The following is a 57,640-nucleotide window of genomic DNA, read 5'->3' as shown; positions in this document are numbered from 1 at the left end:
TGATGATGGTGACTGGGAGAAGACTATGGATCACACTCTCCTGCTGTCAAATCCAATACATTTTGGTAGAGATTTTTTGTTGCTCTTTCACGCCATATTCATGTTGCATAGCAACTTGATCAACTTTTATGTAAGGAAACTACTTTAATAAAAATACTAAAAATGTCTTTTGTTTTTAAACACGTTCACACATATCATTTTATTATTGGACATGTTTATTAAACTAATTAATAATTTATTTTTTATTATACATCAGAACAATATATAATAAACTCAATTATCTGCATTATAATTATTAGATCCGATCAAATTATACCATCTAAATCGAATATTTTTAAATTTTTTTATAAAAAAACATTTATATCCCTAACTTTTTATTTTTCGGACATTTAAATCCCTAAAAATTAAAAAACACAATTAAATCCCTAAAAAAAATTGGATTTATTGTTATTGTTATAAAAAATCGATTTTATTCTAATTTGTTAAAAAATTCAAAAATAATCAGTTTATTAATACGTCCAATAATAATGCGACACATACATATCTTTACAGAAAGACGTTTTATGCATCTTTATGGAAGCATCCCCTTTACATAATCCACATGTTTTAGTTTCGAACCGGTGGTGAAGCTTTCAATTGTGGAGTTCATGCACCGTTTTTAGAGCCAATGATGGCTTTGAATTTGTTGACAACGAGAGCAACACTATGGTGAGCAAGGACATAAGATTTGGAAATATGGAAATATGAGGAGGAAAAAAACCCAAGACAAAACTTTTGATTAATTGAAAATATACCCAAGTCAAATTTTTAACTTCAAACCCAGTCCAAAAGAATTTGAGTTAAGCAAGTTTTAGGGTCAAGCCAGAGATATAATCACACTTACTTTAGTTTGTTCCTAACTTTTTTTTTTGTATTATTCATTATTGTATTCATAATATTTTATTTTTGTCCTATTTTCATCCTTTTGTGCAACTCCAATTTACCCAAGAGTAACTAAATGTCCTCACAACTAACTACTTATACTACCGAAACACCCTCCATAATTATATCTATTTATTACATGACTAAATTTTCAAAGTGGTCACTAAAATTCACGTCGTGCACCGATTTAGTCCTGAAGTTCCAATTGTACTATTGTCGATCTCGAGATTGAACCGATTTAGTCCTGAAGTTCCAATTGTACTATTGTCGATCTCGAGATTGAACTCCAGACACCCTAGTGGTCCCTCGACTCCTTTCCGGTGGTGACTCAACAATCAGAGTGATGAGTTGACACTCCCTTGACACGCTGAACAACGGTGAAATGACGTCGTTCGCTTTTGAAACCCAATCAAAGTAAAAACGACGTCATTTTGATAATCGGTTTGAAGCAAATATGGATAAAACAGTAAGAAATGTGGCAAGTATGAAGTAGCATTCATTAGTGGGGCTTCTGAGCATAAAACATTAAACACAGTTTTGATCAACTGTCTCAGAGGATTGCACAGAAAAAGATCAATATTCAGTTTGAAATTTTTGTACATAAAAAAGTTGTTAACATCATTGCCGTTGTTCATTTAAGTTAAACAGGTTCACATTGTCTTCCCATAAAATTTAAGTTAACAAACCATCTCTAAATCGCAAGCAATCCAAAAACATTGTTCAGCATCGACAAGATCCCAACTCACAACAGTGCTCAGCTGCAGAGAGAATATAAAGAAAACCATCAGAGGCATCAAAACCATTGCCAGATGTTAGGTATGCAAAATAAACAAAACCTAATATATAGAACTAAACATATCTCAGTATGGAATAACATATAAGTATAAACAAAGATTCAGAAAAATTAAAATATATAGTCATGTAACATTTTAAAGTGATTATGTAACCTTCTAATAACTTTTAATCTTGACAGGGCCATGTATGACTACACAGTCAAAATTTTCTAGACCTATCAAGCAGGTAGGCGGGCACATTCGAGCCAGCTCATCATTAGTAACAAGCCAAGGAAATCCTGGCTTGACTTGACTAGTATGAGCTGACAAGTTAAACGGGTCGGCCCGCTTATAAACGAGTCATATTTTTACTGGCTCGACTCGCCCAACCTACTTTTACGAACGAACCAAGCCGGTCACAAGTTGCGGCTCATGTTGATGGCTCTAAAATTATCTAGAGTGAAACATAGCTATAAATTGGAAAGTTGCATTTCAATTTCCATACATGCTAATGAGTAATCAAACCTTTGGTCAAATTTTACAAGGAACATATGCTAGTGTTGCATCAGATAAGCAGGAACAAAGACAGAAGGTAATTAAGTAAAGACAAATTAACATGGCAACACAATAGAAGTTTAAGCCTTATTTACAAGGTTAAGTGGTTGCTGGATGGAAATGTCAATTAAGCCCTAAAAGAGGTACCAATAAATTACATCCCATCAATTCACACATATGAACAATATAGTTCTCACAAACTTTCTACCAATTTGAGCCACTCTAGTTGAATTTTTAGGCAGAAATGGAATGGCAAATTCCTAGTTAATATGATAGATAATTAACCATGCACAAAAAATCTAGAACGGTCAAGGAAACCTATTAAGTTATAGACTAATATACTAGATTGCTAATGTAAAGCACAAATATAATCTATTTTTATTAGACAATATGCTAGATGTTTGTTAATAAACCAATCTTTTAATAGGCCAAAAGACACATTATTATATGGCCTAATGAGATTTAATTTTATGAAATACCAAGATTAAACTTGGACCAGAAATCAATTTTATTAATACACAGGGCCACAGGTTACTAAGATATTATATCTGGAAAATTAGTAATCAAGTTTTATATTAATTTTAAATATACATATTCAAGAACATATGGTTGAAAAGGAATAATCATGGCTATGAACAAATTCGTGTTCCATTGTTATAACATTTCTAAAAGAAAAAACAACCCCCAAAAAAAAAATTCAGCACATTCCTATTTCGTTGTTATAATAGCTTAGGCATCCATGTCTAAAGATAGAATGATCATCACATGAGCACTCGTTACACATTGCCAATGCGCTATTGCAATTGAGTTTGCCCTAACTAATTAGTTTGCCCTAACTAGTCCACAGACCACAATTATTTAGGCCTTGCAAGTGTCAAACACAACATATTCACACTCCATACTTCAGGATCTAAACGAATTGCTAGCAAAGTTTCTTAATTATAATAGCTTGCCATGATCTAAAGAGAGTTGAATTTGCAAGGTCAAAAAACTCTTAAGCTCATTCAATTTTATTATGAATCTTGGATCAGTTTCTAGTCATAATTTTGACCTGTGTGTCTTTATTTACAAGAACAAATAAAATGATAATTCTTCTGAGTTGAATTACTCATGTTCCGCATAATCCCATACTTGGTAGGTTTAAATCTTAAATAAATCATATCTATTTACCTAGACGAAATAGACACTTACTAACAGTATAAATCAATCACTCATGCAAATTAGTGTTAAGTCGGAGAAGACAATTGGATTTTAAATATCCTAACTCTAAATCAGCACCATCTATAAATACAACAAATAAAGGGCAACATGAGTTGTACTCACTGTACATTTTTAGAATGCAATCAAACAAGCTGGCAGAGTCCAAGCCAATGCTATAGACAACAAAGCATCACAACCACAGCACATAAAGCTAAGGCCCGTAACATCTTTGCTCAGCATAACCAACTAGCAGTGAGAGATATGAAAACAAATGAACCATAGACACTAGATATAAGTTTCAGAAGAACAAAATTTTCCATTCCCAAACAGACAAAATCTGCTCCCACAAAGACTTGAAAAACCCTCTCCTTCCATTCTCCATCCAGAAAAATGTAAATTTTCTCCCTGTTCCACAACTTAAAAGACAGTACTACCAACAACAAAAGAATCCATAACAATAAGATCATCCCTGCTCTAAACACACACAAAAGAATTCTGGTCCAATCAAACTAGACATATTTGAAATGTATCAACTCTTCTAGTAATCAAGGCATAACCTAGTAGTGACAATGCTCCTCAAAGATAGTTTTATATTTTATAACATTCACAATCCTAAAAGTTCTAAAACTACATCAAGTCTTCTAGACTTCTACTGATCTGCTAAAAGTTCTAAAACTCAGTTCACTAGGAACGAAGATTCTCAAAGCTTTTTTTCTCCCTCACCAATCCAAAATGCACCAATTCAAGACCTAACTTAACATAACCTACAAAGTTCTGTGACTTCACTCCATCATGTGTTGAGCCTCTTCAATTTAAAATAAATAAATAAAAAGGATGTACAAACATGAAAACACCTAAACCAAACATAAAAATTAAAATTATAAATAATAATAACAATAACTAAAAATCAACACAAGCACATCCAAATAAAAAGGAAAGAGAATTCCAGAAAACATGCATTGATCCTTTTTCCCTTTCAAAATTCTAACTTGAAAGTATTCTAGCTACACAAAACTCTTCAACTGATCTACTTAAACTCAACACTAAGCACCTCAAACCTCCTTTTTTTTCTATCATCATTCATCTCCTCGGCAATTCAAAATGCACCAATCTCGAGACCATAATTAAGGATAACAAATTAAACAAAAAAGCACCCCTAAAGCAATAATAAAAATGGAAACTTTGAAGCATGCATTAGAAATAGAAATAGCATACCTCTGTCCATCAAGATTCCCTTGAGCGGCGGTGGCGCCACTCCCATAGTTGCCATCCTCCGCAGCAGTCTGCCAAACACTCTGCCACGCCTGCGACGGCGGCTGCACGTAAACCCCCGTTGCCGGGTCCACTGCGGGCCTGCCAATCATCATGCCGCCAGGCGGGCCCGCGGGCTGGCCCATGGGCGGATAATAGTACGGAACACCACTGGCAGTAGCCGCCGCCGCAGCAGCCACAATTCCGCCGAGCGCCGCCGCATCGTCCTTGATATCGTCCCTGGGAACAATATCAACTAAGAAATCGAAGATGTCGGTTCGCGTAATGGCGGCGGCGATGTCGTTCTTCTGAAGTGTCCTTCGCTTGTTCTCTTCGGCGTGAAGCCATGAACGGATCGTGAGCTCGAGGATGAAGAGCTCGCAGGCTTTGGCGAAGAGGATTGGGGCTTCGGCGGAGATCATGCGAACGTCTTCGTCGGCCTTCATGATCTTCTTGATGCGCGCCAATGGAAGCTGGTGGTTCTTAAAGTCGTTGACGTGTTCGATTTCTTGGCGCTGGTAAGACCAGAACATCTGAAGCTGTTGCTGTTGTTGCTGGAGGAGGTGGTGGAATGGTGCGGCGGAGGACGGTGGTGGTGCGCCTCCGGGGACGACGGTGGTGGTGGTGGGAGGTGGTGGGAGTGTTGGTGGGCCTGGGTATGGGCTCGATTGGGCCTGCTGGTGAGGGTGGTTGTTGTTGGTGTTGGTGGTGTTCTCCATTTTTGATCGGAGGGTGTGGAATGAAAGAGAAAGAGTGGATTGGTGGTGAGGGTTTCTTTATTTTTTATTTTTTATTTTTTTGTTTTTTGGGGTTGAAATTATGAAATGAAATGAATGGGATAAGGTGCATTGTCCTTGACTCCTTGTTGCCCATACTAAGGTTCGGTGTTTTACAACTCATTCCCTCATTCCCTCACAACAAATGTACTACACAAATATAATATAATTGAAAAGTAAAATAAAAATACTAGCTATATACTAAAAAATAATTATTAAATCAATTATTATGTATTTATATATAAATATATATAGTTTAATTTATTTTTAATATATATTTTATATTTTATATTAGTAATTAATTTTAGTATATATTTAATATAATTTAAAAAACAATTCCGTTACGTTATTAATAGTATTTTTGTCAACATCTGCCAACTCTTATTTATAACTGTTTAATGGAAGTGTCTTTGTAGATATGTTTAATAAAAATATTTTTTTTATGGTTGTGTTTAATAGAAGTGTCTTTATAAATATATTTTTTGGATATGTCTCTTTGTATATGTGTTTAAAATATAATAATTAATTATTATTGACAATAAATTAACAGATAATATATTAGTACCCTATATTTTTTCTTTAAAAAAATATTGAATACAAATGTCTATTATCACACCATTTATATTTGTTAAAAAGTACTATATACTAAAAATCAATCTTCCGTATATATTTGTATTTATTATTTTATATAATTTTTAATATATATCTTATATTCTAATATATATTTGACCGGAGTGAAATAATTTAGTGAATAATTTTTGGTATATATATATATATATATTATAATTGAAATTTTTTAGTTGACTTCTTATATTTTTATTTTATACAACTCCCAATGAGTAATATGATTTTACAAGCCTTAATATTTAGAATTATTTACCGCAAATTAAAATTGAAACTTTGTTTTAATGTCATCCCAAACACCTTTAACAATGTTTAAGGATAAAGATGTTTGAGTATAATTATGATTAATTATAATTATTTAATATATTTGAATATTTATTATAGAATATTATGTTTTTATTATTTTAATTTTTTTAATATTTATAAATATTTTTTTATATTGTATTATTCTATACAATTTGAATATATATAAATCTTTTTTCTACTGTTTTCTCTTATTCTTTTTATCGTGGTATCAGAGTCATAGTATCTTTCTTGAGTAGGATAGGTTGTTTTTTTTTTGTGAAATCACTGTATTTTTCATATTTTTTTGTGCCATTTTTTTCTTCTGTTTTATCCATGCTTTGATATTTTCTTACCTCACCGATGAACTCATTCACTAGTTACTTATTCTCATAGAAAAACCAAATGTTTTCCATCGCCTTTCAATAGCCATCTCTTTGTAATTTGTCATTTTTTCAATAATTTTTCGGCAATTCGCCATCTTTTCAACAGTTTTTCGGCAGTTGGCCACTCTTGTAGCAGTTCCTTGTGTGTTTTCTTCTGGCTGTTCCGTCTGAGTTTTCTTGTATCAATTCCGTCTGCATTTCCTTATGGCAGTTCTATCTGCGCTTCCTTTCGACAGTTCTGTCTGCACTTTCTTCCGACAGTTCTGTCTGCACTTCCTTTCGACAGTTACGTCTGTACCCGTTCTTTTAGTTTATGCATTTTTTTTTATTTCATTGTTTTAAAAAAGTTTCACTTGAGTTTGAAGGGGAGGTTCGAGTATAATTAGAATCAATCAGATCAATTAGCATTATTTAACATATTTGAATACTTATTATAACGTCTTTATTATTTCGATTCTCTTAGCACCTATAAATACCTTTCTATATTGTATCATTCCATACAACTTGAATACACACAAATCCTTTTTCTATTGTTCTCTTTTACCCTTTTCTAACATGTTAGAAAGGCAAGAGAGAACAGTAGAGAAAAGAATTGTGTGTATTCAAATTGTGTTAAAAATATTATAAAATATATTTTTTTATTTTAAATAGGTACTATTATATTATACAATAATGAGTTTTGCTAATAAATATTCTAAAAATACTGGTTAAGGTTATTTATAATAGAAAGTTTTAAAGTTTTTTATTTTTATTTTTTTTCAAAAAATGTATCACAAAAGCATTAAAAACTTCAAATCTTTTTGTACAAAAAAGAAACTTTACATTGAACATCTTAACAAATGTCCAAAGAATAGTTGTTAGCTCAACTTATAATTAAGCAGTTTAGAACTCTTTCGGTTGAATTCCATTTCAATGAATATGATTATGATTTATGAATGTGTTGTGTGTAAAAATTAAAGTTCTCACTTGAAGACCATACTCCAGTAACAATATAAAATACTTATGTTCTTTCTATGTATTACTAATACAACTTTTTATTTATTACAATGAAATTTATTTGTTGCAAGGGACCAACATAAAATACTTGTGTTCCTTAAAGAATTTGGTGTTTAATTATTTCTTCTATGACACGGTAATCAATTAATATACGTGGTTTATATTTTACAAGATATTATGGGAAGCGCGCTGTCACGGTAAATTTTAGAAGGTTAAATTTAACAGTGTTTGTAGAGTTTTCTAGAGTATTTGAGAATGCTCTAGATGGTTCTGGAACGTTCTAGAATGTCCTAGAAGTTCCTGGAATATCCTAGAAGGTTCTAGAAGACTCTAGAAGATCATAGAGTATTCTAGAAGAGTGTAGATGTATATAGAAGTATAAAGAGTGGTATGGAATAATCTAGAAACAATTGGAAAGTTGTAGTAGGATAGATATTTGTAAAGAAGATTCTGGAGGATTAATCTGGACCGTTGATTAGATTTGATCTTAACCATCCATTGAGGAGGTGGATGGCTATAAATAGGAGGTAAGAGTTAGTGTAAGGTGTGTGAATCATTTGTAACAAACACTTGAGCAATAAAGTGTTCTTCCACCAAAGCTTCCTTTCTCTTGTGTTCTCTTGTATTCTTAGCCTTCTTGCTAAGTATTGAGGGTTAGGCTGACTTGGTCTTAGCTCAAGAGGTTGAGTAAGTCCGAGTGCCGGCACGGTAGCGTTGGAGTGTGTCCAAGGCCGTGACAATTTGGTATCCGAGCAAGGTTCGAGAGGGAGCACAAGTCGCTTGTGGGAATGGCTTCTAGTATCACCATGGAGCATGTTGAGTCTCAAAGGGGAAGGGATACTATTCTTTCTCAATGGGGAGGCAAGAATGTCCGTTCTTCAAGTGAGCCTAGAGGTAAGGACTCTAACTTCTTAGAAGAAAGAGTTTCTATGTTGGAAAATGTTCTATCCTCTATGGATGAGCGCTTCCAAATGATAGAACATGACAAGGAGACCCTCGAGGCTCACGTATTAGGAGAACTAGATGCTTTCAAAGAAAGCATGCTCCAAATTGAAGAGAAGCTTGAGAATTCCTTAAAGCTATTTGAGGAAGTTCGAGTTTGGTTCGAGGAGGCGAAATCTCGACCAACCATTATAAGGGAGACGACAAAGATTGATCTCCCCAAGCCAAAGGAGTTCAAGGGCGTAAGGGACGCTCGCGAGGTGGAGAACTTCCTATGGCAAATGGAGAGGTACTTCGAAGGCCAAGGGGTGGTCGAAGAAGCAATAAAGGTACGCACTGCAGCTCTCTACCTTTCTGATAATGCTACTTTGTGGTGGAGGAGAAAGTGCGTAGATATGGAAAAGGGCACTTGCAACATAGCCACATGGGAAGATTTCAAAAGGGAATTGAAAAGACAATTCTTCCCTGAGAATGTGGTTTATGAAGCAAGGAAGAAGTTGAGGGAGTTGAAGCACAAGAGTACGATTAGCGACTACGTAAAGGAGTTTACTACTCTCACGCTTCAAATCCCCAACTTAGCATCAGAGGATGCATTGTTCTTCTTCATTGATGGACTCCAACCTTGGGCAAAGCAAGAACTACAAAGAAGGAATGTTAAGGATGTTGATGAGGCCATCGTGGTGGCCGAATCACTCACTGAGTATCATAGGGGAGACTCTAAACCTAAGTCTTCCTCCAAGCCTAGTTCTGCTAAAGGTGGGGGAGACAAGGGGAAGAGCTTCTCAACCAAGAAAGAAGGAAAATACTCTTCAAAGAAAGAGTACGAAGAAAAAAAGAAGGCTTTCGTGCCCAAAGGAGGATGCTTCGTGTGCAAGGGACCGCACCAAATGAAGGATTGTCCCAAGCTAGGGACTTTGGCATCTATCGCTGAGGAACGAGAAGCTCAAACTCAAGTAACTGAGTGTGTTGGATCTATCAAACACATAAATGCTGTGAAGACCAAAGAGGCAAGTACTGCAGAAAAGAAAGGCTTGATGTATGTCAAAGCCTTTATCAATGAAAAACCTGTCATGGCTATGATCGACACTGGTGCTACACACAACTTCATCACGCCTGATGAAGCAAGGAGGCTTGGGTTGAAGATCACCGAAAAGAATGGTTGGTTCAAACCCGTGAATACCAAGGGTGAACCCCTTAAGGGAGTAGCAAAAGGGGTTGAGATGACTCTTGGTTCTTGGAAGGGCCTTGTGGATTTCTCAGTAGCACCCATGGACGATTTTAAAATAGTCATCGGGCTCGATTTACAAAGGAAGGCAAATATAATACCTATGCCATACTACGACGTAGTATGCGTCATGGAGAAAGGGTCTCCGTGCATGGTCCCTACAGTCTCTAAAGTTGGAGGACCACCGATACTCTCCGCTATGCAACTCAAGAAAGGGTTCAAGAAGGGAGAGATTACATATTTGGCCCTACTACAAGAGGAGTCAACACTTGAAAGAGAAGACGTTCCTCCCGAAATCAAGGAAGTCCTTGAAGAAAATAAGGATGTGATGCCTCCTGAGTTGCCAAAACAACTACCACCTAGGAGGAAGGTGGACCACAAGATTGAATTGGAGTTAGGAGCAAAGCCGCCCGCCTCAACACCGTATAGAATGGCACCGCCAGAACTCGAGGAGTTGAAGAAGCAACTCAAGGATTTGCTAGATGCTGGGTTCATCCGTCCATCGAAGGCACCTTATGGCGCACCAGTCTTATTCCAAAAGAAGCATGATGGTTCATTGAGGTTATGCATCGACTATCGAGCACTTAACAAGGTAACCATCAAGAACAAATACCCCATTCCTTTGATAGCCGATTTGTTTGATCAACTTGGTAGAGCCAAGTGGTTCTCAAAGCTAGATATGAGGTCAGGATATCACCAAGTGAGAATTGCCGATGGTGATGAGCCTAAGACCACGTGTGTCACGAGGTATGGATCGTATGAGTGGTTGGTGATGCCTTTTGGCTTGACCAACGCTCCTGCGACCTTCTGTACCTTGATGAACGAGATTTTTCGACCTTACCTTGATCGGTTTGTAGTGGTCTACTTGGATGACATTGTTGTCTATAGCAATACTTTGGAGGAACATGTAGAACACTTACGAACCGTGTTCAAGATCTTGCGAGAGAATAACCTATATGTGAAGAAGGAAAAGTGTTCCTTTGCAAGGGACGAAGTCCACTTCTTGGGACACATCATTAAAGGTGGAACTCTCTGCATGGATCAAGGAAAGGTGAAGGCTATCAAAGAGTGGGAGCCGCCAAACAAGGTATCTGAATTGAGGTCATTCCTTGGGTTGGCTAATTACTATCGGAGGTTTATCAAGGGATACTCCGCTAAGGCTGTACCATTAACTGATCTTCTCAAGAAGAATCACTCTTGGGAATGGTCAAAGGAGTGTCAAAAGGCCTTTGATGAGTTGAAGGCTGCTATCACAGAAGGACCAGTACTAGCACTACCCGACTACTCAAAGGTATTTGAAGTCCACACTGATGCTTCTGACTACGCTATTGGAGGAGTTCTGATGCAAGAAGGACATCCTATTGCCTTTGAGAGTCGCAAGCTGAATGATACAGAGAGGCGATACACTGTCCAAGAGAAGGAGATGACCGCGGTGGTGCATTGTCTGAGAACTTGGCGTCACTACTTGCTTGGTTCACACTTCATCGTCAAGACAGACAATGTGGCTACAAGCTATTTCCAAACTCAAAAGAAGTTAAGCCCCAAACAAGCTAGGTGGCAAGACTTCTTGGCTGAGTTTGATTTCGAATTCGAATACAAGTCAGGCAAGACTAATGTGGTAGCAGATGCGTTGAGTCGCAAGGCTGAGTTGGCGGCTATTTCTATGGTGGAAGGAGATATTGTGCATACCATCAAGGAAGGGTTGCATCACGACCCATTAGCCAAGAAGTTGGTGGAGTTGGCTAGAGAAGGTAAGACCAAAAGATTTTGGTTAGAAAATGACCTTCTCTACACAAAAGGGAGAAGACTATACGTTCCTAAATGGGACAATCTGAGAAGGAAGTTGGTAAGAGAATGCCACGACACCAAGTGGGCTGGTCACCAAGGTCAGCGAAGGACCTTGGCACTCATTGAATCTTCTTATTATTGGCCCCAAATGAGAGATGAAGTGGAGAGCTATGTGAAGACTTGTCTTGTGTGCCAACAAGATAAGATTGAAAATAAGACACCAAGTGAGTTGTTGGAACCTCTGCCTCCTTCGGAGCGACCGTGGGAAAGTGTCTCTCTAGATTTCATCTCTGCCTTACCAAAGTCCGAGGGGTTTGGATCTATTCTCGTAGTAGTGGATCGATTTTCGAAGTATGCTACCTTTATACCTGCCCCTACTGACTGCACTGCAGAGGAAGCAGCACGACTATTCTTCAAGAATGTGGTGAAGTATTGGGGATTGCCTAAAAGCATCATTAGTGATCGAGATCCACGCTTCACAGGACGACTATGGACAGAGTTGTTCAAACTCCTTGGGTCAGAGCTTCATTTTTCAACAAGCTTCCATCCTCAAACCGATGGGCAGACTAAGAGAGTGAATGCCTTACTCGAGTGTTACTTGAGGCATTTCGTAAGCGCTAATCAGAAAGATTGGACAAAACTCCTCGACATTGCTCAGTTTTCATACAATTTGCAAAGGAGTGAGTCTACAGGGAAGAGTCCATTCGAGATCGTGACTGGACAACAACCGCTTACACCTCACTCTCTTCCTTCCCCTTACTCAGGGAAGAGCCCTGGAGCTTATCATATGATTAAGTCTTGGGAAGAACAAGCAGATGTCACTCGTTCTTACCTCGACAAAGCTGCCAAGAGGATGAAGAAATGGGCAGATAAGAAGAGGAGGCATGCAAGCTATCAAGTGGGAGACAAGGTAATGATCAAACTTCTTCCACAACAATTCAAAGCCTTTCGCAAGGTTCATAAGGGCTTAATCCGCAAATACGAAGGGCCATTTGAGATCATTGGACGTGTTGGGGAGGTTGCTTACAAAGTAGAACTCCCTCCCTCTATGAAGATTCACCCGGTCTTCCATGTGAGTATGCTTAAACCATATCATGAAGACCAAGATGAACCGAGTAGAGGTAACTCGAGTCGTGCTCCACCCGTGGTAATTAGATCCTTTGATAAAGAAATTGAAGAGATCCTAGCTAATCGCATCGTGCGACGAAGAGGGGTGCCACCAAGTATCCAATACTTGATCAAGTGGAAAGGGCTCCCGATAACCGAAGCTAGCTGGGAAACTCGCGAAGATCTGTGGCAATTCCAAGAACACCTAGAGCGCTATCATGAACAGAACGCGACGAGGACGTCTGCGCATTAGGTGGGGGAGAATGTCACGGTAAATTTTAGAAGGTTAAATTTAACAGTGTTTGTAGAGTTTTCTAGAGTATTTGAGAATGCTCTAGATGGTTCTGGAACGTTCTAGAATGTCCTAGAAGTTCCTGGAATATCCTAGAAGGTTCTAGAAGACTCTAGAAGATCATAGAGTATTCTAGAAGAGTGTAGATGTATATAGAAGTATAAAGAGTGGTATGGAATAATCTAGAAACAATTGGAAAGTTGTAGTAGGATAGATATTTGTAAAGAAGATTCTGGAGGATTAATCTGGACCGTTGATTAGATTTGATCTTAACCATCCATTGAGGAGGTGGATGGCTATAAATAGGAGGTAAGAGTTAGTGTAAGGTGTGTGAATCATTTGTAACAAACACTTGAGCAATAAAGTGTTCTTCCACCAAAGCTTCCTTTCTCTTGTGTTCTCTTGTATTCTTAGCCTTCTTGCTAAATATTGAGGGTTAGGCTGACTTGGTCTTAGCTCAAGAGGTTGAGTAAGTCCGAGTGCCGGCACGGTAGCGTTGGAGTGTGTCCAAGGCCGTGACAGCGCTCTCTTTTTTTCATGAAATGTCTTTAAGCTATGGAAACTATAACTTTATAGGCCTAGGTGAATACTGAATACCATAAGTGCATTAATAATAATAATAACAATAATAATATCTAATTGGTATAAGTATATAAAAGAGTAAAATATACTTTCGCTCTTCGTTTGTGACTTTTTCAAAAATTTCTATATTTAATTTTATTTAATTTTATCTCTATATTTTCGATTTGTGTTTAAAGTACCCCTAAGAATTAACTCCATTAGAGATAATTGAAAGCGGACCAAGGATAGCTTTAACAAAAATTAAAAACATTGAGGACAATTTATTGAAAAATTGTGAGTGATGCATGCATCAAAAACTGAGAAGGCTTACAAGGAATAAAACTTCCTTTCCTTAGACTTCAGAATTTATAACAAAAATTAGAACAGGTTTTGCTAATTGGACTAAAGAACTCAACTTTATCCACATTCAGTGTTAAAAAACAACAGAAAAATTTTTGCATGAGTCACTGGTCAAATTGTTAGAGCTACATTTAATAAAATGAACATGAAAACACCATGTATAGACAATTAGACATACATCATGACAGAACAACATAGTTCAACAGGTAGCAGAGCTTTCAAATTTGCGAATGGTCCATGTTCGATTCCGGTTCACGGGTATTGGTCCAAGCCGTCCGGTTCAGTCCGATTTTCATAACTATGGTCTAAATCAGAGGAAACAGGAAAATCTTCACAAAGTGGATATGCACAGTATTCATTGGGATCAAATCCAGTATCAAAAATCAAAATCTATATACCAACAAATGCTAAAAAGACATTATATTACAAGTGGCAACATTAGTGATACTAATAGAACCAGTGGTAGCCTCATCTCAAATTAACATAGAATTAAAACTACCTCCAGTTCATGATAGATGTCGCTCTGAAAAACATTTGTACATTAATGGGAGTAATTTATCAGAATACAAAATTTTCAAAGTGATATTGTGAACTCGAGGAAGTGATATCTAAGAAAAAGAACAAATGATGCTACAAAAGAAACCATCCTTCGGCCAGATTTTGAATCAAATACTTGAATGAAGGTATAGGAAGAACCAAGAAAAAATTGAAGGACAGCACAAACCTTCAATTTGCATTCTCAGTTCGCCCCATTAAAAGAGTAAAGGTGAGCACAACAAATGGCAAAAACAACAGAAAAATTCATGAAACATGCCTAAAACATGACAAAATAGTTTTTTAATAAAGTAACGACTCGTGCAATCTCAGCATTATATTGAGAAGCAACAGGGGTGATCAACTTGATCTTCAATTCAAGCTCCCCAGACTCAAGTCCAGCCCGTAATTCACCTTCAAAAGATCATTCTTGATCTTCCTATCCATGAAAGCAGCCCAGTTATAGGAGTTGAAAGCTTAATAGATATTGGAGTTGAAAGCTTAATAGATATTAAGGGTTTTCTATTCAAGCTTCTAACACAGTATAAAAAAGGAAATATCTAAAGGTTGGACATGTCAAATGCCAAGAAAAGAATTTTGTTTCTCAGGGTTCAAAGTAATCATTAATATCATAATACATAAATACGAAAACATTTGAACTGTCAACAAACTATGACATTTAGAAATCGGATAAATACCAGGAAAAACTGACCTCATTCAGGTACCCCAAAGGTTTCTAGCAGAGTGCAATTCAGCTCTTGATTCCAAACAGTGATCGAGCAGTTATTAATGACCCCGGTTTTTGCTGTTTGATACAATTTAACAAATCATTGCCAGATTAAACATATGACACAGAGCTAATATAAAAAGATAGAACACTAAAGAGAAAGTAAATCCTTATTACCTGATTCCCCAGCTTGATCACAAAAAAAAACAATCATTGCTCATGAAATTCCAGATCGCTAATTTTTTTCCTTGAACAACTATGACTTTCAATAGCCTCAAGCCCTCAACTGTTTGTGAGCTCCGAAAAACACGTTAAATTTAACACAGTACAACGGCACATAAAATTGGTAATATTCACTTATTCAGTAACTTTCAAACAACAGAAACTTAATATTGAAATAGTTTACTACTATAAATTGTTTTATGGGAAACTACTGCAGATATAGAAAACAACAGATGAATATATAAGTACAGAAATTACCAGTGTAATTCCAGATAATTTGATTGGAATGCTCTAGCGATAAACTGAGCCTTGTAGGAACTGAAGATGTAAGGTGCATCAATGATTGATCATGTCAATTAATATGTATAACCATCTATTCCCAGCACAGATGAGAGCATCAACATCCATTCTTGCAAAGCATTTGGTGCATCCTTCTTAACCATTACTTCTAGCCTTCCAATATCTTGCTTTGAAACTCCATAATTCAGCAAACATTGTCCAAGAGCTCTGAATGTAAAATCATCTGGTTGAATTCCGGATTTTTCCATTTCCTTGAAAGTCTTGGTAGCTTCCTGTGGCCTCCTAACAAGAGAATACAAGCCAATTATGTTATTATAACTTAATAAATCAGTGAGGAGTCCTAGGTTTCTCATTCGTTTCGCAATCTGAACAGCTTCGTCCAATCTCCCAATTTTCTTATACATGCGTAACATCATTGCATATGAGAACTCATTTGCAACACCTTTCTGCTTTAAGCTCTCAAATATCTCAATCGCTTGTTCAACCATTAGTCGCTCAGTATAAAGATCAAGCATACAATTAGAGGAAAATATAGAAGGACCCTGCTCTGATGACTGAAGCAACTTGTATGTTTCTTGTGCTTCTTTCAAGTACCCTACTTTGGTATACAACTTCATCAAAGAGTTATCTATAGTTGGATTTCTTGGAAAACCTGCCCATTGCATTTCATCAAGATAACTAACAGCTTCTTTAACACTTCCAGCATCAGCAAAAGCATTGATTAACACCCCATAGATAATTACATCAGGCTGGACATTATATGCAATCATCTCCTTGTATAATCCTTTTGCCTGTTCCAATTGGCCTAACTTTCCAAAGCTTGTTATCACCGCGGCATATGGAATGCAATCAGTCACTAGTCCTGCATCTTGCATTCTTTTCAAATAAGCTTTTGCAATGTGTGGCCTGTCAGCAGTGGCCAAGATATGTATGAGAGAACTGTAGCTACACTTGTCTGCAATAAAACCATATGTTTCCATACTGTCAAACAACTGACATGCTTTATCATAGCATTTTCCAACCCCATAAGCTTTAATCATCACATTAAACACAAGGACGCCAAGCTTCTTCCTTTCTTTGCAACAGTTAAAGACTCTCTCTGCTTCTAAAGTATACCCTTGCTGGCCATATGCATCAATAATGGCGGAATAACAGTCCGACGTAATACTCCCAGCTAGATGAAACCTCCTGAACCACAACCATGATTTCTTAAGCATACGCAACTCTACATACATCCTAGTCACAGCAGATTGGGCGAATTCATCAATCTCAAGACCCTTCTCATCCATCTCCTGCATGTGCTCTTCGGCTTCAAGGACCATTTTCCTTGTGGAGTATGCATGCAAGAGGGTACGATAACTAACAAGGTCCGGTTCAAGACAGGTCTCTTTCATCATTGCAAAATACCTCACTGCCAAATTGATATTATTATGCTTAATATAAACAGAAATAAGTATGTTATATGTCCTTGCATCAGGTAGGCACCGAAGCTCCACCATCCTCTGCAACAGCAAACTAACTTTCTCAAGGCATCCATGATTTCCATATAAATGAATCATTGTATTAAGTGTCACTGTGGTCAGAGATACACCTTGTTTGATCATCTTAGCAAAGATTTCAAACGCTGCCCAAAGTTGGCCAGCTTTACCATACATGTCAATCAAAGTATTATATGTCCTTGAGCTTAAACAAACATTGGTATATGATAACACATTGTGGCCTACTTTTGAAGTATTATTACTCCTCCTTAGTCTCAGAGGTTCACCTGTTGAGTACCATTTACTAAAAAATTCATGAGCTTTCTGGTACTCTCCATTCCTCTTGTGCAACTGAACAACAATCCCCATTGTGATCTCATCAGGTTCCATTCCTTGACTTCGCATCTTCTTAAGCCAAACAAGTGCTTTGTCTTTTCTCTGTCCACCTTTACCATAAACATCAATCAAAGTTCCATATGTGGAATTCACAGGTTCAACCCCTCTTGCATTCATCTCATCCCACAAACTCTCCACAAGGCACCACTTTTGCGCCTCGCCTAGGACCCTGAAGATAATGTTATAATGAATCACATTCAACTCATAACAACCCTTTTTCTCAAGCCACTCAAAAATCTGAAGAGCCCTCTCCCAAGAAACCTGTTCCTTCAAAATAATACTAATTTCCTTGCAGGTCAAGGCCTCTTGCCATGGCATGAGAGCCTCATCCAAGTCCTGAACAGTACTCAGAGCCTGAAGAATAGAAGGAATGCGTCCACCATAACATACCCATTTCGTCAAACACCTGATGTGCACCTTGTTATGCTGCAAAACAACAGACCTATTAACCCTTTTCTTTAGAATCCCCAAATCCTGTTCCAAATTCAGGCTCTTTGGTGGAGTGTGTTGGTGTTCTATGACATGTTTTGTGGAATTGGGGCTATGGAGAATGCGGACAAAGTTGTTGTTTTCAGGCAGAATTGAGGTGGAAGTTGACGTTGAAGTTGGGGCAAGTGCATTTACATCGTTCAAACACAAAGGGTGAAACTTCAAAAGCATTTCCCAAGAACAAAACTATTGAGAATTGTGAAAAAAACCTGCAACGAATAATCCTAAATCCTTAAATAAAGTCCCATTGAAAGTATCACAAACTTTGGCCATCAGATTTTGCAAATATATCTACAATTCAAGGTAAATCAAATCAAGTATCATAATGGAGTACCATCAGATTTTGCAAAATATTTACAAATGCAAAGACACTTTAGAAGCAACACATTCAGTAGAAGGCACCTTATGTTATTACAGGTTTATCAACTCAGGGGCTTAAAACTATGGTCATCGTAACAAAACATAAAGTTTAGCATCCACAAGAAAGTTCTCATAACCAAGAATAATTCAACTCCCAAAGAGATGCCCCCATGATAGCATATTGAAAGGCTAGAGTTTATAACCACCCATGTTCTACCCAAAAAGCCAATGACTTGAGAGCAACACCCAAAAACAGAGATATTTACCATGAAGATAGGAAGATAAGTAGTCCTCATTCAAACGCAAAAATATTATACATTATGGAGGCTCATGGCGTGAGCTGAAAATCCGCCATAGTTACTCCACCCGATTGCCTAAAAAATACATGTATGTGCACACACAAAAAAAAAAAAAAAAAAAAGAAGAAGAAAAATTGCATATGTAATAAATTATAATTATAGACTCTAATCCATGGTTTTGAAAACCAAACCAGTCATTGAACCGCTCTAGCTATTGGTTCACTGGTTTACTAGTTCAACCAGTTCAACTGTGATTCAACCGAAATAACCGTTTTATAATAAAATAATAAATAAAATATAAATAAACATACTAAAACATAATCATAGTCTAATATAAATATTAAAATGTCATCCAAATTAAAAATACTAAATCAACGAAAATGTTATAACCTCATCCAAGTACAAACCCAAAAGTCAAATAACAAAAGAAATATCCAATGCCAATATTAAAGTTTGTTACCAATTATCAAAATCCGCAAAAATCTATTCTTCTTAATTTAAAACAAGTAGAAAAAATTATGCTTCAAGTTTTGTGAATGGCTTTAATTCAATAGGCAAGGGACAACGGTGAAACAATAGAAGATAATCATAATACTAGCCTATGGTTAAATACTTATTGGATATGAATCAAGAATTCATTCCTGAACATTAATGTAGTGCATGTATCCTCCAAACCCAAATATAAGATGCATTTTGTCTTCGGTGTAAATTTTTTATTTTTAAACTATAAATCCATAACTCAAATTACATCATTATATTTTTCTGTTATCATTCAAATCTCTCTCATCAAGTTAGATATATTTTCATGACATTATTCAGTCATTCATGGAACTAGAATCCAATGTTTTAAAATAGCGGCCATGGCGGCGCCATAATGGTATGGCGTGGCGGGATTTGGCCTCGTCGCCATACAGAGGCCACCACGACGTGGTTATCACGGCGGGCAAAAGGCGGCCGCAATTGCGGTGGCGCCATGGCGGACCGCCATGAACCACAAGAACGTCCTGAAATCTGTGGCATAGAGAGGTTCAACTGTTAAACCAAAACCAAAAGAAGAGCCAGCCAAATTGAGTTTCCCTATTCAAAGCTCAAATTCCTCTTCTGTAGAAACCATTACCTTTTAAAAGCACCAAGAAAGAGAATTCATAAACACTAAGTACCAAAAAGTACAATAGATCATTTCCAAACTTTAAAGCAAATAATTTTATCTATCGTACCCATTAATTGTTTCATCTTCTTGTTCATCGATATTGTGGCATTAACAAGGAAAATATGTGAATAATCTTCTTATTCATTATATTTTATTACCGATTCTTAGAACCTTGTGTTGTGAATCTCTGGTAAAATTGATTAGCATTTATTCTTACTATGACAAATTTCTTTTAGAATAATTAATTAATACTTCTTAATATTAGAAGAAATCTGTTCATGCTAGCAAGGTTCCACCCAACTAAATAGTAATAATCAATGAAGACCAAATAATAATACCTCTTTGACAGGTCAACCTTTTCGGATTTCACATTTATTCTTCTCAAGAGCTTCTCAGATTTTGCTTCAGCTTCAGTGGTTCTTCCTCTCTGAAAAATACCTCTAACAAAATAAAATCAGCACTTAAATACTAGATTTACAAGATGATGAATGACTTCGGTTATCATAGTAATATTAACTAATAAATAAAATGAAATTTAAATACCTGAAAAAATTCTAAAATATCTCGGAATAAGTTCCTCTGGCTATTAAGATCCTTTTTGGCAGAATCCTTGCCACGGGCCTCCACAAAAAGGTTTCTGTATTGATTTATGACCTTCCCTTTCAATCCTTGTAAATATATTAATTGGCCAACCTACATTGCTTCTCACTTCTTTGATCGATGGATGTTCTTATCAAACAATAACTAAGAAAAGAAAATAGTTATTTCTTAAAGGTGAACAAGCAAATAAAGGTGAAAGGACTTGGAAGAAGAGAGAGAGTCAGCAGGTATATAGAAGCTATTAGCTATATAGCTAGTGGTAGAAAAGAAAGATTAGAAAAAGAAAGAATTTCACACATTCTGAGAAAGAAGGATAATTTAATAACATAACATTTTATAAAGGATAAACAGAAATTTTCCAGTTTAAAATTCAGACTATTGACTCACCAAAGATAACAGAAACACGGTAACATTCACCTGTTTCTAATGCAGATATGAAGAAGAAAATTGATAGAGTAATATGCATGGGATTTTGAACATAAAAGGGACTTCTAATTTCATTCTCCAATGACATCTAACATTAAAATAATTTGGGTCAAAATGTCATTAAGAGATCATGCTATTGGTATACTAGTACTATGATCCAAATCCAGAAGAAGGACTACATGGAGAAGAATGAGACTGTTTAGCCCAAAAATCGCGCAGCACGATATTTCACTATAACTGAAACTTGAAAGTAGTAACTAGTAGTAGTAAGTATTGAAAGGATAATGACAAACAAAAAAGAATTCTCAAAATTTTTCATTAGTAGTACTCAGAAACTCGGTTAAAACGGAACACAAATTAAACCAAGATCCACTAACAATATCATTCTATAGACCTAACACAAAAGAAAATAGGTTGAAACATTTCATCGAACATGTTGAGTGCATTCAAACAAATAATAAATAGAGCATTCAAAGAAATCTGGTTGAAGCATTTCATCGAACATGTTGAGTGCAGGTAAAATTAAAATGATATAAGAGAATTCAAAGAAACAATCGCAAGTATGAACATGAGGATATAATCATAACAGTAAATTGCAGCAACAACAAAGAAATTACAGGGAAAAATATAGTAGAAGAACGATTAAATACTCACTATCAGTGTTCGCACACATAAAAGAGGGCAAGAGAAAGGACGATGCGGGGGACGACGAACAGTGAAAGGCGAGCGCGAACCGCAACGGTGAACAGCGAACGCGAACTGCGACGCAGCGACAGTGAAGGTAATGGTGTTACTTTCTCTATTTCTCGTCTCTTCTCATTTCTGGTGAATTTGTTTGACGTGAAAATGGGAGGAAAGGAAGATGGAGGGAAAGAAATAGGAAGGAAAATACTTATTTTCTCTTGTTTGGTTGAGGAGAGAAATGGAAGAGGAAAAAAATAGATGAAAAAATATTGGTAGAATTTATTAATTTTTTTTTTTTTAACAATAAAAAGAAAATGGAGAGAAAATTAAATCTCTCTTTTTCTCTTTCTAATATTATTCTTTTATTTTTTTTCTATATCATTTATAATATAAAGATAAAATTGTCTTTTTATAATATTTTTTTTTTATTTTTCTTTTATCCAAACATATCTAAAGAAAATAAAAATCCACTCAATTTTTTTCCTTTCTTTTTTTTTTATTTCCTTCCTTTCTATTTCTTTCCTTCTAACCAAATATAGTCTTCGTCTCAAACGACAGAGTAAAAGGAAGTGTGAAGAGAGATATAAATTTCATTACTGACGGTAAAAAAAAATTATATTATAAGTGTCACAATGTTAATTAATGAAGACCCTTAAAATTAGGGTCACAAATTTAGTGTAACTATATGACTAATTTGGTGTAGTGTAATGACCTTATTAAAGATCTAAATTAGATAATACACTAGCAGCTTGATTCATCTAGCAAGTAGCAACACAAAATCTATAGTTATAGGAATTTTTAGCCACTGTTAATTTATTTAATGCACGATAATCTATGTTGAATCTCCATTCACCAATATAAGATCGGTAACAGGTATGAACTCTACTTGATGAATAACACAAACTACTGTCTTTAAACTCAAATAACCTAACAAACATTTCTGTGATTCCACAAATAAATTAAAAAAAAATTAGTTAAAACAAGTTATTCATATTTTTTTATTATTTTTTGGTGACTGAACATAACACAAAAAAAAGCACCTAAGAGAAAGAGTATCACTCCTCTCTAATAATAATGTCTAAATTATTAGGAGGTTGTAACCACTCTAGGTACACCTGCTTGTTTAAAGCAGCAGTCTTAGCCATTAAATCAGCCGCTCTGTTACGCTGGATGAGCACTAAAGTAGCTGTCCAATTGCGCTGAAGCATCTCTTTGATTTTGCCAAGCAGATCAGAGTCATTCGTAATCATGCTGGTTGTGCCTCGCGAAACAAGAAGAAATGCATCAAGATTATCAGTTTCACATATGACCTCTTTACACTCGCAATCCCAAGCCATAACAAGCCCTCTCCAAATAGCATGAAGCTCACAAGAGAGAACACTAGAAAGAGGTATACTGGCAGAACAACCTTTCATCCAAATTCCCATGCTGTCTCTAATAATACATCCAAAACCCGCTAATTGCCTATTTTCAAAAACGCTTGCATCGCAGTTCACTTTACAGACATTCATTGGAGGTGGTTCCCAGTTATATTGCAAAGAAGAAGGAATAATATGTTTTTGGTTGGTAACAACCTTAGAGAAATCGCGAGCAGCATGTTGAACTAAGTGAACAATTTTCTCCTTACTCCATGGATCATCTTGATTGAAGATGTCATTGTTCCTATCCCTCCAAATCCACCAAAAGGCCGCTGCAAAGAGAAACTCATTTTTGTTGAGGTTAGAACGAATCCAAGACACAAAATCCAAACTAGAGTCCTCAGCGGTCATTCCCAAATTTAAGCTAATCCAAATCTGACGAGCTTTTTGGCAAGTCCTAAAGGAGTGGTTAATATCCTCTAGAGCAAGATAACATCGCTGACAAAAATCAGAAGTAGCAAGACTTCTTTGAAACCGGTAACTAGCTGTGGGAACTCCGTTGTTGAGACAAAGCCAGAGCAGACACTTTATCTTCTCCGGTATTCTCAAGCGCCAAAGCCAAAGCCAATTTTCATTATCGTTCCAGCCAAATTTCTTCTTCAATAGCCATTCATACCCACTTTTAGTCGAGTAGGTGAGAGTATTTGAGTTTGTCCAAAACCAACCTGTTTTATCTCCTGCCTGCTTGATAGGATCAAAGAGCATCAAATCAAGTTTAACTTCTTCCGGAATCATTGTGCAAAGAATATCCCACCGCCAATGTCCATGGTACCAGACATCTTCTAGTTTCAAGTGAGAATCAGAGATGTGCACAAAAGGAACCAAAGGAGCTAGCGTTCCACATGGTCGCCAAGCATGATACCAAAAGGATTGAGACATCCTGCCTGTACACCAATCAAAACCATCACGAAGCTTTTCTATTGTCTTATAAATCGCTCGCCAAGTGCTTGAAACATTATTAGAAAAACTGGATGAAAAGCAAGACCTCCCAGATAAATATTTTGCCAACATAATTCTTACCCAAAGCTTACCATTATTATGCAGTAATTGCCAAACAAGCTTTCCTAATAAAGCAAAATTTACACACTGGGTATCTCTAATTCCCAAGCCTCCATATTTTCTTGGAGTGACAACTTTGCTCCACTTGACATAATTTAAGCATCGCTCCCCCACCTTTCCCTTCCACAAGAATTGTCTAAGCACAGAATCAATTTTTTGACAAATCGAAGTAGGAAAAAGAGTCACTTGCATCTGATAAATAGGAAGAGAAGAAGCAACATATTTAATTAAGCAAAGCCTGCCTGCTCTGTTAAGGAGCCGACCTTTCCAACTAGCCAGCCTATTCTTGATCTTCTCTAAAGAGTCCGAAAAAATAGACCTAGCAGCTCGAGGATGATTAAGGTTCACTCCCAAGTATTTGCCTAGGTCACTAGTAAAAGGAATATGAGAAACCCCAGACAACATTTCCTTCCTTCTATTAGAGATATTTCTAGAACAAATAGCTTTAGATTTTTCAATGTTAACCTTCATACCTGAAGCTTTGCAGAACAACTCCAAGGTGTGCACAACATTCCGAACTTGATTTTTCTTCGCTTTACAAAAAAGGAGGAGGTCATCTGCAAACATCAAGTGAGAAACTCTAGGTCCTCCTCTAGAAACAGCCACACCATCCCAAATACCCTCGTCAACTTGTTTGGAAATGAAGCACGCCAATCTCTCCATGCACAAAACAAATAAATAAGGAGAAATTAGATCTCCTTGCCTGAGCCCTCTGCGAGGTTGGAAGCTGTCCAATCTATTCCCATTCCAAAGGATGGAAAGATTTGAAGCCTGAACACAATTCATTACAAGCTCCTTTTCTAGACTTTGTCCGCTTAAGAAAGTGAATAACTTCTTGGGCCACAATAATATTATCAGGCGCTCCTCTATCATGTATAAACCCTCCCTGAGTTGGGCTAACAATCTCATCCAAAAAAGGTCATAATCTATTAACCAGCACTTTAGTCACTAGCTTATAAATTACATTACAAAGGCTTATTGGCCGAAAATCCTTCAATCTAGTTGGAGGGTCGCATTTAGGGATAAGAACAATCAAAGTTTCCAACAAAGAATGGCTTAAAGTCTCCCCTAAGAATGCTTTCTGAACAGTACGCCACACCTCATGACCCACCACATCCCAATATTCCTTGAAGAAAAAAACTTGGAAACCATCCGGCCCAGGAGCTTTGAACGAGCTCATATTATCCAGAGCTTCTTTAACCTCCAACATTGTTACTGGTTTAGACAAATTATCACAAGCATCCTGGCTAAGAGATGGCATAGGAATTTCTCCCATGCAATTAACCTCAACAGGCTCAGTAGAACAAAAAATATTTTTAAAAAAATGAACGACCTCTCTTTGCAAAACTTTCGGATCATCAGACCAGGACCCATCACTGACCAGCAACCCATGAACCTTGTTAGATTTTCTTCTAATGATGGTTTGCATATGGAAAAAGCTAGTATTTCTATCACCATACCGAACCCATTGATCTCTTGACTTCTGGTACCAAAGCAATTCTTCCTGGGCCAAAACTAGATTATACTCAACTCTCAATTCTTCCTCTTTGTGCTTCAAAATCGGATCATCGTCAGCCTCCATTTTTCGTTGAATACAATTCAAATAAGCCTCCAATTCCCTCTTTTTAATAAAAATATTGCCGAAGACCGTAGAGTTGAATTCCAACGAAGCTTCTTGAACCCCCAACAACTTCCTATGGATGCCAAAGTCTGTACTATTCCAAGATTTCTAAACAATGGCCTTGTAATCAGGATGCGTTGCCCATGCCGCTTGGAATCTAAAAGGCCGGTTTCCTTTCTTGATAGGAACTCCTTGACATCGGATAAGTAGGGGACAATGATCAGAGTGGGAACGGCTGAGAACTTCAACAAAAGCTTCTGGAAAAAGAAGACGTCATTCTGCAGTACAGCAAGCTCTATCTAATCTCTTTGCAATTTCTCTGTTTCCTTGAATTTTACGGAACCAAGTAAACCGTCTTCCAGAGGTTGTCAGATAAAAAAGACCACAAGAATCTAGAGTACTTGCAAAGACACTACTGCGAGTCGAATAGTAATTACCCCCCTTCACCTCATGAACACTCAAAATATCATTAAAATCTCCAACCACCACCCATGGGTCCTGAATGCACAAACCAATATCAAGCAGATGACTCCATAATTCTACTCTATTAGTGGCTTGAGGGCTGCCATAAACCGCACTGCAAATCCATCTTCGCCCACCACCATCAATTTCCAAAGTTACACATTGATTCATAGCCCAAAGAATTTTACAAGAAAATTTTAAATTAGCAGAGAGGAACCAAATTCCTCCCTTATGTCCAACAGCATCTACAATCCCTACAGGATAATAGCCTAATCTCCCCCAAAATTCTTTCATAGTTTCAAACCCAATATGAGTTTCCACCAAAATAAAAAAAGTTGGTTGAAATTTTTGTACTAACTCCTTACAGTGCACCCGAGACATCTTATTTGACGCTCCCCTTACATTCCAACTAATAATATTTAAATGGTCACAATCCATAAAAATAAATTAAATAATTGGAATTTATAATCATTCTACCTCACGTTGATGGACCCCTGTCTCCAATTGTCTTCTGGTGGACTTGCGTCGCAGAACCATCATTCTTCTGTTGAGGTTGGTTCTCCAAGTTTGTTGTTGCACTAGCTTTATCAAGCTCTTTTTGTACTCGAGAATCCGTTGACAATGCTTCAATAGGTGAGTTTTGAAGCGAAATAGGACGCTGCCTTTTGTGCCCTGCTTTAAAAAAAGGAGTACTCTGATCCTTGAAAGCCACCTGAGTTGTTCCCAAAGAGCCAAGCGTGGATGGAGGATCTTTCTTTTCCTTAGGCTCCACCTTTGCATTTGATAAAGACTTCACCTTTGCATTTGATGAGGATCCAGCATGCATTTTATTAGACCCAAAAGAAAATTTCTTACTCACCAAATTGGAGCATATTGCTACATTGGCTTTTTTTGGCGCTACATTGGGGCCTTTACCCATTTTTTCCTTGCCTTTTCTACTAACTGTAACCCATTCATCCTCTTTTGCTTGAGTATCCCTATTCATGCGTGATTCTTGTAAATTATCATGCACAAGACCCGCTGCTCCATGCTTCTCCATAATTGGAATTGATTTGGCATTAATTCCAAATTCAAAAGTTGAATTTTGATTTTTTACTGGGATTTGACTACCTTCTGCCGTTTTCTCATTGTTATCCACCGAAAACAGTGACGGCAAATTTTTCTCCTTCACCATGGTTTCCTTCCCAATGTCATTGTTGTTTTCTTTCGCACATTCTCTTGTTACATGCCCAAAGCAGCTACATTTTTCACAAATTAAATTCAAGTGCTCATATTCTATGTCATACATATGACCATCAACTTGAATCTTTTTTATGACTGGAAGTCCCAAGTTAATTTGCACACATGCTCTTGCATACTTTCCCCTCTCTGCAGACTTGGTGGCTAAATCGATGCGGATCGGTTTACCAACAGCTGACGCAATCATTTTCATGGCTTTCTCTTGATAATAGTTAATGTTTAAACCTGTGATTCTTATCCAAACCATGGTAGATCCAAAAGTATTTTCACAAGGTCTGAATGAAGAACTCCAAGGTTTAACCGCAACATAACTACCAGTAATCATCCACGGTCCTCCAAGTAGAACTTTTTCTCTATCCTCCAAGAGATCAAATTTAACTAAGAAATAGCCAAAACCGACATCTAGTACCTCATATCCTCCTTTGGTTCTCCAGACTCCTTTAAGCCTGTGCGTGATCGCCGTATAGCTAAAGTTTTTTTCAAGAACTTTGATCACGATGACATCTTTGTAGGGCTCTGTAACACCCTACCACACTAAGCTTTACGCTTAAGTCGTAAAACGAAGGTGGTGTGGTATTACGACCTCTAAAATAAAATGAGTACATATAATAGCAGAAGAATTATAATATGCTAGGAGCCTTGAAGAATAGGGGAAATAAAAATCGTGAGATAAAAGCACAACGCTCAAGGAACGAGTTAACTTGCGGGATAAGAAAATCGTAACTGTCAAACATAAGATAACAGAAGTAGGAAAAGAGTGCCAAAGATACAAAATAACAAGCTCCTAACTCAGCCTGCGAAGTCAAGACTAGCCGGAGAATATTTACACATATATACATACATATCAAAAACCCAAAAGTACATATACACAATCCTGCCTCTCCATAAACCTCTAAGAGGATCAAAAAGAACAAGTTATGCAGAGAGAAAGCTAAGTACATATATATTTATCACTGTACAATAAAACTACCCAGTAACCACTCCGCTTCAAGAGTCCAGATGCCTAACGAGGTGTCTCTTGACCTGCATCTGAAAAACAACAACATAGTATGGAATGAGAACCGGAGGTTCTCAGTATAGTAAAGGTGCCACACACATAATATATAAGGTCCTGGGAATGCCAGAGGCAATCCTAGGACGCCGACACTTAGATTATAGAGCTTAAAGTATTAAACAGGAGCCATAAGAGGTGGTTTTCTAAGAATATTTAAACCTAACTTAACTTAACCTTAAATCTAAGTACCATACTGCCATTCCTCCATACCTCCAACTCCATCATGGATTTTCACAGACAAATAGACAGATAAAGACAAGCACAAGAAGGTTACAATTACTGCAAGTAACAAATACACATTTAACATGGCAAATACATATAGGCACACCCAATTAAAACACAAGCAAGTAATTCAAGTATTATGCATATGATGCATGCCTGTCCTATGGCTGATGAGGCTCATCTGTCGGTTATCCAGCCAACCCGACAAGTCTGAATTGTCCTTAGACTGTCCCCCCGACGTGCATCCCCAAGAGTCTATGCATAACTTTATCTCAAATAATCAATATTACTCAATGGGGGTAACATTCCCGGGAATTTATATAGTGCCCGGTCACACTTACGTCGTAGGGTCAACAGAGTATCGAGTTTTCAACCTGGTACACGTGGTGGCAAGCCACGGCACTTAATCCAGGGAACCTCGTATCTCAGATCATTAAATTATTCAAGTCATATAAATAATTCAATTATAATTCATCAACATCCACATCATTCTCAATCGCATCTCATTCATCATCATACATCAATCATATTCAATCCTTATCTTTCATTATTACACCTCCCATTCCGTCCATCAATAGTTCCAATTCAAAACGTAATTCATTCTTTTCTAAATGAATCAAACTTAAAACATGCTCATTTTCTTAATAACTCAAAATCAAACCATATAACCTTTGAATCTAAATCTTTTTAAATAATCATATAAACAAAATCTCTAATTTTTATAAAATTTCGGCAGCATCTCCTCTAAAACTCGGACTTTGCCACCCTTTTCGGGTCCAAACCTGCATTCTTTTCAATTCAACATACCCTTCCTCACATCATTACAATCACCACAATAAATCTACCTCAGATCAACAATTATACTCATACAATATTCAAATCCAACGACCAAAATTCAACTAAAAATCATAGTTCACAAATCCTAGGCTTTTAACATAAAATACCTCATTTTTCATTCAAAATTTCCATTCCAATTATTTTCAAACCTATTACCACCAATCCAAATTGCCAGCAATAATCCTTAACAAGCTCCATGTCTTTCCATCAATCATCATTCAACCAAACCAAAATATAGCCATATAATCAACAATTCAATCACATATCCTTTCAAAGATCCAACTAGCAACCAATATCATCTTACAAACAAATCACCAAACCAAACCAAGCATATTTATCAACCCATTACTAAACATTAAATATACACCTGCATTCCAACTTATCCTATGGTCATCTAGCCTAAGTTTTCACAGAACATTATATATTAAATGCAAGAAACCTAAACCATACCTTGGCCGATTCCCACGTAACGATTAAGGCACTTTAATTATAATAAACACAGCCCTTCCAAAACAAACACAGCCCTTTCAAAATTCAATAAACACTAGGCTCAGCTTCCTCCAAGTTCCAATATCCATAATTCCAAGCTCCAATTATTTATTCATAACCTAATACACATTCATAACACATATATATCTAATTTAATACTCAAAGCTCAAATTCAATGAAAATAAAATAGAATTATCATATCCTCACCTTACCCAAGCTTCACATAAGCAAGAGTGAACGTTTTCCTCAAGCTAATTGGATCCTAAAACATCAAAAATCAAAGAAATTCAATACCCCTTCTCAAAACTTGAAAATTGGGAGAAAAGAGTGGCTGAGAATATTTAAGGGCTTACCTATGAAATTGTTCCGATAGAAATGTAGAGCTCGACGCGATGAACGCGTGGCCGTAAACGGTGCGGCGATCGGAGCTCGGACGGAGAAGTTACGAAGATCGGAAATTAACGTAAGGGTTTCGGGAGCTTTTCTCATTTCTCCTCTCCCTGGAAGCTGAAAGCTTCATTTACGCTGAATGAAAGAAAAGAGAAGGCTTCGGTCTTCTTAAGTGATGGGCTGGTTGGGCCCACGGGCCCGGTTTGGGCCCGGTTCGGCCCGTTCGGTCCAATCTTAGACCGATTTTCTCGAAATTAGTGTCAAAATTCTCGTTTCGATGAGCTCTACCCTAATTTAATATAATATTCACATTTCTAATCCTCCTTATTAAAAATTAATTTATTGACTAATTACCTACTAATTTAACCGGGGTTTACAGGCTTTGCCAATATCTCCTTTGCTTCTTCAGTGAACGTCACAGTTGGTATCTCCGAATCGCCTTGCTTACCAACTACTGTAGCCATCTTATCCCCATCAAGAGAATCAGCAACCTCCAAAGCTCTCCTTGTTGAGGCACCCACAACTTTATCTCTGAACGATATCCGCTGACCTTGAATCTTGTTATTGTCTCCTTTAATTCTCTCCTTTTCACCTGATGCATGCCCACCTCCACTCTCCCCTTATTGCTCTCGCCGGCATGGCCGGCTGCCTCGCTATGTGCCACCCTCGAAGACTCTCCCCCGCTCTCTCCACTCTCCATTTCAAAATTCAAAATAATAAAAAATGTCATATTTTTTTATTATGCATAAGAGACTAGATCATAATGCACACGATAAATAACAAAAAAAAAATTACCTTAAAGATATGAGAACTTGTATGAGCATCAACATCACTAAAGGATCATCAAATAGATATATATTAGAAGAGAAAGTATAGAGAGCAAATGGCCTAAGCGTACAATGTGTACAATGGAAGTTTATAAAGTATTAGAGATATGACCATTAGTGTTACATTGTTATATCAGGTTACGTTTTTGGGATAAGTGGTTTCATGACATGGTATTAGAGTTCTAGATCCGAAAAGTCAAGAGTTCGATTCTTAGTGAACCCCAAAATCAGCTTAAGCTTTTTGGATGAGTGGTTTTATGATATAAGATATTTATTATCCCTAGGTATCCAGATTTAGCTCATTGTACATATTATACACTTAGGCTATTAGCTCCCTAGCAGTATTCATATTAGAATCTTGATATAAAGCACAAGCTATTTGAATTCTTTGTTTTTGTCCACCACTCAAATTTATCCCACGTTCACATATAATTGTTTGGTCCCCAAATGATAAATTCTCAAGATCCTTCTTTAAGGAACAAGCTTTAAGAACCTTCTCATACATTTTCTTATCTATTTTCTTATCAAACTATATATTATCTTCAATTTTCTCATTTTGTATCCACGGTGATTGAGCAACATATGCTTTTTTACCACACACTTTTAGAATTTCTGAACCTTGTGTGTCTCCACTAAAAATGATAAAAAAATTTATTTGTTATTTACCTTCAATAGTAATAACAGTATGATCTAATTAGAAAAAAATCAATGCAAAAAATATACGATATGTAGTATAAGTCTAATTATAAAGCTTAGACAGTTATCTATGAAATAATTTCTATTCAAGGAACGATTGTGAAAAAAAAAAAATTTCTAGGCAGGTAATGATAAAATCCAAAGAAAAAAAAAATCTGAATCAAAATATTTATACAATTAATAATAGCTATGTGCCTAAAAAAAACAAGGAAAGAAAATAGTTGATGAAATCTATGTGAACAATGAGAGTTATATATACTAGAATGAAAACAAGCTTGAACAATAGTCATAGGCCATCGAGCATGAACATCTTAAATGAATTCATCCACAATTGATAGATACTAAAAACAAAGGTGTGACAAACATCTACTAAGAAAATATTAACTAATCAACCAATGAAAACTTTAAATAAGAAAAAAAAATCTAACAAAAACATTTTACTCATAAAGACGATTTTTAGGTAGCTCTTGATTGTTGGTTCCAAGTGGAAGTATCTATCACAATAAAAAATTCAATTTATAACAAGTTAAAAAGAGTTACTAGCTTTACCTAACAGATTATCTTAATAAAGTCAAAATAAAATTAAGATAATCAAGCTCCTTTGTAAATAACACATATTACACCAGGTAATAAACTGAATAATTAAAAAAAGTATATTAATAAAATATATTTTTCAAAGCATTCTAACATGGATAAAAATGCTTTAAACCAGATAGAGTATTGTGAACCATTCAAAATGTTTTAAATTAATTAGCAAAGTCAAAGATATAATAAATCAAATGAATAAAAAAATAAAAAGGTAATAGCAAAACCTAATTGAAGCAGCTATTTGATCTGGAAGCCTTCACGAAAAGCACCTCAACTCAAGACAAAAATCTTTTTCATTTAAACTAATATGCAAGTGACATAACCAATTGAGAAGATCAGAATAAAAGTAACCAAGTTATTTAAAGAGATTGAACCATATTGTTACTAAGAAATATACAAGAGGCATATAAAACCATACTTAAATTAATGCTGCAGTAAAGTAAAACATATTACAACAAATAATCACAAAAGGAAACCAAAAGTTGAATAGGAAAAAGGTACAGGTCCTTCCAATCTCTTACACATAAAGCCAATCCAATTCTAAAACCAAAGACCTTGTACTTCTAGAATATTCTGAGCCAAAATTAAAACCATAATGATAGCAAAGAAGAAATGACCATTAGCTGCTAATAGGAAGTCCAAGAATAAATATTGACCTAATTCCACTTTAAATGAATGTTTTTAAGCAAAAAAGAAAAACATTCTATCTTTAGAAAAAACTCAAGTTTACCTTTCTTTCTTCTCATTAATCCTACTCATTCTTCTCTTAACTCCAACCAAATTGCATAATCAAAGAAAACCTCCAAAGACAGAACAATTTCTAAAAAGAATAAAAAAAAAAACTTTTTAGATAAATGATAGGCACCATTTCTTTAGTTACCCTTTCAGATTTTTAAAATAGAAGCAAGACAAACCATCCATGATATGTTAACCATGATTATTATGCAAGTGGTTCAACAAAGTTAAATATATAATGGCTTTGTGGACATTAACAGATTTTAATCTAATAATTCAATGATCATAAATAAAAGTGGAGACAAAATAATCAAACCAAAAGGACGATAACATACCTGAATATCCAACTTGCAAAACAATTGAATGACTGTGATAATTTATCATAAGGAGACTATGATCCTTGCAAGCATTGCCAATGTTAGTACATCAACAACATTAACACCAGTAGATTCTGTTTTCTTAGCCTCAAACCACTCCAAGTTAAATGCACTAGTGAAATCATCAACATTAAAAAATGAGTAAGCTTACTAGTATCAATATCAACCAAGATTCATGACCTATCTTCTAAGCTCCCATTTCCATACTCAAAGGGGATCACTTGATTCTGACAAATTTATAAAAATATTTGTAAAAATTATTTTCACACTGCAATTTACAACTTGATTTAGATATTGAATGGAATATACTAAAAATATTTGATATTGAGCTTTCTCTTCTTCTTTGAATAAGTAAAACAATCAATTTAATTAGTAGAAAAATCTAAGAGCAGAACCAGAATCAGGATTTAGAGTGAACAAAAAATCTGAACAAAAAAGAAAAAACCATATACAGCAACGCCAACAACTCTGAGCACGACTTAGCGATGTCGAGGAGAAGACATATACAAATCTTGAGGAAAATAGGATTCAAATTTTGTAAGTAATCAAGAATGAAAATAAGAAAGAAAGAGCAATGTGGAAGAACGAACTAGTGACAGGGAGAGGCCGTGATAACTCAGATTCGTGCACGGTAGAGGAGCGGGGAACGGTCGACGGCGGCGAGAAGAGGATGTCTGGATAGCCACGTGACTCAAAGACGACACAAACGTGCACGGGAAAGCAGAGAACAGGGGTAGGTTATGCATACCGTGAATGAGGGATTTGAGGTTTCACGCATTGTAGAGTAGAGGGTAATAGTCGAGGCGGTGAGAGAAGGTTGGGTCGGCAGCCACGCGACTCCACAGTGACATAGCGGCGCACGGTAGAGCAAAGAACAGGGGTTTGCCCCTTCCACTCTCCTTTCACGAGTTTCCCACTGAACTGATTTGGAGTGAAATTAGTATATTGCGTTAGGGTTAGTGGCGGGGCTTCATGGAATCAATGCTTATCCAAGTTGATTCTGCGTCACATTGAAGAGATCGGATGCCAATCGCAGCTATCTTGGCAAATTGCAGCAGAGGGAGAAACCGCAGACAATTTGCCGCCGCTATTCTCCATTTTTTCTGTAGTGATGGAACTGTCGGAAGGAAGCGCAGATAGAACTGCAACAAAAAAACACAAACAGAACTGCCACAAGGAAATGCAGACAAAACTACCACAAGAAAAGTGCAAACGAAACTGCCGGAAGGAAATGCAGACGAAACTGTCGGAAGAAAATATAGACGAAACTGCCACAAGAAAACACAGACGAAACTGTCACAAGAAAAGTGCAGACGAAACTGCCGCAAGAGTGGCCAACTGCTGAAAAGATGGCAAACTGCCGGAAAACTGCTGAAAAGTGACAAAGTGCGACAATATGGCAAACTATCGGAAGGTGACAAAAAACATATGGTTTCTCCATGAGAATAAGTAAGTAATGAATGAGCTAATCGGCGAGATAAGAAAAGCATCAAAGCACTGACAAAAGAGAATGAAAAAAAATGGCATGGAAGAAAAGTATAAAAAGCACAGTGATTTCACTAGAAGAAAATCAACCTATTCTCCTCAAGGAGGATACTATAGCTTTGATACCATGTTAGAAAATGTAAGGGAAAACAGTAGAGAAAGAATTTGTGCCTATTCAAATTGTATAAAATAATGATACAATATAAAAAGATATTTATATGTGTTAAGAAAATCGAAATCATGAAGATGTAATAATATCCTATAATAAATATTCAGATATGTTAAATAATATTAATTGATCTAATTGATTCTAATTACACTCTAACAGAAATAATAATAATAACAACGAAAAATTAAAGAAAAGGAAAAAAAATGAAGATACTATATATTTGACCATTATTTGAATTTTGAAGTGCATATATATATATAGTTAATTTGAAATAACAAGTTTAATCAAATATAGTTAATCTAAGATGCGCTCATTAATCTCTTAAAATATTCAATGTTATGGCAAGCATCCCTAAAGGAATTCATGGTGGAGTTGATGTCTTGGCCTTGGATGATAGAACGCTTATTTTTCTGGGCTTGGTGCCATGATTGGAGGGTGACATTACGGATGAAGAGATCACATGCCTTGGCCAAGACAACCGGCACCTCGGCCGAGATCCGATCAACGTCTTCTTCGACCTTCATCATCTTCCTAACGCGATCGAGGGAGAACAGGCCGCTTTTGAAGTCGCTGGCCTGTTCCACCTCGCGGCGTTGGAAGGACCATAAGTTCTCAATCTCTATTTGATGTTGATGAGTACTATTTTGGTTTCCCATTGTGTTAATTATTAATTTGTTAGTGTGTTTTTGAAAGGGAGAAGATGAATGGTATGCATTTTATATAAGCTAGGGTTCTTGAATTGATTGTGCTTGTTAGGAGACACAACACATGAGGTGGAAATGAATGAAAATAATTATGTAATGAATGAGAGATATATAAGATATATAAAAGATATGCATGCTGGTGATTTCTTTAATTTTGTTGCAACTTATTTTGATTATTTAATGTTTTGCTTCTGTCTTTGGGATATGGACGTGCATGCATGTTAATTAGATTAATGGTTTTCATTATATGCATGCAATACAATTGATAAGCCTTATGCCTATCCCCACGTTTGATTTGTTTAAAAAATATAAAGAATCAATTTTTAATTAATTAATATTAGTTAATTTTAAGAGATATTTTGAAAGAGATGTGAGACTTGTAATTAACAAATTTTATTGATGATAAAAGTAGTGGATTGCTGAAATCAATTTATGGTTTTCTTTTTTTTTTTTTTTTAAGAAAAAATCTTATATGGGTATCTGTTACGGATTCAGCTCACGAAATGAGTCTCAAACTCGGCCACCCGGGTTTAAACCCGATCCGCCACTCGAAAGGCCCAAAACCGGCCCGATAAGAATTCCTAACTGACTTTCGAATTCAAATACCTCCCTTATCTTAACCAAACAAGATAAGATATGATATTCATCATCACCTATAAATAAAGGACCAATAAGGTCCCTCAGGTATTCATTCACTCCTCACATTTTCCACCTCATAGATCCATTCTGACTTGAGCATCGGAGTATCTTTACAGGTACCACCCCCATTGCTCCAGTCAAATAATCCGGCATCCGTCTCAACCTATAAGTTTCCGATCTATCTCTTAACCCGTACCGGAGGTATCCAGTACAGTATCCATTGCAATGCATTCTTGAGTTCCATGGTAATATATATTTTATTGATGTACTTCTCAATGTTGAAAAAATCGAAATTTTACGTGAAATCGAAAAAATACATTAAATACGTGAAACGTAAAATCTTAACAAGATTTAAATCGTAAAATCGTCAGATTTAGTACAAATTTCGTAAAATTGATTGACTTATTTAAAATCGTAATATCGAAAGATTTTAAGAGTTAAATCGAGATTCTAATTACTATAATACTTTTAGTGTTGCATATCCTTTTAGCATTTCTATTTTCTTCTTCGACAAACAGCAATATACTTTCATCAAATGATAGATTATTTTTGCTTTTAATAATGTAAAATCCATATGCGAGATTTAATAGTGATATATTGAGAATGGAAATTCATTAGCTCAGTTCATAATCCAAATGAATTAAGTAAATTAAAGGTACTATATTATATCTTATTTTTCTCTTTTTTTAGTAGGACCAGTATTTAGATTATATTATCAAGGACTGACCAATAATCCAATTTCAAGCATATATTTTATTACTTTTTCTATGAAAATTCCAATAGTAAATCCAAACTCAAAATTTCGGCATTGCAATCTTATGTTAGAGTTAGAATGACAATCACTTGAATTGTTTTACTCATAATACGTATGTTTCTAATCTAACCGAATAATTACTATTATTTGGTGCAACATAAAAAAAAGTAAAAAAAAAAAAAATACATTTGAAATGAAACATTAAATTATTGATCGAATAGGATTAAAATGAGTCCAAAATTCAAACGAGATAATAACAGAATTGGAAGGTTAAATTTTTTTAGTTCCTGAAGTTGCACTCGAATCTTATAGTAGTCCCTGAACTTAAAAATTTCTCAAAGTCATCTCCGAACTTGCACTCCGAGACTCAAAGTTGTTCTTCCGGCAATTTCTGGACACCTGGTGCAACCGGAAAGCTGAGCTGGCAGCCTTCATGACACGTGAGCCTTACTGAAACGACGCTGTTTTGGCTGTGGTGCCAAAATGAGATGAAACGACGTCGTTTCATGCTGAAAGCCTCCTTCCTCCTTCCTCCTTCCTCCTTCCTCCCTCCTCTCAAAACACAAAACAAACACAACAGAGAGTGAGGTTTCTTCTTCTTCGAGACAGTCACCAATGGCACATTTGCGATTGCATTAACCGCACCAATTTCAGTCAAAAACTCAGGCCCTGGAGCATCGCTGTTGTCATCTCCTTCATACACAGAGTTGGGAAGGCTAGTTTCTCTGACACAGGTAAGCCGAAAATGAAAAAAATATGTACTTTCTCTGTGTTTTGATGTTGTTGTTAATTTAACATTCACCAAAGTTCAAGTCGTTTCTTTCGAATGTAATCTGTGGCTATGAACGTCTCTGTTTTGGGCTCTGTACTAGGGTTTGATCAGTTACTAGGTTTGTTACGGTGGAAAAAAAAAAGAAAAATTCAAATAAAAAATGATACCTGATGTTATTTCTCAGTCTTCTATAGTGCAACTCATTGAAACTTTCATCAATTTTCCTTTTTCTCGTTTTTATTCTGATTGCTGTTGATTTGTGCTGGTTTTGTTTCTTAATTGTAGAAGTTTACCTGATTCTTTAATCAAATTGATGGTCGTACTTGTTGCTATGTTTTGAAGATTTGTTTAATGGAAAAAATTATTGGTGAGAAACTGTCTGAATTTTACTGATATTCTCATACCTTTACTTCGAAAGAGCAATTTGATGGGTTGTCCTGATCAAGCCATTTGTGTATTATTAAGTTCTGTTTAAATCATACAAACGGTTAAATCGGATCCTTAAAGGTCACCAGATGGATGAAATCTTTAGCTTGTATTTACTTACAATGGATATCATTTTTGTTTCTTACTTATCCTCACATTTTTAAGTTAGGATTAGCTAGTGATCTCCAATGTGATGTTGATGTATAAGAGTCCTTGATGAACAAGAAAAACAAAGTCATGTTACCTTTTGTGTGTTAATATGTAAACTATCCCTGTGGTATATTTGGGATTGTTTTTCTAGTTCTGTTGAGTGTAGATGTTTATTTATCTAAGGTGGTGCAAAGAAGGTATAAATTTGCTGTGACCATTTCCCAGCGAGACCGGAGTTGATCTGAAACTGAGTAACTATCATAGGGTAGTTACTGTTGAATAGTGCACAAATGTGGAGTAACTGTGTGTAAGTGAATATCTAAGGTGATGCGTTGTATTTCCATACTTCTAATGCTTCTGATGCTCTTTGTTTTGGTCATCATAAGATTATACAGTTCTCCCTTTGAGCTACTGTTTGTTCTAAAGCAGAGGGTTTCATTCATGTAGCTGATATTCACTTCCATAGACATTCATCAGTTTCTAATACCAGTTAGAAGCAACTGAGTACATTAGCATTGGGTCTTGTTGGACGGCTCTGACTAGGTATGATTACATATAGTTGTAAATGGCACTTCTTCATTCTGGAAATGAAGATATGTAGGCAGATAGCTATTGAAGATACAAAAGCTAACTTTGCTCCGTTGAAAGGCTTTACATTCTATATTATGTGAAAAGCATGGTTTCCTCAAGATCTATGTTTAACACAATGTCATATACTAACATCATTAGGCACCCTTTTAAGAGTTACAGTGAAAAAATAAATAAATTGTTCGAGTGGTTTTCAACTTTATTCATCGAAATTCCTTGCTACATAATTACATACTTTTTGTATCGTGGCACTATTTCTATCCAATATACACTGCCTAGTTTCGTAACAATTGGGTAAATCATATGCCACAATTGCGTGATATCTATGTACTTATGCCATAGCTCGTGCTTGCCATAACCGTCGGGCTTCAAAGATAGAGAAGACAAGAACACAGAACCGAGGAGAAGAGAACAGAGTGAGCACTGTGGCCTTCAAATTTGGGGATTAGGGTTTTAACTTTAACTGAGGGACCAAATTGATGTGGGAGAGTTTACTCTGCCACATCAGCTAGCCGTTGTAAGGCCCACGTGTCACGAAGGCTGCCAGCTCAGCTTTCCGGTTGCGCCAAGTGTCCAGAAATTGCTGGAAGGATAACTTTGAGTCTCGGAGTGCAAGTTCGGGGATGACTTTGAGGAACTTTTAAGTTCAAGGATTGTTATGAGGCTCGAGTGCAACTTCAGGGACTACATTGAGGCTTATCTCGTAGCCTGAGAGACAAACAACGAAAGCAATGAATACAAACATAATGATTTATACATTTTAATATATCAAATTAAACATAATGAGGAATGCTAGGGGCCAGCAACTTTTGTGATTTGTAGCCATCAAATAGCCATCAATTATGGTTTTAATGGTGTGAGATTGGTGTGAGATTTCATCTAATGGCTCACTTTTCTTTGTTGGTTACATACTGGCCAAAATTTAACAAAATTGCTGACTCCTAGACTTTTCCTCAAAAGATATTAATTCATTAGTAGAATTTTGTCAAAATCTATTAACATATTAAATTTTTCATAGTTTAATATTAAAAAATTTAGTCAAACTTTAAAAAATCTTAAAACTGTGGTAGTAATAAGTGGCAAGAATTCTAACAGAAATAAATGTCTCTTCTCTTTAAAACTGTAATAAAGAAAAAAAGAATGTGTAATAAAAAGAATGAACAAAAAGATAAATGTCTAATTATCAATTTTTCTTAAAAAAAAGTTCTCTTCGTAAATATTTTTAAATATCCGAAGAGAGATGCCATGTTAATCCATAGAGTAGTTGGTAACCTATAAAATAAAAATTTAGTAAATAAACATATAATTGCATATTAAAAAGAGAGGGGAGGGGGAGGGGCAGGGGCAGAGGGAGAGGGAGAGGGAGGAATAATAAAAATATACTATATAATAATAATAAAAGTAAAATTATGATTGTTATACATGTTTGTCTCATTGCTTTATATAATAAAAATGAGTAATTTACTTAATTAAACTAATTAAAGATGGATACTATCAATTGTTCTAAATCTGAATACACTACAATTTTATTCTTTAATTTTTTTTTATATAAATCGTGGCACTTCTATTAATTTTTTTAAGAAAAAATATAAAACCTAGAAGAAGACCACAATTTATACTTTAAATTTGCATGTATAAATATTGTACTAGTACATATTTTAAAGGTGTTAGAAATGTGACATTTTTTTACATGAGGACCCTACGATTTACGTTGAAATTAAAATCATGGACAAATGAGACAAAATTATAGGCGCACAAAGCATAAGTAATGATGAATGATGAAACCCATAAGAATCTACTATTTATGGTAAAAGATGTGTAAAACATGTAAAGCACCAACAACTTATACATCACTTTTTTCTTGACATGTCATTCTCGTTTAATTTACCTGTGATCATAATAAATTAATTACTCTCCAGATATTTATCTTGGACAAAATTAAAGCTATGCATAAATCGTTGGTTCCTTATATATTTTAGGCACCTCTTACCACAGATAGTATATTTTTTATGGGTAAAAATTCAAGTGCAGTCGACTTCACGTAAAGTTGATAGTTATGAGCAGTTAGATGATTTAACTAATTTGACTAAATTTTCATCTAACAGCTCTCAATCATCAACTTCACCTAAAGTCGACTGCACCTGAATTTTCACCTTTTTTATGGGTTTCATTCATTTTATTTAAAATTACCCATAAACCCACTACTTATGCTTTGTGCACCTATGATTTTGTCTCACTCGTCCATGATTTTGGTGAAAACTCAATTGCAGTCGATTTCACGTGAAGTTGATAGTTGAGAGCCATTAGATGAAAATTTAATCAAATCAGTCAAATCATCTAACGACTCTCAGTTATCAACTTCACGTGAAGTCGACTGCACCTGAATTTTCACTTTTGATTTTGACATAAATTGTGTTGTTCTATCTCATGTGAAAAAGGATCACATTTCTCACACCTTTAAAATATGTAACATTACAACGATTCATACATATAGATTTAAAGGTGAAAACTCAGGTGAAGTCGACTTCATGTGAAGTTGATACCTGAGAGCCGTTAGATAAAAATTTAGTCAGATCAGTCAAATTATCTAATGGCTATCACGTATCCACTTCACGTGAAGTCGACTGCACGCACCTGATTTTCTACCAAATTTAAAACATAAATTATAGTCTTCTGCTAAGTTTTATAAAAAAAAATTTAAAACTAATAGAAGTGCCACGATTTATATAAAAAGTTAAAGAATAAAATTATAGTGCATTCAACAAATTTAAAACAATCTGATAGTATCCATCTCCAACTAGTTTAATTAAAAAAATTACTCTAAAAACTATCATCAACAAAAATTTTAAGTTTAATGTTGATAATAATATATTACAATATAAACAAAATATATTGAAATGGAAGACAATGACTTAGTATAAGCAATTAAAAAATTTTGGTATTTTGGTGATAAGAAGAAGAAAGGTATTGGTGGTGGAAGAAAAACAAAAGCCATATAAGAGCTCTAATAATATTGTGGAAAAAACACCTAACATTCATGATAATACTTGAGATATGAAATTGCATTCTAGACAAGAGTATTTATAAGCTCATTTCATCTTAAAAAAATTACTATATTTTCACCTAACGCCGTAATCATGGATAGATACATCAACATGTATAATATTAACGTAAATTTGATTCTTTATTATTAAATTAGTATAATTATAGTATAATCTCCTCTATATATAACCTAAAAGGAAAATAGTCAAACCCAGATCCTTTATAAGAATAATAAAAAAAAATTATTAATTACTGAAGATTTCTTTCTATTTTTTTGATCATCATATAAATTTAATTGACTTTGTATACGAAAAATGAAATTGGTAATCTATCTATCTATAGTATAAGAGAAAATAATTCTGATATGTATATATAAAAAATTAACTGTCAAATTAGTTATTAGTATAAATTTTATTTATTTTTAATATTTTATTATTAATCATAAAACATATAAAAATTTTGACTGGTTACAAAATTGATTAATGTAAAATTATTTATAATTTTCATAATTAATTATAAAATATTAAAAATAAATAAAATTTATTACAATGATAATAAATATATATTTTATATTATTATTATTATTATTATTATTATTATTATTATTATTATTTGAATCAATCAAGCAATTATTACTAATTTATATAGGATAAAATATTATTTTAGGTTTTAATATTTAAGTCAAATTTTAATTTGGTCCCTAATGTTTCAAATGTTCTAGTTCCGTTTCAAAAAATTTTAAATATATTCAATGTTTTTCTACCATTAAATTTAACATTAATAGTTAATAGAATAAGTGACGTGGACGTTAATAACACTACTAGTTAAGTCATATCTTCTTCTATGTATTAGTAAAACATAACCAAAAATCCTCTTGTATCACGTCTTTTCCTTAATTTTCTTTTTGTACAAAACTCTAGATACTAACAATCAATGATCAACATTTCGAAATCAAAGAAAAATTTGTTATAATCATTGGTGAATCGATTTTACTTATATACTAAAATCGAATGCTATTACCTTTTTAATATACGAATTGTTTGTGTCAAATTTAATAGTAGGACAACATTAAACCCGCTTAAAACTTTTTTAGGATTGATATAAGATGTTTGAAAGTTTTTAAAATTAAAATAGGACGTTTAAAACGTTAGGGACTAAATTAGGATTCATTTCAAATGTTGCGGAACTAAATGATTATTATGAGTATTTTAATGAAATGGATTAAAGAATATTTAAATTTTCGGCAGCTCGCAATCTTTTCAGCAATTTTTCGACAGTTGGCCACTCTTGTAGCAGTTCTGTCTGGATTTCCTTCCGACAGTTCCGTCTGCATTTTCTTGTGGCAGTTTCGTTTGCGCTTCCTTCTAGCAGTTCTGTCTATATTTTCTTCCGGCAGTTCTGTCTGCGCTTCCTTTTGGCAGTTCCGTCTGCGCTTCCGTCCGGCAACTCCGTCTACATTTCCTTTTGGCAGTTCCATCGCGCTTCTTTCCAATAGTTTTGTCTGCACCGTTCTATCAATTTATGTATTTTTTTCATTTTGTTGTTTTAAATAAGTTTCAAACTCAAGTTGTCACTTAAGTTTGAGGGGGGGTGTTCGAGCATAATTAGGATCAATTAAATCAATTAGCATTATTTAGCATATCTGAATATTTATTATATAATATTATGTCTTTATTATTTCGATTCTCTTAGCACCTATAAATACCCTTCTATATTGTATCATTCCATACAACTTATTAAATATATATACAAATCATTTTCTATTATTCTCTTTTAGAAAATGTTTGTGTATATTCAAATTGTGTAGAATGATTCATGTAGAAGGGTATTTATAGGTGTTAAGAGAATCGAAATAATAAAGACGTAATATTCTATAATAAATATCTAGATATGTTAAATAATGCTAATTGATCTAATTGATCCTAATTAAAGCTCTAACATCCCCTCAAACTCAAGTGATAACTTGAGTTTGAAACTTATTTAAAACAACGAAATAAAAAAATGCATAAACTGATAGAACGGGTCCAGACGGAACTACCTGAAGAAAGCGCAGATGGAACTACCGAAGGAAACGCAGACGGAACTGCCGGAAGGAAGCGCAAACAGAACTGCCAGAAGGAAGCGCAGACGGAAGTGTCACAAGGAAACGCAAACGAAACTACCACAAAAAAACACAGATGGAACTGCCACAAGAGAAAAGCGCAAACGAAACTGTCAGAAGGGAACGCAGACGGAACTGCCACAAAAAAGTGCAGACGAAACTAATACAAGGAAAGCAGACAAAACTGCCACAAGAAAAGTGCAGATGAAACTGCCGCAAGAGTGACCAACTGGTGAAAAGATGGTGAACTGCCGGAAAATTACTGAAAAGTGACAAAGTGTGAAAAGATGGCAAACTATCGGAAGGTGACGAAAAACATATAGTTTCTCCATGAGAATAAGTAAGTAATGAATGAGCTAATCGATGAGATGAGAAAAACATCAAAGCATTGACAAAAGAGAAGGAAAAAAATGACACTGAAGAAAAATATGAAAAATATACTATTTTTGGTAAGAGGTGCATAAAATAATTCTTAATTTATATTATATCATTCCATACAACTTATTAAATACATAATATCCTCCTCAAAGAAGAAAAATACGGTGATTCCACCAAAAGAAAATCAATCTATCCCCCTCAAAGAAGATACTATAGTTTTGATACGATGTTAGAAAAATTAAGAGAGAACAGTAGATAAAGGATTTATGTCTATTCAAATTGTATAAAATGATACAATATAAAAAAAAAATATTTATAGGTGTTAAGAGAATTAAAATCATAAAGACATAATATTCTATAATAAATATTCAGATATACTAAATAATACTAATTGATCTAATTGTTCCTAACTATATTCTAACAGAAATAATAACAATAACAACGAAAAATTAAAGGAAAGGGAAAAAAAGGACAAAGATACTGTATATTTGACCATTATTTGAATTTTGAAATGCATAGTTAATTCAAGATAACAAGTCTAATCAAATAGTTAATCTAAGCTGCGCTCATTAATCTCTTAAAATATTCAATGTTATGGCAAGCATCCCTAAAGGAATCCATGGTGGAGTTGATGTCTTGGCCTTGGATGGTAGAACGCTTATTTTTCTGAGCTTGGTGCCATGATTGAAGGGTGATATTACGGATGAAGAGATCACATGCCTTGGCCAAGACAACCGGCACCTCGGCCGAGATCCGGTCAACGTCTTCTTCGACCTTCATCATCTTCCTAACGCGAGCGAGGGAGAACAGGCCGCTTTTGAAGTCGCTAGCCTGTTCCATCCCGCGGCGTTGGAAGGACCATAAGTTCTCAATCTCTATTTGATGCTGTTGAGTACTATTTTGGTTTCCCATTGTGTTAATATTAATTTGTTAGTGTGTTTTTGAATGGGAGAAGATGAATGGTATGCATTTTATATAAGTTAGGGTTCTTGAATTGATTGTGCTTGTTAGGAGATACATACACATGAGGTGGAAATGAATGAAAATAATTATGTAATGAATGAGAGATATAAAAGGATATGCATGCACTCTTGCATGGTGATTTCTTTAATTTTGTTGCAACTTGTTTTGATTACTTAATTTTTTGTTTCTGTCTTTGCATGTTAATTAGATTAACAATTTTAATGGTTTTCATTCCGCACATATATGTATGCAATACCATTGATAAGCCTTATGCCTATCCCCACGTTTGATTTATTTAAAAAATATAAAGAACCAATTTTTGATTAATTAATATTAATTAATTTTAAAATTTAAATTTATAATTTAAAATTTATAATAAAAATTTTATAATTTAAATAAAAAATTTAAAATAAATAAATAATTTTAAAAAAATTAACTGATATTAACCGAAAAAAAAGGTTAATTTCCTTATAGCATGCACCTCCTTTCATGAGATTTGTTGCTATGATCAAATTTCTTACTTAGTATAACGTTAGTGCATTTATTATATCTAGTGCAAGTTAAATAACTCGATAGTTATGTTATAACTCAGCGTTATATATTACAATCAGACTTAACAGACTACATCTTGCAATAAAATCGTCTGACCAGGTATTATTATTCATTAACGCCCAATAAACTGCTATTCAATTCAGATGATCAACAGTAACGTAACCGACTTAGTTCACGTCACCTATAAATGTATGATATCTCATGCATCCTTGAAAAAGGAATTTGAATTTAATATACTAACTGAAGCATCGGAGTGCCTTTGCAGGTACACTCCCCCCATTTTTGCTCGCTCTCTCTACAAGCGTGTTACAAGCTCGGACTCCTAGAACTCACAAGTTCGGTGTCGAAAGCTATATTCGGTGCCATCACCAGGAGTCGAGTTTCCTCCAAGGTATTCATACAAGAATAATTGGCGCCCACCGTGGGGCCGAAGATATAATCCTTTTTTCATTTCATCGGCCTCAATGTTTCCACCTCCAACTATGGCTGATCAACTCCCACCTACACCAGCCAAACTCCTTCAGATGGTAACTGAGTTGCAACAAGCCAACCAGTGCATGACGGAGGAGAATCAGCGAATGGCAAACCCGATTGTCGAGCTAACCAATGCTCGGATTGAAAACAACAACGATGATCGCCAAGAGCGAACCGAAGAAGCCGAGCATCAATCTGGTCCGACTCACGTGTCCGAAACTGCTAGGAACAAAGGAGCTCAGCTACACCACAACGAAAAAGCTTGGCCAGAAAATGAAAACACTGTACCTGACGATCCTGTTGGACCATTCACAGTCGAAGTGATGAATTTCGAACTGTCCAGAAGGTTTACCTTACCGACGACCTTAATTCCCTACGACGGGATGGGCGATCCAACAAAATATGTCAAGAAATTCAGATCCATCATGATAGTAAATGGTGCATTTGATAAAGTTTTATGCCGTTGTTTTTCTTCTTATTTAGATGGTCCTGCACTTGATTGGTTTTGTTCTTTGCCTGCAGATTCCATTTCCCATTTTCAGGATCTTGCAAAGCTCTTCAAGGAGCATTTTGTTGGCTCGGCCATCTACCTGCATGATTCTGATTACCTGAACACGATCAAACAAGGTCAGAACGAGAGCCTTAAAGACTACCTGACTCGCTTTACAAAAGTCGCCATGAGTATTCCCGACCTCCACCCCGAGGTGCATCTACACGCCCTCAAAAGTGGACTCCATCCAGGCAAATTTCAAGAGGCTATTGTTGTAGCCAAACCAAAGACTTTGGCCGAATTCCAAGAAAAGGTGAAAGGAAAAATCGATATCGAAGAACTCCGACAAGCTCGAAAAGTTGACAAACCACAATATAAGGAAGGCGAGAAACCACGGGACAGTAAGAAAACTTTCAAACCCACTCGCCGTTATGAGTCGTATACTCAGTTCAATACAAAGCACGACGACATTATCAAGGAGATCTTAAATTCCAAATTAATCAAGCCACTGCGAAAGGCCGGCAACTATCCAGACTCAAAGGGTACAGACAAATTAAAGTACTGCACTTTCCACCAGAAACATGGACATACCACTGATGAGTGTGTCATTGCCAAGGACCTGTTGGAATGACTAGCTCGGCAAGTTCACCTCGATAAATACATCGGAGGCTATATGCAACGACGTGCCCCTCCCACTGGCGATCACAACTCGGCAGGACAGCACAGCTGAGACAAAGAAAAGGTGAGCACAAGCCATCCTGAACAACCAAGAGGAGTTATTAAATGTATTTCTGGAGGTTTTGCAGGAGGAGGCAGCACAAGCTCGGCGAGGAAACGCTCTTACCAAGCTATGTTATCAATTGAAGCTAGTCCGAACAATCCTCAAACGCCTCCACACTTCCTACAGATGACGTTTCAAGCCTCCGACTTCAACACAGCTACCACGAATTTGGATGACCCTGTTTTAATCTCCACTCAATTAGGAAATCTCCTGGTAAAAAAGGTACTACTCGACTCGGGGTGCAGTGCAGACGTCCTCTTCTATTCAACATTCCAGAAGATGAAGTTAAGCAACAACATGCTACAACCTTCCACTGGAGACCTGGTCGGTTTTTCCGGTGAAAGGGTCCCGGTTTTGGGATCTGTGTGGTTACAAACCACACTCGGTGAGGTTCTCCTATCAAAAACTTCAGATATTTAATATTTAGTAGTTGACTGTTTTAGCCCTTATAATTTGATCCTTGGTCGATCTTTTTTGAATAAGTTCGGCGCTATTGTTTCTACAATTCATCTTTGTGTTAAGTTCCCTTTGCAGGATGATACTATTGTAACATTCACAATGACACTCATCAAGCCAGATATTGTTACAACAATAGTTTCAAAAGACCCAACAGAAATATACATGCACATATACACAGCATCACCAATCAAGACGAATTCCAGTTATGGCCTACCTTGATCCAAGGGCGGACGTTCTCGAATGACCCACCCCAACGGAAGACTTACAAAAAATCTATTTTGCAGATAGCTCGGAATAATTCACCTACGTGGGATCTACACTAAGCTCGGAGGGAAAAACCTCATTTCAAGCATTTTTACAACAGAATGCCGACCTATTTGCTTGGACCCCTGTAGACATGCCAGGCATCGACCCATCTGTAATTTCTCATAAGCTGGCATTGGATCCCTCTGTCCGACCTATATCACAGAGGAAAAGAAACCTCGGCCTTGAACGAAAGCAAGCCTCCCTGAAAGAAACTAAGAAGCTTATCAATGCCGGCTTCATACAAGAGATCAGATTTACGACATGGTTGGCAAATGTCGTCATGGTAAAAAACATAACGGTAAATGGCGCATGTGTGTTGATTTCACCGATCTCAACAAAGCATGCCCAAAGGATTCCTATCCCTTACCATCTATTGATTCTTTAGTAGATAATGCTTCGAGCTATAAAATCTTAAGTTTTATGGATGCATATTCTGGTTATAATCAGATTTTAGTGCATCCATCCAATCAAAGTAAGACTGCTTTTATTACTGAATATGGAAATTACTGTTATAAAGTTATGCCATTTGGTCTTAAGAATGCAGGTGCAACATATCAACGCCTCATGGACAAGGTATACGCCGCACAAATCGGCAAAAACCTCGAAGTTTACGTCAAAGATATGGTAGCCAAAACAAAGCTCGGCAACAACCATCTGGACGACCTTGCAAAAATATTCCAACAAATCCGAAAATATAACATGAGGTTAAACCTAGAAAAGTGTGCCTTTAGCGTGCAAGGGGGCAAATTCCTCGGCTTCATGCTTACCAACCGAGGAATCGAAGCAAATCCGGAAAAATGCCGAGCTGTGTTGAATATGACAAGCCCACAAACTATCAAAGAAGTCCAACAATTAACAGGGAGACTTGCTGCACTCTCCAGATTCCTCCCTTGCCTAGCTTCTAAATCTTTCTGTTTTTTCCAAACACTAAAAAAGAAAAAAGCTTTTCATTGGACTGATGAATGTGAACAAGTTTTCATAACTATAAAAGAAACTCTCTCAAAGCCACCTATTTTACAAACACTTACAAACACCCATCCAAGGGGAACCACTCTTTTTGTATTTATCTATCGTTGACTGGGCTATAAGCTCTGTTCTTATTGTAGAAAGACAAAAGCAGCAACTGCCGATCTATTTCACTAGCAAAACTCTACAACATGCCAAACTTCGCTATTCGAAGATTGAGAAGCTAGCTTTAGCTTTCGTGTTCTCGGCCCGAAGACTTCGGCCATATTTCCAAAGCCATGTCATCTATGTTCGCACAGATCAGCCCTTACGGCAAGTCCTTCAAAAACCAGAATTAGCTGGCCGACTAGTAAAATGGTCGGTTGAGCTCTCCGAGTTCGACATCCGATATCAGGGGAGAGGCCCCATAAAATCTCAGTATTTGGCATATTTCATTGCCAAATACACAGTTCCAATCTCCACCGAAGACTCAGCCCAATGGTCTTTGTACGTAGACAGTTCATCTAATCCACAAGGCTGTGGAGCTGGAGTTTTACTTGAAGATGGAAATGGTAACATCATAGAACAATCTCTACACTTCTCTTTCAAATCAAGCAACAATCAAAGTGAGTACGAAGCTCTCATTGCCGGCCTCAAGCTCACCGCCAATCTAAATATTACCAAAATCAAGGTATATTGTGATTCCTTGCTCCTCGTATAACAGGTAAATGGCTTGTACCAAGTAAAAGATCCTTTACTATCCAAATACCTTGCTATTGTTCAAAACTGAATTTCAAAATTTTCTAAATATGAAATTCAACATATACCTCGGGAGAATAACAGCCGAGCTGATATCCTATCTAAGCTCGCCAGTACTCAAACAACTACATCATCACTTTATCAATCCATGCTACTTAAACCAAGTATAGAACTAATAGAAATTCTAAATGTCACACAAGATGCAGATTGGAGAACACCTTACCTAGACTATCTCAAAACTGGAATATTACCAGGCAAAATCGAAAATACTTGGCACTTTTGCCGACAAGCTTCATTTTTTGCAATATATAACAATTTCTTATATAGATGAGGATTTTTTTTGTCCTTTGCTTAAATGTCTCTCTAGATTAGAAGCTGAACTTGCGCTGGCCGAAGCACATGAGGGAATCTGTGGCACACACCTCGGAGCCCGAAGTTTATCCTCGAAGATACTCCGAGCTGGCTTCTTTTGGCCAACATTGCAACAAGATTGTAAAACAAAAGTAAAAGGCTATGACAATTGCCAGAAGCACAGCCCGATTACACACCTTCCAGCCGAACTCCTTCACAGTTCCGAGGTAAGTTGGCTCTTCAATCAATGGGGGCTCGACATCCTCGGTCCCTTCCCTTTAGCTGGGCAGGTAAAATTTTTAATAGTAGCAATTGATTACTTTTCCAAATGGATAGAGGCACAACCTCTAGCAAAGATCACGTCACAACAAAGGTTTCCTTTGTATGGAAAAATATTATTTGTAGATTCGGCATACCTCGGCACATTATCGCTGATAATGATCGCCAATTTGCCGATCATAAATACACCTCCTTTTTGCAAGATTTAAAGATCAGACAACATTTTTCATCAGTAGAACACCCGTAAACAAATGGCTTAGCCGAGACTGCAAACAAAGTTATCCTACACGCTTTGAGGAAAAAGCTTGACAATGCCAAAGGTCTCTGGGCCGAATTAGTACCGGAGGTCGTATGGGGGTACAACACAACGATCCACTCAACAACAAAGGAAATGCCTTTCCGACTGGTATATGGTTCGGATGCAATGATACCAGTCGAGGTCTCCCAGGCCTCACTCCGAACTCAAATGGCCGACCATACTACAACAGATATAGCTCGTCAACACGACCTAGATACCATTGAAGAGATTCGTTCTTTGGCAGCAATTACACACCGAGCTATGCAACAGCATATAGCTTGGCGATACAATCAGAAGCTCCATCCAAGGTCCTTTCAACTAAATGACCTAGTGCTTAGACGAACCGAACAAGCTCGAAGGCCCCCAACCCATGGTAAACTAACAGCAAACTGGGAAGGTCCCTTCCAAATCATTAGGTACTCGGCAATAGAGCCTACAGACTAGAATCTTTGGATGGTAATACTCTCCCAAACACTTGGAATGTATCATCTTTAAAGTTGTATTACAGTTAGAATTCAGGGACAAGCGAGTACTCTTTTTCCTACTCACGAGATTTTTTCCACAAGGGTTTCGCTCGAAGAGGTTTTAACGAGGCTTGCCTACTTGCACCTTTGTAACCAAAGGTCCATAAATACATACAACATTTTATATTTTTAATTTACTCTATCCTGCTTTGAGCATCTTTAATTTCTTTCCAAATTCAAGTAATTACTCTGCCGATCTATATCCATAATCAAACAAATCGGACTTGACCGATCAAATATACAAATTGCCGATCTATATCAGACAATCCTATCCTTTCAATTATATCTTCATTAGATATACCCATCAAACAACTAATGACTAAGGTCAATCAATAATATACAAATACATCTTACTACTCTCCGCATTACTTGCAACTTTTGCAAAATAGCAAAACTATCATTTATCTTTTTGAATCACAATTCACAACTTGTGGATTATCAATCCATCCTAAAATTCAACTAAGGTTCCAAACCTACAGTTTCAAACAGCATCTCTGTAGAGATGACTAACCAAACAAACATCACAGTTGTATGAATTACGCAATTGATTCAAAATAACTACTAAAAACAATCCATACAAGCTCAAACGCAATATTATCTAACCATCATCAAATATATTGCCTTTTCTTTTTCGGTAAAGCAAAGGAAAAAACAGTCAAAAGCTCACCAAGGAGCAAAACAGTTTACCAACTACTACTATTAAATGTCTCAAACAAAAAAAAATACTATGATCAAAGCAAATATATTACTGTTCCACATTCTCATCCTCCTCTTCGGCAGCTCCAGTATCGTCCACCATAACTCCATCTCGAATGAACTTTCCCGGATCCATCTAGGAGAAATAGACCTCAGGAACCAGGAACTGGGCTTGAAGAGAAGCTCGTTCAAATCCTTCAACAAACGAGTCAAGAATCATTGTTTCTTTTCTCTTTTCCATCTCTTTCAATTTTTCCATAACCTCAACCATCCGAGCACTCATATTGGAGAGGTCAGATTCTTTCTTCTTCACGTCCTCTACCTCCTTCGCATAATTTTTCTTAGTCAGCTTCAATTCTTTCTCAATCTCAGATAGCCTGGTTTCTAGTTCAGTAACCTTAACATTTTTTAGCTCCAGCTCCTCCTTCAATCTCAAGTCTTGTTTTTGTTTGGCTACTTTCCGATGTTTTTTCTCTTGACTGCGCCCTAGGCTCGCCAGCGGAAGACCTACCACCTTCAACATAGAAAACACAACAAATATATATACAAATGTATATCAACCTAAAACACAAATCACAAAATAAAATATACAAATACCTGCATATATTGATCAATAGCAACGTCACCAACTTCCTCCGCCAGAGTCACATCCGCCGATGTCTGACAAACTTCGTCGGCAACAACCATATAGGAAAAATCCTTCCTCCACAGTGACGAGCCATCAATCTAATCGGCAACGTCATGCAACTTCTTCTGGTTTTCAAAAAACCCTTGAATTTCCTCCATTGGGACCTCATCACTAACATCCTCGGATTCCTCAGATAAATCCACCACGTCATGTTTTCTTTTCTTCAAAATCACTTTTACTCTTCTCGGCTTGGGTTGATTCACCTCGCCAGCACCAACAACTTTCTTGGCTTTTGAGGTCAACCCCTCCTTATCCAATTTCTTACTCTTCACCTGAGCTCTAAGGGTCGCCGCGGAAACCCCAGGATATTTTCCTCCTGAAATCAAACAAATCAAATAGTTAACACAATGTTTCGGTTTTACTCACACCACAGCATTTAAAAATCTCACCTATATAATCTATTACTGCCTGCCTATTTTCATCCCATTGCAAAAGATCAAACACTGACATCAATTCCTTCCGATTAACGGCTTTCACTAAATACTCAATGATGCACTCATTTCTTGCACTAATGGTTTCTGGCCCCAAAATGTTCAGAGGCTCCGAACACCACTAAATCATAAACTTTTCCCCTAAATGCACATCCATATAAAACGGGAAGTCTCCCTCAGCATTACTAACCTTCACATACATCTCCTTAAAGTTTTTAAATGACGACTTATAAAGCTTAAAAACCGCAAACCCATGCGAACTATTCAAGTTCATCCAACCCCCTTTCTAAACACCTTTAGCTTGAAACAAATAGAAAAACAACTCCACTAAAGGTGTCTCTTCCAGAAACTCCATTAGAATTTCAAAATTGCGAAGAAACACCCAACATTGGAAGTCAGTAAAGGAAAGCTTTACCCTCAACTCTTCCAACACACTACTGTACATGTAAAAATACTCAAATCCCTCCCCCCTGTGAAATACACGGTCACTGGAGGAACAGGGAAGCAACTCCAACCGAACCCCAGAACCACCCCTCACAATCAAACTCTTGTCTATTTCCTTCACAGCATCCTCATCTAAGAACAGAGACGGATGCTTCCTAATGTCTTCATTTGACCAATCGTAAGACCAATCTATCTTTTCTTTTTTTCTCTTTTTCGAAACCCATTCGCAAAAAGAAACAAATGAAGAAGACTAGAAGTTGAAGAAAGTACAGAAAAAATAAACCATACCTCTTTTGCTCATGTTTTTCCAAAGTGCCTCTGATATCAAACAAAATCTTTGTATCAACACTGAAACCGTTTGGATTCCAAAGCTTTGAATTAAAACTTTAATACTATTTTGGAATCCACTAACCATCCCATTAGTTACCTCAAGAGTAATTATGTGCATTAGAAATACGCACGTCCCTTAATGGCCATTTAAAGTTGTTTTTTCTCTCATAACAATTAAATTAAATTATTCTTTTAATAAAGCATCTTGAATTGGGGGTTCCAAGGCTACGATACGCCAGTAGCCAAGTTATGAACTCACTCAAGCAGCCGACTTATGATTCATTAAAAGCTCAACCTGCTTCGTTAAAATGCATTCCCAGGCTAAGCTTGGGGACTATGATACGGCTGTTACAAATACTATGTCAGAACTCGGCATTATGCACCATAACTCGGCAGTTACATTATAACTCGGTGTTATACGTTACAATCAGACTCAATGGATTACATCCTGGAATAAAACCGTCTAACCAGGTATTATTACTCATTAATGCCCAATAAACTACTATTCAATTAAGATGATCAACAGTAACGTAACCGACCTAGTTCACCTCACCTATAAAGGTATGATATCTCATCATTGAAAAAGGAATTTGAATTCAATATACTAACTTAAGCATCAAAATAACTTTGCATGTACACTTCTCCCATGTTTGTTCGCTCTCTCCACAAGCGTGTTACAAGCTCAAACTCCCAGAACTCACAAATTCAGTGTCGAAAGCTATAATTCGGCGCCATCACCAGGTGCCGAGTTTCCTCCAAGGTATTCATACAAGAACAAGAAGTTATATATTTGAGAGATGTGAGACTTTAATTAACAAATTTTATTGATGATCAAATAGTGCATTGTTAAAATCAATTTACGGTTTTCGTTCTTTCTTTTTTTTTTTTTTTAATGCATTCTTGAATTCCATGGTAATATATACAGTCCTAGATTTTATTGTACTTCTATAGTTGCATATCCTTTTAGCATTTCTATTTTCTTCTTCGACAAACAGCAATATACTTTCATCAAATGATAGATTCTTTTTGCTTTTAATGTAAAATCTTTATGCGAGATTTAATAGTGATATATAAATCCATTTATTGTATGAGAATGGAAATTCATTAGCTCAGTTCATAATCCAAATGAATTAAGTAAATTAAAGGTACTATATTATATCTTATTTTTCTCTTTTTTTAGTAGGACCAGTATTTAGATTATATTATCAAAGGACGAACCAATAATCCAATTTCAAGCATATATACTTCTAGTTAAGAGATTTGTTTTTTAATGGCCTTGAATACAAAAGATGCATACTTTTATGTTGTTCTAAATTACATGATAGTTATATTTTAATTTGTTTCTGAAATAAAAATACGTAGAAACAAAAATACGGCCACGAATTGAGAGTAACACTAACTAACATAAAAATATTTACAAATTGAATTCTATTTTTCGTTCTTGAAACAATTAATAATTAAGAATTTGTTTCTGTTTTTACGTTTTACATCTTTTTTCCTTTTTTTTTAATCATAATTTTAGAGATGAGATAATTGTCTCTTTCATTCAGCACCGTTACCACTCTTTCTACTGCTGTTGCACCATATTTTTTAGTTCTTTTGTGTTATTGTATTTTACTTGAATTATTTTACTCATAATACGTATGTTTCTAATATAACCGAATAATTACTATTATTTGGTGCATACTTGAGAACGCGAACAATAAAAAAATTAAAAAAAAAATAAAAAGAATCATTAAATTATGGAAAAATATGAGGAGTCAATGAAATATTTGTATAATGTATACAATGAAGGTTTAGAGAGTATTAGAGATATAATCATTAGTGTTATCTTTTTCCATCAGCTGAAGTTTTTGGGATGAGTAGTATCATGACATGATATTAGAGCTCTAGATCCGAAAGATGAAGAGTTCGATCCTCTGAAAGACAAACAACAGAAGCAATGAATACAAACATAATGATTTATACAACATTTCAATATATCAAATTAAACACAATAGACAATGAATATAATCAAAAGAATATTAATCCATTAGTAGAATTTTGTCAAAATCTATTAACATATTAAATTTCTTATAGTTAAATATTAAAAAAATTTAGTCAAACTTTAAAAAATCTTAGAACTGTGATAAAAAGAGGCAAGAACTTTAACAAAAACAAATATTTCTTCCCTTTGAAACTGTAATTAAAAAAATGTGTAATAAAAAGAATAAACAAAAAGATAAACGTCTAATCATCAATTCTTTTAAAAAAAATCTATTCGTAAATATTTTTAAGATAATTAATATTACTCCCACATAAAAATATGTTTATTTCTAAATATTAAAACTCATAATCTGTTACTTTATTTATCACTTCTAATAACATGTTATTTTTTAAGATATGCTACATTCTCTCTTCACCTACTAGATATTTATAATTTGCATTGACATCTTAAGATATATTTAATTTGTATTTGTATTTTTTGTTTTTATTTTTAATATTTTTTATTTTTTAAATTTTATAAAAAAAATAAAAACAAGAGATAAAAATTAAAAATATTAAAAATAAAAATAAAAAATAAAAACGCAAACCAAATGTACATTTAAACTTTTGTTGTATCTATCTCCCATTCTCTCCTCAACTATTCAAGGTTTCATTATATTCTGAAAATAATATTATTATTAATTTAATAGTAACTAAATATGAAAGCAAATGTTTCTCTAAAAATATATATATATATATATATATATATTTTTTTTTTCTATATATCATAGGAGCCAACTCAGTGAGAATAAAATAGTGAGCTCGCTCTAATCCATGGAGTAGTTAGTAACCTATAAAATAAAAATTTATTAAATAAACATATAATTGCATAACTAAAAGGGAGGAGGGGGAGGGAGGAGTAATAAAAAATATTAAAATAATAGTTTACTAAATAATAATAAAAATAAAATTATGATTA

The 57,640-nt window shown here is 35.5% G+C and overlaps 3 protein-coding genes and 1 long non-coding RNA gene across 12 annotated transcripts; 1 reads left to right on the top strand and 3 right to left on the bottom strand.

Annotated features, from left to right (window-relative positions):
• Positions 1-1,395: 1,395 nt before the first annotated feature.
• Positions 1,396-5,647, bottom strand: LOC112771127 (nuclear transcription factor Y subunit C-1). The gene is made up of 2 exons (XM_025815756.3): positions 4,665-5,647; positions 1,396-1,679 (listed from the first exon to the last, which is right to left on the bottom strand). Exons 1-2 carry the CDS (start codon positions 5,417-5,419, stop codon positions 1,676-1,678), a joined length of 759 nt encoding a protein of 252 aa, XP_025671541.1. The 5' UTR covers positions 5,420-5,647; the 3' UTR covers positions 1,396-1,675.
• Positions 5,648-14,067: 8,420 nt separating this feature from the next.
• On the bottom strand, positions 14,068-21,928 carry LOC112771204 (pentatricopeptide repeat-containing protein At3g23020). Of its 9 annotated transcripts, none has more exons than XM_025815856.3 (7): positions 21,675-21,928; positions 20,538-20,738; positions 20,333-20,434; positions 15,781-18,394; positions 15,478-15,586; positions 15,286-15,378; positions 14,068-15,012 (listed from the first exon to the last, which is right to left on the bottom strand). In XM_025815856.3, the coding sequence occupies exon 4, from the start codon at positions 18,354-18,356 to the stop codon at positions 15,879-15,881; it is 2,478 nt and encodes an 825-aa protein (XP_025671641.1). In that variant the 5' UTR covers positions 18,357-18,394; positions 20,333-20,434; positions 20,538-20,738; positions 21,675-21,928; the 3' UTR covers positions 14,068-15,012; positions 15,286-15,378; positions 15,478-15,586; positions 15,781-15,878. The 9 variants fall into 9 exon arrangements, with proteins under 9 accessions (XP_025671641.1, XP_072080763.1, XP_072080764.1 ...); XM_072224662.1 differs by having other exon boundaries at positions 15,781-19,961; positions 20,333-20,421; XM_072224663.1 differs by having other exon boundaries at positions 14,068-14,344; positions 21,675-21,862.
• A 6,322-nt stretch (positions 21,929-28,250) lies between these two features.
• LOC112771555 (uncharacterized) lies at positions 28,251-30,640 on the bottom strand. The gene is made up of 4 exons (XR_003187109.3): positions 30,459-30,640; positions 30,313-30,367; positions 30,067-30,224; positions 28,251-28,532 (listed from the first exon to the last, which is right to left on the bottom strand). It is a non-coding gene; the product is annotated as an uncharacterized lncRNA (long non-coding RNA).
• A 16,283-nt stretch (positions 30,641-46,923) lies between these two features.
• On the top strand, positions 46,924-48,036 carry LOC112770618 (uncharacterized). The gene is made up of 2 exons (XM_025814947.1): positions 46,924-47,353; positions 47,438-48,036. The coding sequence occupies exons 1-2, from the start codon at positions 46,924-46,926 to the stop codon at positions 48,034-48,036; spliced, it is 1,029 nt and encodes a 342-aa protein (XP_025670732.1).
• Positions 48,037-57,640: the final 9,604 nt, after the last annotated feature.

Source organism: Arachis hypogaea, chromosome 18 (assembly GCF_003086295.3).
Source record: "Arachis hypogaea cultivar Tifrunner chromosome 18, arahy.Tifrunner.gnm2.J5K5, whole genome shotgun sequence".
In the NCBI taxonomy this organism is placed as follows: Eukaryota; Viridiplantae; Streptophyta; class Magnoliopsida; order Fabales; family Fabaceae; genus Arachis; species Arachis hypogaea.
The sequence above is the reverse complement of the archived record's forward strand: the minus strand, read 5'-3'. Positions and strand labels throughout refer to the sequence as shown.

Coding starts and splice junctions, on each gene's coding strand:
- LOC112771127 (XM_025815756.3), bottom strand. CDS start 5,419: ATGGAGAACACCACCAACACCAACAACAACCACCCTCACCAGCAGGCC.
- LOC112770618 (XM_025814947.1), top strand. CDS start 46,924: ATGGCTGATCAACTCCCACCTACACCAGCCAAACTCCTTCAGATGGTA. Junction 47,354..47,437: donor ATCCATCATGATAGTAAATG/GTGCATTTGATA, acceptor CTTTGCCTGCAG/ATTCCATTTCCCATTTTCAG.
- LOC112771204 (XM_025815856.3), bottom strand. CDS start 18,356: ATGCTTTTGAAGTTTCACCCTTTGTGTTTGAACGATGTAAATGCACTT.